The sequence below is a fragment of the Dasypus novemcinctus genome, chromosome 6 (assembly GCF_030445035.2).
Source record: "Dasypus novemcinctus isolate mDasNov1 chromosome 6, mDasNov1.1.hap2, whole genome shotgun sequence".
In the NCBI taxonomy this organism is placed as follows: domain Eukaryota; kingdom Metazoa; phylum Chordata; class Mammalia; order Cingulata; family Dasypodidae; genus Dasypus; species Dasypus novemcinctus.
The window spans coordinates 70191629-70263717 of record NC_080678.1 but is presented as its reverse complement, the minus strand read 5'-3'; the positions used below and the strand labels follow the sequence as shown (position 1 = coordinate 70263717).

The window sequence follows — 72089 nt, the reverse complement described above, 5'->3', positions numbered from 1 at the left end:
CTTGTGGGAATCCAAGAATATTTCACTGAGGTGGCATTTGAGCTGGGTATTGAAGATGAATACAATGACTTTGTGGAAGGACAATGAGAGAAGTACTTATAGGGGGGTAGGGATAAAGACATAGGGAAACAATATGAACAAGAAGCGTGAGAATGCAAGTGTTATGGCAAAATTGGGCTATAGACCAAAACTCTAGGTGAGGTCTAGAATGTGTGGAGCTTTGAATTTCATATTAGCATGTTTAGATTTTATTACTCTTTGAGCAACAGGGAGTCATCAAAGATTAGAGTTTGGGTGGTGAAGATGGTGTTGGTGGTGACATAATCAGTTAGATATGTGAATGATTAGACACATAGAAATCAGTGAGGAAGTTACAGCATTAGTTCACATAAGAAGTGATATTAACATGAACTTTGTCCACAGTGATGAAGAAAGAAAACAAGAGGTGGGTTCAGATGCATTTCACAGTTAGACCTGGCCGTGTCTGACCACAAACTGAAAGCAGGCTGTAAAGAAAGAAGTATTGAAGATTGTCCCAAGAGAACATATGGGAATAGCAGTTTGGGGAGTGGTGGGGGACATTATGAGTGTATTGAGATCAGAGAGATGCTCATCAGACATTTGGGCATGCAAATGCTGGATGTTGCTGTTCAGCTATGTCAAAAGAATCAGAGAATTTGAGTAGAAGAATGAGAAGAGGCTCTTGAAGGTCATGTGAAGCTCAAAAAAGATAAAGAGGGTTTGGAAAAAGCAAATTGAAGCAAAGGAATGGATTTTTATGAACCACTTTACACTTTAAGTTAATATTGAGTAAAAGATTGTTATTTTATTCCTGTTATCTTGATAATATAAGCTCATTATTCTAGTCTACTGATACATTTTTTGACTACCAGTCATCATATAGAAAAGTTACCCAATATTTCCATTTGTTTTCCTTTGTATTTTTAAACATTGAAAGAAATTTCTTTGAAAGAAATTTGAGAAATAACATAATTGAATAAAAGGAAAGGCTAATCAGTTTCCTAGAAAAGGTATTGTAAAAATTATAGTACTGCAGTACTGTAAGAATTGTAGATGCTGTGAGGCACTCATTCCCTGTGGCTGGGAGTATGCCTCTAACAGCTCACTTCTGAGCACCTTTCCAAGGAGTGTCCTTGGACTTGCTCATTACTTTCCCTCTTTGGAGATAGACTGGTGTGAATGTAGCTCCTTGGTTTCATTTGGGGTCAATTGTGAAGAACCATCCCAAAGTTATAGCTTCCTATGGAAACAGCTGAAGCCTCTGTTGCAACTTCATCACAGTTCAACTTTCCCCTTTGCATTGCCTCACTCTCTCACAGGTGTTATTGCCATGAGAATTCTCAAATATAGTTCCTACATGCAAATCTCCATCTTAGCATCTGTTTCCCAGGGAACCCAACCTAAGATGAATTGCAAATAAAAATCTCAGTGGGTATTTTTTAACTTGACAAAAACATTTTAGACATCATTTAAAGCATTAGGATTATTTTTTAATTTGAAAAAGATTAATGAGGTTGTCTTCTTAAGTCATTTTAATTTAATCAGCATGGCACTGGTGCAATAACCAAGAGACAAATGAATAGATAATAGTTATCTCAGACATAGAAACTACTACCTACAAGAATTTATTATATCATCAAGGCCATTGACATTACAAAATATGATAAGGATTAATGGCATAACAAATCAAAGAGGAAAAGAAAGATTATTCGGAAAATGTGCCAGGACAAGGTAGAAAAAATTAATTTAATCCTTGCACTTGGTACTGAAATAAATCCCATGTTAATTAAATATTAGTTCAATTTCTCTAATAATCAAGCAAACAACTTTATAGGTCAACGAAATACTATCTTTCACTTGTCATATTGGTAGAAAAGTGTTGATGAGGGCACAAGGAAAAAAGTATATTCATATGCTGTTAGTGGAAACCCAAATGTGATGGCTTTTGAAAGACAAGTTGACATTTTCTTTGAAAATTTAAAATGTGTGTATCTTTGGTTAATTTGCTAAACTTTTCAAATGAAGAATAATGTATATAATATATTATACAAAGAATATATATGCATATCATTGTATATACATGTTCTGAATTATATGGAAAGTTTTTCTTTTAACACGTAACAAAGTATTATTCCATTTGCGTACTTACAAGGTGGCAGAGTGCAGATACTACTATCTCTATTTACTCATGGAGAGAATGATGCTCAGAAGGTTTAATGATTGCTCAAGATCATGGAGCTTATAAATGGCAGAGATGTTATATTGAATTTTTCTGACTCATAAATATTGATAATTCCTAAAACTATTTGACTATTTAAAAATTATTTTTATCTAATTGAAAATAATGTTAAATAGATCTGGAATTGACTCTGATTCTACTGCTTAAATTCTTTTCACTGGCAATCTCGTTCTCAGGAATGCCTTCCATCAGCAACTTTATTCCCCTGTCCCCTTGGTAACCTCAGTACTACATTTCTTTATTCCCTGCTGCTGTATTTCCATCTTTTGCAGATTCTGCCTGTGTTCTTTGTCAGCTTAATTAATCGTTTGTCATTATGTGTATTTCCAACTGGTAAAAGAAAAACTTTACATGCAATTTAGGATCTCACAGCTTTACTGAGCAGTGTCCCATTCAGAAAGCAGAACTGAGCTACACTGAGGGGGTGGGAAGAGGAAGCTCATACTGGGTAAATGTGGAAGCAAGAGAGAAATGTTCTGATTGGCTGACATTAAGTTTCCATTGTTCATAGGGTGGTCTTATGAATGGGGAGCAGATACATATTGATTATTCTGATATGTCAGCCCATTTTGATAAGCTATCGATACTGGACCAAAACTTTATTACAAGATGTTGCTTATCAGCAGCCTTCTAGGGTACATTCCCAGAAAACCCTGACAGTTCAATTGTTTTTTTCTTTTGGAAAAGCTCTGCTTGGAGAAGGATCTTCTCCTGGTACCACCCAAGGCATAAGCTGTTTTATTTTATTTACACTGCTTTCCAGTCTTCTACTGGGTTCAGTTTGCAAATAATTGAGAACATAGAAGTAAATCTTGTACTTCTCCTTGATCAGTCTGAATCTTCCTCCTCTTTTCCATGGGGGTTCTGGTTTATTTAACAATTCCTTGGAACATAATGTTACCAGATGGCTCTGGTTTCTGGGTGTCTAGGTTCTTGGTTTATGTCACATAGAATTTAAGGACATGTCATAGGTTAGGCAAAGAAGTAAAGAGTTAATTAAGAAACAAGAAAAGTACATGGTTCATGCCAAGGCATGGACACGGGCATACTGCAGGGTGTTACATGCCTGGGACCCCAGGTCAGGGATTTTTAAAGTCTGTTTGCTCTTCTGATTGGTTGTCCCACCTGTCATTTCTCAGGGGGTCAATGGTGAGGCCTTTTGATATTATCTGAGGCTTTCCTTTGACTTCGAATGGGATTCTCATTCTGAAGCCAGCTAGTAAGATAGGGAATCAATAGATGGATCTGGAGCCTGGCAGAGAGTCCACATGGACATCAATAGCCCCAAAATGGCTGCTGGAAGACCCCCTCCCCAAGATTCTGCCATCCAGAACAAAGACTTCCACCAGAAGCCAGGAGAAGCCCCGGATATTCCCCGAGGACTTTATCATTGGGCCCTCACAGGAAATTGATGGATGGGGTAATCAATCAAAACAGCAAACAGCTGGAACTCCTCCCCTGCCATTAGCAAAGGGGTGGAATAATTCATAGTTCAAAAAGCAGGTGCAAGGCCTGAATTCCCACTCTCTCTCACCTGTGGACCCTGTTCCTGCCCTCTGCAGCCTGCTCTTGCCGTTTTTGCCCCTGCTGTGGTCACCACACAAATAAAGCCTGGGCATTTATAATCTATAATGGGAAATTGTAGCCTGTAAATCTGCCTGCTTTATCACTTTTCAGCCCCTTCCCTCTACCTGGGACACATGATCTGTTATTTTCTCCCCTTTCTTATCCCTCCCTACCTGAATAAATCACTGGCCTAACTCACCTGATATGCTCTTCAAATTCATTTCTGCAGCATAGTCAAGAACCTGGACAAAATCTGGTAACAATTCCAAATGAGATTTTTATTCCAGGCTCTCATGGGATCGATCCCTCAGGAGGTTTCTGGGTATGGTCTCATGGCCATGTGGTCTGCCAGTCATGTAGCCTGCCAGGTGTGACACCCAAGTCTCCCCTTTCCCTATACTAACCTGCCTCGATAATAAACGTTCTCCTTCCCCTATACTAACCTGCCTCGATAATAAACGTTCTCCTTCCTTTCCTTTGTATATTAGATATTAAGGATTAAAATGGCAGTTTCAATTACCCTCTCTTCCTTAACTCAGTACCTTTCATACAGCCAACACTCAATGAATTTCTTTTCAAATAAATTAGAGAATGCTAATCTGAGATGTGTGATCCCTTCTATTTCCAGAAGTTGCTTTGTGCTTTTGTTTATTATTCTTATTGTTATTTTTATTTTAAAAGAAGCTTTAGATTATATAAATGTTATATCAAACATACAAGGAGGGGCTGAAGTCTCTTTTCAGACCCCTGCCATGCTGGCAACCTAATAAACTCCTGCCTGATTCTTAAAAAAAAAGAAAAAAAGAAAAATATATATATATACATCCTTCCTCCTCCCACATACTCTCCTCCATTAACTACATCTTTCATTAATATGGTGCATTTGTTACAATTGATGAACACATATTGAAGCATTGCTACTAACCATGGTCTATAGTTTACATTTTGGTTTACACTTTGCACTGCACAATTTTAAAGTTTTGACAAAATGTATAATGACCTGTATCCATCAAGGCAATGTCATGCAGAACAATTCCAATGTCCCAAAAATGCCCCATGCTACACCTTTTCTTCCCTCTCCTTCCCCTCCAAACTTCTGGTGACCACTGTCTTTTTATCAGTGTTACAAGTTCTTCCATTTCTAGGATAATGATAGGTCTACTTTAGTCCATACCTGCATTCCGCCCTTCTATTTGTTCATTCCACAGTCTTGAGGATTTGGGGATGGTGATGCCTACTCTGCTTCCGATTGAGAGGTGGCTTAGATCCCATGGGACAGATGGATGGAGCTGTCTTGCTTGCAGTTATAAATACTCTCTGTTTTTTGGAATGGGTGTTGTCCATCATCATTCTTTTGTTAGTTGTCCTGAGTGACTATGATGAACTGAGAGTAGGTGTTGGCTGCAACTCTGCTGAGATTCAGGGCTCAACTGGTATATGAACAGCCTGAAGATTTAAGTCTCTGGGACATATATTTTTCAGGTATAGTGCTAATTATAGTTTCAAGAAAGGAGACAGAAAAACCATGTGTGGGAAATTATAAATGAGTCTAACTCTAATACATTGGGGAGATAAGTTATCCAAAGTAAGGCCCGCTAATGGAGTTATCAGCCCTGCCTATAGTGTCTAGATGTCTCTAGAGCCCCCAGGAGCACCCCTTCTTAAGGCACTGTTTACTGTGGCAGTCAGTGAGATCCTGCTGAGATGTGCAAAAGCATTACCTCTGGAATGACGTCTTGACTCACTTTGAAATCTCCTAGCCATAAAATTCATCTTTATTTAATATTTCCCCCTTTTTAGTCGAGGTCTTTTTTCATGTTTTTTTCTGATGTTAGTACAAACGTATTACTTTTTAAATTCTTGAGTTAGAATTTTTAATAACCACTGCTGCCTCAAACGTTGCCTGATCTGTAGCATCTGACTGCCTTCAAGTAAAAAAGGATTTTTTAAATGTACTTGATGTGAGAGTTTTCCTTCAATTCCTCCTTTTGAGCTAGGAAGACCGATTGTTGGTACTCTATGTTGACTTCGATGTATACTATTTGAGGCTACCTCAAAGAATACCTAAGAGCTTTAAATTCCAGAAATATAGCAAAAGCATGTCAAAAGATAGAGTAGGTAAACATTACAGTCATTATAATGAGGCTCCTTTGTTTCTTAATATTCACTTTGATTTGCTCTTTCCTACTAAATGGTGCTTTAAGTAATAACAACAAAAACAATGGTAAAGATAGTAGTTATATCAGACATTAATTGAGTTTGTGTGTGAGACATAATTATAAGCATTTTACATGTATTTACACAACATTTTCAAGAAAGTACTATTATTATCCCTTTTTTTACAGTTGAAGAAACTGAAACACAGAGAAGTTGAGAAAATTGTCCAAATTCACACAGCTAACAAGTGATGATGCCATAATTTCCACTCAAGCAATCCACTCCAGAACCCACAGTATGCCATATTATTATCAATGTTATTAAATGTGTTTTCCAAGTTGGAATTTTTTAGAGAACTGGCAGGGAAACACTGCAGTATAATGGAAAACTTGGCAGGTCTTTGCTCTCAGTTTCTGGGGAAGTAGTTTTAGGAACAATTCTGAATCTTTGGAATTTCCTGTGGTAGGTGTCTTGTTCTTCAAAAGAACAAGGCTCAGGGCCAGTCTTGATAGTTCATATGCTAATGAGACAACGGTGAGGGCCCAGCTATACCTTTAACCTTAGGGTAGAGGCTGGCCACAGGGGAGGGGAGACTGTACAAATTCTGTAAGGTAGAAACCAAGAGGAGTTTCCATGATTGAGAAAATACTCCCTGCTGTGCGGGGAAGGTGACTGGTTCTGATTGCAAGTAGAGAGGACAGGCTCGTGTCTGAGATCCTCCCAGCCCTCTTTCTATGCGTCTCTTCTTTTGGCTTCTTCTTTGTATCCTTTATCTATAATAAAGCTCTAATAGTAAGTATAGCTCTTTCAGTGAGTTCTGAGTCGTTCTAGAGAATTATCAAGTCTGAGGGGGTGGTAGGAATCCTCAATTTGTAGAGGGTTGGTCAGAAGTGGGGGAGGGCCCCTGAACTTGAGACAGGTGCCTGAAGGACATTCTTAAGGGGTTGTAACCTGTGGAGTCTGGCTAACTCCCGGTAAAGTCAGAAGCAAATTTGAGTTACTGCAGTCTTTGCAATTGCTGTTGAGGTTTTTGATACCCTTTACAAGCACAGAGGAAACTTGTTTCTTAGAATGCATTGATGGATTTCTTTATTCTCCTCAAACTCCCAGTATTTCAGCTTCCATCTTTAAGTGTTGGCCAACTTCAAACATTTCATTTTTATTAGTTTCTGTCCTTTGCCACCTAGCCTAAAGAATTGCTCTGTGTGTCTGTGGGAGGGTACAAAGATAATATAGGAAAAACCAAAGACAGAGTGTTAGAGTAGGTATTCCTGAGGAAGTCTTCTGCCCTGACCCTTTCAGGGTATTGACTGTGGCTTGTAAATTATCTGATGGAATGATTTGATCTGCCTTTGAAGGAAGCCCAAACTAGGGAGTAAAAGTGAACGAGAGAAACAAAACAAAGAGTAGTGGTAGTGCTATGATGTCCAGTAGTTTTGAGGGGAAAAAAAAAGATAAGCGGTTTAAATCAGAAATTCTAAAAGAGAAAAGCAGTGTAGTAGTATAAGGAGAAAAACACTAGGAATGCTTGAAAATAAAAGCCAGTCTAGGGGATCAGAAATTTAGTAGTAATCTGTGTAAATTATAGAAAATGAAACAGAAAATGTCTCCAAAGGGATAAAGGTATATTTTAGGAAAGAAAACAAAAATGGCATCTTTACTATAGAGCCTCAGAAAAATGAAGGAAAAGAAGAAAGGAAAAGTCAAGGAGATGGATAAGGGGGAAATGTAGGAATGTAATAAAAGAAAAAGAAAGAAAAATATTGAAGGAGTAATATTTACAAGGGACTTTATGTGATTTTTAAAAAAATAAATAAAGCAATAGATAAAGAAAATGTGGAGAAAGGCAGAGTTCCCACAGCTGGTTGCTGAAGTAAAGGCTGTAAAATTTCTCTATGGTTGACAATTGACTGACCAGATAAATTACAATTCAGTAAGTTACAGGTGTGGGAAATGGAGTGGAAACGTAAAAGGGACCAGGAAAACTATAAAACTGCAGTGGCTTTATCAGTGGACTCATGTTGAGTTCATCTAGTTGATGAACATCCTTATCAGCCAGCAAATATAAATGACTTATGGGAATAATATTTCAAGGCATAATGACACGGCTATATCTAGTATTCTTCTAAGATCTGGGTTATTAAATATTAAATATCAAAGCTGTAAATTATAGTAGCAGCTTTATATAACTAAATTAAATTCAAACAAAACCTAATTTCCTTAATCATTGACTGTAATCCTCCAGGAACATATGCTATTAACTCGACTACAAATGGCACAGAAATTGTATGTCTTCAGTTAAGTTATTTAATATCAAATTCTAATCCAATGCAGGACTTCTGTGTAAATCTCCTACAGGAATTTTAATACTTCTACAATCATATTGGCTTTTTATAGAGTAACTAATCTTTTCATACTCTGATTTCTCATTCCTTTTTCCAATTTTCTCTCTTTTTCTCAGAATATTCTAGGTCAAATTTTTAACACAAACATCCTGTGGATATTTTTTTATGTATCTTTTTTTTTTTAGCCACAGATATCACAAGCTGAGATTTTGCACAGAGAACTAATTAAACTTAACAGCTATTATTTATAGATCAAATTAACAGTTCTGACCATGTATGACAGTGCAAACCAAAATAGTAAAATACGGATCAGCATAATTTGGCCAATTGTCCCATGGCCAAATGTTTATCGTGAAGTTTGTTCAGTGATGAAGTGCATTGTGTCTATTATAATTATAAACCAATGGCTTAAATGAATTAATTTTACACTCTTCGTGGAAAAATGTTAACCATTTTTGAACGGTCTATTATGGGCATAGGCAAAATAATACATGAGAGAAAGGGAAGGGTTAGCTCATATTATGGGGATATACACAGTATCAAGGAGATGAGATTTCTGGGAAAAATGGATGCTTGGGAATGTGGGCCTCCGTTCCTAACTGAGGTAAACCGTGATGAGAGGCAAGGGGAGTAGCTTGATAAACTCTTAGAAAGAAGGCAATTAATTCAGGTTTTAGCCCTGAATGCCAGGCTTCCTGAATGTGAGAATGGGAGAGTCCAGGAATGCTCTGAATCTAACAAGATTCCCATGGCAATGTTCAAGATAAGTGGGCTGTCAGCAAGAGGAGATGCTTTATTTCCTGGAGAGCAAATGGCGGCAATTATTCCTTTTGCATCTATAGGCTGAAGGCTGCTCAACTTTATTTTTTCCAGTCCAGATTTTGCCAGGACTGGTGTCTCTCCAGATTCCTCCCTGCCTGCCTACATGATAGGACTTGGTTCCTGTCATCGTCAAGTTCTCTGCATAGGACAGCTGGCACACTCAGAAGATTTAACTAAACTGAGTTTAATGAAGGGCTGATTTATCAGGGGGTGGACAGAATTACAGGAGCACTGGACAGGGATCAACAGCAACCAGAAGTTGTATCACCTGAATAGACAAGGGGAAAGAACCAAGTTCTCAGAGCCCAGAGAAGTTTTAAGCCATGAAAAAGGGTCCATCCAATGAAACTGTAATCCCAGAGTGCAGCCACCAGCAGAACAAGGTGAGAGAGAGAGAAAGTGAAAGGAATAAATTCTCCCACTTCTCTCTTCTCCTGCCTCTTGCTGGTACCTGGCATTGTCAAAGCAACTGAGAGTCAGAGGTCAAGGGAACCTCTGGGCATAGAGTGGGGCAGAGAAGAATGGCGAGTAGACTTTTGCGCCTATGTGGTTTTTGGAGGATGGGGTGTGACTGGGGAGCACCAGGACATCCTCTTCCACATCTCATCAAAAGGTACCACTATCTACTCAGCTGCTCATTTGAAAACTTAGGAATCATTTTTATTCCCTTTTTGTCTCACTTTACACAAACCATTACCAAGCCCTGTTGGCTCTATCACCAGAATTTGTTCCTCTATATTCTCTTCATCTCCTCTGCCTCACTCTAATCTAAGCCATCATTATTTCTCTGATGGACCATGGCAGGGACCTCTAACTGTTACCTTTGCTTTTGCTCCCAGCCCGTACCCACCCTCTTCCCCATCACTATTAGGAAGAGACTTACTGACCTGGTGGTGACAAGGGATTTTCACAGTGCAAAGAGCAGTCAATAAACCAATATCCCACCCTGTGATTTTATACCATACTCATCTCCTGAGAATAGGCCTCTCTGACAACGGTTTGTTCACTCTTCTAGATACATCTGTGAATAAGACAAAGTCCCTACTCTTATGGTGTTTTCACTCTTGTAGAAGGAGACAAACAGGTATAAAATGTGCCAGGTAATGCAAACATATTGTGAAGTTAACTCAATCAGGGTAAGCAGCTAAAGAGGTACGGAGCTCCTACGTTAGTCAGGGAATGCCTCTTTAACGAGGCCATGCTTGAGCAGAACCCTGAATGATGCCTCAGAGGGAGCTGTTAGCCAAGGGTTCCAAGCACTAAGGCCCTGAAGCACGGTTGTGCTTGGCATGGTAGAGGAATAAAGAGGAGGTCTCTGCCAGGCAGGATGATCCAGGGGAAGAAGGAGGGGACGCAAAGTCAGAGAGGAAGCAATGGGCTTGATCATGATCTTGGTCTTGATCTTCCAGACCGTGGATAGGGCTTGGGATTTAAACTGAGTGTGATGGAAAACCATTAGGGTGTCTGAAGCATCAGTGTGGCATGGACTGAGTTATACAGTTTTTAAAAAGCACGCTAGTTGCTTTATGGGTAATTACCCATAAAGGGGCTGAAGGTTGGAACAGGGATAAGCTAAACAGTGGAGAGACTAGTTAGGAGGTTGCGTTATAGTCCAGGTAAGAGGTGGTGGTGGTTTAGGCTTAGGGTAGTAATGATAAGGTGAAGTGAAATTGTAGGGTTTAGGATACATTTTGAAAGTAGGATTTGCTGATGGAATGGATGTGGGAGGCTTTAAGGAAAAGTGAGTTTAGTTAATTGTTTGATACCTGAGCTAAATGCTAGTTGTCTCACAAAAGATCTCTCATCTGACTCTGTTGCCATTGTTTATTTGTGGGTAAATACCTTTGTTGGTCAAACCCTTATAATATTCAGTATCTTAAGGTGGTTTTTTTTTTTTAAAGATTTATTTATTTATTTAATTCCCGCCCCCCCTCTCCCCCAGTTGTCTGTTCTCTGTGTTTGCTGTGTCTTGTTTCTTTGTCCACTTCTGTTGTCGTCAGCGGCACGGGAAGTGTGCGCAGCACCATTCCTGGGCAGGCTGCACTTTCTTTCGTGCTGGGCGGCTCTCTTTACGGGGTGCACTCCTTGCGCGTGGGGCTCCCCTACGCGGGGACACCCCTGCGTGGCGCGGCACTCCTTGCGCGCATCAGCACTACGCATGGGCCAGCTCCACACGGGTCAACGAGGCCCGGGGTTTGAACCGCGGACCTCCCATGTGGTAAACGGACGCCCTAACCACTGGGCCAAGTCCGTTTCCCTTAAGGTGTTTTAATGTATCTTTTCTCTTTGATGCATAGAGAATAAAATAACTATACTTTGATGAGAGAACTAAAATTCAGAATTAGAGTGAATGTCAGTGAACAGAATGTCAGACGTTACCTGCTGCTCAAACTTCACGTCCTAGTAAGAGTCCAGATTGATGAATCTCACTGCCCCTGAAGCCAAAGACTCCTTATCAGGAAACTTGGTTTTCTCTTTAAACTTGCTCTATTGGAGAGCTACTTTTCTTCCATGATGCTTTGTTTTCTAAACCCCAAGGGATTATTTGGGGGTCTGCCTGTTCAAGAGAGTGGACTTCTTTCCCATATCGACTAGGCAAAATGTTGAGTTTGGGTAAAGAAAACACATTAAAGAGTCATTAAAGAAAAAAAAAGAAAGAAAACAGATTAAAGAGTCATTTCATGGGACTGGACATTGTGAGTGGCCAGAAATATCTGGTTCCAGGACCCCAGGAAAAGAATGGGATTTTTTTTTTGTATATATGTTACTAGCATAAAAATTAAAAACAAAAACAGAAAACATAGGATTATACAACACAAGTTGGGAACCCTAATCTAAACCATGGAATATAGTACAATTATATTAGTATTCTTTCATTACTGGTAATGACTATACCACACTAATACATGATGTTCATAATAGGGGGAGTATATGTGAACTCTGTATTTTCTGCATGATTTTTTCTGTAAACCCACAACTTCTCTAATAAAAAAAATTTTTAATTCTCTAATAAAAATTTTTTTAAAAGCCCACTTTTGCCTTTTCCTGATTAAAAGTGGAGTAACCCAAACAAACCACAAACGATAAAGGCAGGGGATTGTTCATCAAGCTAGCAGTAAAGGATCTAAATTACATTCTTAACACTAACCTTGGTCTGGTCTGAAACCATAAACAAGTCTTAATTTAATGTGGTTTGAGACATAAGTAACCCAAATGTTCCCAGGCCTCATTAGCTTACAGTTTCTAGATAAAGTCACCTTAAAAGTCTGCCCTAAGTCTGGCCCACATATAAATGACACTGTCTCTGCCAGGAAGGTAGGTCCATGCCTTAGCGACTGCCAGACTTTGTCATCGAGTGCCAGCTCTGCTGATTCAGGGTTCCTGCCCAGGCTGCTGGTGCAGCGGGCTGGTCCTCCACTCACGCTCCCCTCCGCGGCTTTGGCACATCCACTGCCCCTTAAAGCTCCAACGCTGCTTGTCTTTGGCACTTGAGTTCTCTTCCGCCTTCAGAACAGTAGGAAAGACCTTTCCATCTCACCTACTGCTCTTACCAGCAATGTCCCACAGAAGTCCCTTATTGCCTAATGGGAGCTGGTTTTACTGCTCACCCCAAGCACACAGGGGTCTCAGGGCTCAGGAGGAGAGAGCGGGAAGGGTAGGAAACAACCTCACACAGATCTTGGGGCCTTTCTTCCATTCCCACTCAGGATCAGGCTGCTCACCTGAGTATGGCTCACAGCGATGTGAGTAATGATTTTTCTTCAAGTCGTCCTTGAAGCAGTTCTCCTACAATTTGTCTCCCCTCATTATCCTCACTCAGCTTTCGTCTACATCCCTGCAGTGGATGGAATTCAAGTCCTTTGAGGCTTATGGGTCCCACAGGACTCTCAGGGCATGGCTACATCTATGAATTTGGAATGTGGAGTGTGAGTCATCTTGAAAGAATTAAAGGACCATTTTCCTCTGAAGGCTGGAGCAAGTTTAGTAGCAAGAGGCAGGGTGTGACAGGGAGTGTGTTTGTGGGGGAGGATGCTAATGTAGAGGGAAGGGAATGTGACCTACCCTTCCAAGCTTGCACATCTGTCCTCACCTCTGACCTCAGCGTTCCCTGATATGTTTAAGTGGTTGCCCAGACCAAGGATTCCCTTTGCTACAAAAAAATTTTAACTAATGTCGTACAATGTATCTTCAACTGTAACTAACTTTTCAACTCTTAGTAGTTTAAAAAAATGGTAAAAATTGTCTTGAATGCTTTTGCCTCAAAACTGGATTAGCTTGTGTGATGGTTAGTCAGCTCGGCCAGGTAATTGTGCCCAATTGTTTGGTCAAGCAAGCACTGGGCTAACTGTAAGACAAGGGCATTTATGGACTTTAGTCACCATTGACTTTACTGCAGTGGTAAATCATAGATGGCTGATTACAATTACATCAATCAGGGAGATTGCCATCAGCAATGAGTGATGCTTAACCCAGTCAGTTGAATGCCTTAAAAGGGGAAGTGATTCCAGCATCAAGAGAGAATTTCCCAGCTCATCTTTGGACAGCCAGCATCTCCCAGAACTCATCAAGAACCTTCACTGGACTTTCATCAGACCTCCTGATTGCAGTCTGCCTGTGGAACCTGGATTTGTGCATCCCCTCGGCTGCGTGAGAGACTCTGATAAATTTCTTACTACCAACAGATATCCCTTGTTGATTCTGTTTCCCTAGAGAACGCTAATTAACACAAGTTGATTCTCAAGAGATTATTTTTGAAAGTTCTGGAAGTTCTAATAATACCACTCTCTATTAGCCCACTCCCTATCGCTTCCATTCACCCTTTAGCATTCATTTTACCACTACAATTTGGGGAATTTATTGTTGTTGTTGTTGTTAAAAGGGTACCAATCTGATAGAAGTTAGTTACCTAGCAGGAGGCATATTGATACATGATTTTTCTTAAGGTTCCTTGGGAAACAAAGGCAGCAGAAGTGTAATCCTTTGGAAAAATACCATTTTTTTCCTTACATTGGGAGCTTTTAAAAAATGAAGCAGTAAGAACTGCAGTCAATTTCATGCTCAATACAAAATATTATGAGCTGAAAGTTCTGTACCAGAGGCTTCAAATAAAATAATATATATATATAGCTCATTTTAAAGGTATAAAGTTTACCTGTCATATTAGGTAATTTGGAGAGTGCAAATAGCTTCGGCCATTGCTGTGAAGTCTGTACATTTTTCTGGAGAAAGTTGAAACACAACTACTATTCAATAAAAAGAAAAGATGCTGTGGTCATGATATTTGTGCAATATTTCTGCATTATGAACTTTTGATTCAGAGAGAGGGGGAAAACTTTAGTTTCTCCAAGGGAAGTCTGTATCAATCTATTAAATGAATCTAACATTGTACCTATTGGAGAGTTTAGAAATGTTTCACAGGAAAAAAAGTATTGCTTTTATTTACAGCTTCATAGGTCATCTCCAAGACCTATGAATACAGTACAGTGAAAAATTAAAACACCATAATGTTAGTACAGAACACCCTTAGGGTAGCCTTTCCTTAGGACTTATAGTATGAAGGTGTTATGTTAACAAAGAAAATACTTCAAGAACCCTCAGCTTTGTAAAAAAAATATGTAATACAAAGAATAAAAACTACCTCTTTACAAACATAGGGGCTTTGCAACAAATTAGGGTCCTGAGAGTTGGCTGTGCAGTATGATTTTAAAAGTAGACACCATGTTTTTTGGTATGGCTTACCTACCAGGCATGCATTGATAGCAAACCTCTCAAAACTAAACTAAAGTCTTTCATAGCTGGTTGGCAGTACAATACCAAGATGTTAGGGTAACCAGGCCAAGCATGAGAAGTGCAGATGAACGCCATCCTGAGTTAGACAGGAATATTCTCCAATTAGAGGTTGTCTTAGTTTGCCAAAGGGCTGCCAATGCAAAGTACCAAAAGTGGGTTGGCTTTCATAATGGGAAATTTATTAGGGTAACAACTTAGAGTTCTAAGGCTATGAAATGTCCAGTTCAAGGCACCATCAGAAATGGTTTCTCACCACAGTCAGCTACTGGTAATCCCGGTGTCCTGCCTTGTGGTGATCAGGCATTTTCAGGGCTCATCTCCTCAGCCTTGAGCTGCTTCATGGACCCAGACTCCTGGGGGCTTCATGCTTAAGCTTTGGATTCTTGAGTCCTCTCTCACATGGCAGGACCCAAAATGGCAGAGCTCCCTTTTTCTGTGTGTCTCCATTTAATCAGAACTAGCAAGAGGGCAGAGACGCGGGCTAGCTCATGCCTCACTGACTTACCCAATCAGAAGGCCCCACACCCACAGGAATAGATTAGTTAAAAAACATAACGTTTTTCCTTTTGGGATTCATAAAAGATCTTCGAAGTGTCAGTGGGTATATGTGTATGTGGCAGTTTGAAGCTTTTCTGGATCTCAGAAAATCATGCCCCTAGGTTATTCCATTTCTGTGCAAGGAAACCTACTGTCCGGAGCACCTTTTGATTAAATTCCTTCAGTTAATGTCCTCTGATGAGATTGTGTAACCCAGGGTGGGTCTTGCTTCTCTTACTGTAGTGCTTTACAAACGGTGGAACCAAGAGCCTAAGTTACAGGAAAAAAGCAGCAGGAACAGGGAGGAACATAGAGGCTGAGAGAGAAGGCCCCTGGATCCAGAAGCTGAAATCGACAGTCAAAGAGGCTAAGAGAGAGCCATCAAAGCCAGAAGCTGAAAGCAACACGGTCTGGAGGAGCAGGGACAGATGAGCGGACACCACCATTGTGCCCTGCCGTGTGCCTGACTGCCCACAGCTGCAGCTCAGGGAAAAGCATCTTCTGATGATGCCTCAATCTGGACACTTTCTCAGACTCAGAACTGTAAGCTTGTAAGTTCATAAATCCTCATTATAAAAGCCAACCCACTTCTGGTACATTGCTGTGGCAGCCTTTAATAAACTAAAACAGCATAGCTCTGCTTTCTGCTAGAACCTCATTTTATCAACTTTTATCATTAGAATTGTATAGAGTCAAAGGAATAAAGTATGCTATTCCCATGCTAGAGCAGAGTCCCCTTGCTAGAATACTAGTAGGGTCTGTGTGTTCCTTTTCCCCCCACTAGGCCTCCAAGGGTCATTATTTCATGGAGACTCTGTGAAAATTGGTTGATTGTCTACTCTCATTCTCCATCATCCCCCTACTATTGGCAATTTCACCATATTGCTTTTGAAACAGAACGCAAAACCTGCATCTAAGACAGACAAGAATTTATTTCAGCCCTCAAAATATGTCTTCAAATTTCCTTTTAAAAGGAGCCTCTTTTAGGGATTTTGCCCAGCTTGAGAACTTAATGGAATGGCTTAGCACATGGGGCTAATTATTTTACTGACATATTCTAAACATATTCCCTCTTCTGTGAGAGTGACAAATACCTCAGGTAGGTCCTTAGTCATGCATTTCAAAGGCCAGCCATCTCCCATGTGCTGTCAATTAATCCTGCTTTATACACATGTCTTGTAAATGTTCCTGTGTAGTCATGTTTATATTTTGTGGTTGCAAAATTTAAGAGTCAGAAAATCCCCAATGTAGTTCCTACAGGATCCTGACTCCTTAATTTGACTCAGAAATTTGAGTGATTACAAAATATTTGAATGATTACAAATCTTTCCTAACTTCTCTAACTTACAAGCAGAGTGATTTAGGGTGAATCATTTATCATCTTCTAAATCCAGTTCCTCATTTGTAAAATGTAGATAAAATTTACATCCCATTTCTATCGCACAGGGTCACTTGAGGTGAGGATGGCATCAGATGATACACATAAAAGTTATTCTAACGGTATGACACATGACTGTGTGATTGGATATATAACTATTACTACATAATATATTATGAATTTGTTAAACTGTGGGTTTATTTATCACCAAACTCTGGAAAACTGATCTTTCACAGCATACTTCTCAGGTTACATCAGGAATGTAACTAAGTAGCACAAGCGCTGCTACTCTTCTTCTCTATAGCCATGGCAGATCTCCAAAATCTACCAGGGAGTGCTTTCTAAAGCTCAGGGCTCTAGACCGTCACTATCCATGCACTGGAGGAAGCCCACAAGTTGATGCCTTGTTGCCATTTCTGAATTTGTTACTAATTAGTCAGTTGTGTGGGCCAACCAGTTCTGTTAAGCTACTGTCTAGATTACTGTCCATTTATATACTGGAACCTGGATCTGTGGATGGGGTAGAAAGCACATATCCAATTTTAACTATCACAGTAGGCAATGGGAATCACAATTTTTCTCCATCTTCTTTGCTAAAACTTTTCTAACATGTCTTAACATTTAAAACCACTGTAGTAAAAAAAATACAGACATTTCTGGGCTCCTCTGACTTTCTTTCCAAATCCTGGAGTTTGTAGGAGTCACCTTTTCAGAAAAGAGTTGTTTGGAAAGAAACAAGAAATCAGGCTGAGTGCCAGGAGAAGAACTCAAGCTAAATTATCCACCTTCCTCATCATCCCCTTTCTCTCCTTCCTTCTTCCATGCCCCACACCCACTGTGAGCACAACTAGTCCTTCTGGGGATATGTTCTCAACTCTTCAGATTACACAGAAGAAAGCAGAGTTTTCTGATTAAAGCAAGCAGAAATTTTTGTTTCATTTTTTTCAATGAATCATAAAAAAGAAACAAAACATTCAGCTCAATCAAAATCTAACCAATTGCATGGCTTTATTAAACATAGCATTGACAGAGAGAAAATATGTAGTCCTTGCCCAGGAAGGATGGATGCCAAAAACAAAGTAATTCTTTGGCTTTGTCTTCGATATCTATAAATTTTATTTTGTGCATATCATTAAGTTTCTGATTAACTGTTGATATCGAACATTGAAGGAATGTACAAATGGATGGTAAAATACATTAGGGGTTACCAAATGTTAGCTCACCACACTCCATGAGCACCCTACTCACATCTGCTTTTGACCTTCAAAGTGCATAGAACACATTCTTTTCTATTATTCTATCCCTTTATTTTTGTGGCCAAGTATATACTGGATGCAAAAACTTGTTGAGACCAAAACTTGGCACGTGAACTCCTGGTTTGGCTGCAATTGGGTTACCACCAATTTGCGAAAATAAAGTATGAATAATAATCCAAGCTGTAAGAGCACAAAGTAAAATAAATCTTTACTACCTTATCAGACCATATAAATCAATTTGGCACATAAGTTAACCTAAATTTCTGTGTAAAATTTCCAGATACAGCTTGGGTTCTATTTTAGAAATAGAACCCACATATTAGATATGATGAGAATTAAAGACCCTATGAATGATCCTTTCCTAATAAACATAACCCAAGCCCTGAGCCATGGAATTCTATTGAGTTCACATGACAACTTTGTCTCTCTACAGGTTTTCCTCCTTTCGTTGCTCCTGTCCCTTATCCAATTCAGCTTCTCTCTCCTATCATTTTCTTCTATATATATACCTCCTTTCTACCAACAGGCAACAGATTATTCTCTTTGGGGGAGAAACGGGGTCCAAAAAGAGTATTATTTTCAGAATATGAACCTGCAGTAGTGATTTGTGAGGTTAACTCCCACCACTTTTCTTACCTCCAAGTCGACTTAAATGGCACTCTCACTACTGGTTTGCAAAAAGGGCTCATTGAAGCCCTTTTCTATACCAGATCCCCACTGCTGAATTGCCTGTCTGGCACCAGGGATTCCACCACATCTCAGTCCACTGAGAGCCGGCCTTCTATAGTCTGGTTGGATTCCACCCAGATCCCTCAGCTCTAGTCAAACTTGAGAAAAATCTACTGGCTCTCATTTATCATGTATCTACCACTCATTATGGTACAGGCACATTACCTCTGAAGTGCCACAATAGCCTGTTAGACACACTCTTACAAATAAGGAAATGAAGACTTAGAGAATGAACTTTCCTGTAATTACATAATCAGAACTGCCTAATACCCAAGCCCACACCGTCACTTTGCACTGTTACTCTACCTGCCATGTCTATTCCACCCATTCTCCCATTTCTGCCATCCCTGGTCACCAACAAAATCATCCATCCCATCTCTTCTCTATGGCATGTCTTCATCCCTTACTGCTTTGCAATTCTGCATCTCTGACAACTCCATACACGCCTTCACCCTGACCAGAGGGTGGGGGTGGTGATGCTAAAAGCCAAGGTCAGAATTCTGGCAGCCCACCGAGCTTCTACCCTCAAGTAAGAGTCATTCTCTTTTGATGTCAATGCCATCTAGTTTTAATGTTTTCTCCCTCTCTTCATCCTCTAGTCATCTCCTTTATTCACTCAGAAACTTGGCATATGGATGAGTCTTCTTTTCTACCCAAATTTAGTATTAAGAGATTTTCATTTCTTTTGTACTTATGAAGAAATCCAGTTTCTTGCTACCTCTATTTTCTTCCAGCCTGAGAATTTCCTTCACTTCTCTTTTTGCCTAGTCATCCTGTGCCATACTGTAGACCATAGGATCCACTCCCTTATCAGCATCCTTGGTATCTGTCCATGTCTTTGCTATGTGGACCCTACCTGGGAAAACTAACCTATTGATGCATATTCCTTTATGTTGGTCCTGTTACCAGCTCAGAGTTGTTCATTAGCCTTTTATTTATCTTTGTGTTTGTTACCTTCATGTCTCTCAGAGACAAGCCCAAATCTTTGCCACTCTCCTCAAGACCCCCACACAATGCCACACAATCACTCACTGTTAGTACATATCAGCATATCCTACTTCCCTTTGACAGCTGAGGTCATCAGGCCTCATCTCTTTCAACTTCCTATCTCCCTTCAGTCCATGACATATCTAAACCCACACACATCCTTCCTTCCTTCCTTGGAATCTCAGAGGATAAGAAGTCACTTTTCCTGCCTGGAATATCTTCCCCCTTTCTCTTCATTTGCTAATCGCATGTGGTCACTCTGTCAAGGTTTCCCTATGGCCAGACCCATGATCAGTTTAGGTGTCTCTCAGAGCTTTCCAGGAACATGCATCTATGATTGTGCTTAGGAGATTCTTTTGTAAAGTTGTTTAGGTATTTGCTTCCTAGATCCAGCTGAGAGTTCTATTTTCCAAAGGGGAAACTCAAGGTCAGGAACCAAATCTTGTTCACCTCTAAATCCACAAAGCCTAGTGCAGGCCTGTAACATAACAGGGACACAATTTTATTTATTTATTTTTGTTGTCCTACTTTCTTCCTTATCTGACCCTGGATATGTTTCCTTAATACAATAGACAAAAATACTAACAGTAATCAGACTAACAGGTCCTAAGTGAAAAGGTCTCATGATTTTACATCTTATTTTGAGTAAAAAGAAATCTACGTATTTAATATATGTATACACATATATGTTTTTCATAATTTTCTAGTATTTTATGTACAATAAAAATCTCTTCTGTTTCACATCCCTAGTGCTACAATAGCTAAATAATTTGGACAAGTCATATGACTTTTGTGGGTCGCAGTTGTAATATGTGGAGGTTGGACTAGGTAAGCTCTATGACACAATGATTTTGTGATGACAGTAATAGTAAAGCAGAGAATATATTTGTAGAAGACAGAAAGAAATAATTGATTCTGTTATTCTAACAGAATTGTCAAAATGTAACAATTTCTTTTTCTGACATTTCTAAAGTGAATTTTTAAATTTATAAACCGCTTTTAAATAAAATGAAATAACCAATGAAGTCTTAATTCATATATCAATTTATTTTTTAAACAAACTTTTGAAGTTATAATAGTTTTAGATTTACATAAAAATTATAAAGATAGTACAGAGAATTCCTGTATACCCCTCACCCATTTCTCCCCATTGTTAACACCTTACACCACCATGTTATATTTGTCACAACTAAAGAGGCGACACTGATACATTACTACCAACCAAACAAACTTTAGTAACTTCGGATTTTACTAGTTTTTCCACTTTTTTTTTTCCAGGATCACATCCAAGATGCTACAGAACATTTAGTCATCATGTCTCCTTAATTTCCTCTGGTCTGTGAGAGTTTCTCAATCTTTCCTTGTTTTTCATTACCTCGACGGTTTTGAGGAGTACTGGCCAGACATATTGCAGGCCACTCCTCTACCGAACTTTGATGTTTTTCCCATGATGACACTGGGGTTATGGGTTTGGGGAGGGGGAACAGAGAGGTGAAATACCACTCTCATCACACCCTAACAAGGGTACATACTCTTGACCTGAGTAATTACTGCTGAGGTATATCTTGACCTCAATGATCTTTTTTAATAATTATTTTCATATTCATTACCACGTGTGATTCTTTCAACAACCCTGGAATTGAAAAGACTGGCATCCTTAATTCCATTTTACAAAGGGGAATACTGACACTGGGACTAGAGCCAATTTGCAATGACTGTCACCCTACTCTTCATAGCATCCTGAATGCCTCCCCTAATTTATATGCTTAAGAAGCAATGTCTTACAATGCTGTCCAGTGGAAACTCATTTTAGTGTCCCGTGTTTAGAAATGTTCATGATAAATGAGCCATGGCTTCTATGTACCAGTTCTATAACCCTGGTTTTATTTGAATAAAATTCAGATCAAAATGCCCAAACAATCAGTCAAGAAACAATGAACAAACGACACACACTAAGAACCATGATTTAAATTTAAGTTTTGAATGAGCATTTAGTTTTCAAACTGATATTTTGTTTTCGACAGTCATACCTTATTTTCTTAATAATTCAAGCCTTCCCACCAGACTCAAAAAAGTTACTTAAAACAAGGTAGTTTTTCCATCCGTGAAACAGACTTGTAACTAAAAACAGAGAGCATTTACCTTGGATGTGACAATGTTGCTCACTTTTCAATCAGATGGGAAGAGGGACCTGATAACTGTCCCTTTGGAAACACTAATAACAATAATAATAATGATTTTATTTTAATTATAGTGATAATAATAAAAGCTAACCTCTTGAGTCCTTTTTATGAGGCAGGCTCTGTGCTAAACGCTTAAATGATGAGCTCATTTCATTCTCAAAAACTTTTGGTTAATTCCTACAAATATTCTTATTCTACAAATGAAGACATTAAGGCTCAGAGAGCTAAAGAAACTCACCAGATTATGTGTTTGGGACTGTGATTCAAACCCAAACTACCTGATTCCAGAGCTCAAATTTTAACTATTCTGCTATCCTGGGAGATGATTCTCATACTTTTCAAGGCACTAAAAACACCAGCATTTTTAGACTGCTTGTCGTCACGGTAGATCACAGGGTGTCTCCATTGATCAATTATCTCCCTTCGCATGATAGAAATAAAGCTGTGAGCGAAAAACAATGGCTTTTACTAGCTTTGTTATGTATCCCATCATTCCTAAGCAGCATGCTGCAGAAGAGGACTTAGCTATGGAAACAGCTGGGGAATAACATATTTTTGCTTGGGGGTGTTGTTTATTCAATCCTCATCCATTTCTCCATTTATTTATTCAACAAATATTTACTGAGTGCCTGCTATATTCCAGGCATTTTCCCAAGCACTTTTGAAATACCAGCCATTTAACCTTAAATAGACCCAAAGGTACTCTCATTATTCTTATTTTATAGATAAGAAACTGAGGCACAAACAGATTGAGTAAATTGCCAACAGTCAAATCGTAGAGCTAGGGTTTGAAAAAGGCAGCCTGAGTCAAGATCCTCCACCTGCACTTTCGATTTCTTTTCCTTGCTGGTTATTGAAGTGTTTAAACATTGAATATTTAACACTGACTTTTTTTTTTTAAAGAAGAATACCTGTTACAATTAATGCTAATCTAATAAAGCTCTGTTTTTCTTTTCCTATTATATATAATATGAAACAGTGGCAGTTACATTACCTACTTAAGTAGGTAATGTACAAGTTTCAGAATACTCAAAAGTAATATTTGAGTTCATTGCACTTAGCCAGGTCAGTTAACAAGGAGGTGAGGATGGTCAACCACCACACCAAGGAATGGAAAGAGTCTACAGCTGCAGGCATAAGAGTCCCATCCACCAGCTGTGTGGGATTGAAGCCCCCTCTCAACTGAGAGGTGGAGTGGGCATCCCTATCCCAGGGTTCTCAGGATGGAGGAATAAAATATGGATTAGAGTGGGCTTACTGGTATTCTACTATAGAATTATTGTGACTCCAGCAATGGAAGAAATTATATCATTGATACGGAGACAGTAGCCATGGGAATTGCTGAAGACAGGGAGAGGGAAAAGGAGGCTTGATATGGGGGCATTTTAGGCACTTGGAGTTGTCCTGAATGGTATTGCAGGGACAGATGCAGGACATTATATATCCTGCCATAACTCACTGAATGGACTGGGGGAGAGTGTAAACTACAATGTAAATTAGAATCCATGCGGTGCAGCAGTGCTCCAAAATGTACTCATCAAATGCAATAAATGTGCCACAATGATGAAAGAGGTTGTTAATGTGAGAGGAGAGGGGGTGGGGTGGGGGGTGGGGTATATGGGAACCTCATATTTTTTAATGTAACATTTTTGGTGATCTATGTATCTTTTTTTTAAAAAAAAAAAAAGACAATTAAAGAAAAGAATAGAAAAAAAAAAAAAAAAAGAAAGGGAGAGAGGCCTGGTGACTGTCTCCTGGAACAATGGAACAAGAGATTTACATGTCAGTGGAACTGCAGTCTGTACCACAAGAACTGAGTGTGTGAGGTTGAGATTGTTTTTTCGTAAAGATTAGGCTTTTAAAAAAATGCTACCTATTTTTTTGTTTGGAAGATTATTGAGCTTTTGAATTGGGGGTCTCAAGGTATTTCTCAAAGCCTCCAATCTTTTAAAAATGGACTTAGGAGCAGATTAAAAAGAAATAACCTTAAAATTAGCTTTGATAATAGATTTGTTTTTTGGACCCAGAGACGACAGAACTTAGACTGAATCTAGTCCTTTGGAGTAGGGAACAACAAAGGTGTTTGGAAGATGACTGCCTCCCATCCCTCTTTTTTTTTTTTTTTATTTAATTTAAAAACCCTTCTGGAGAACACTTACTAGGTAGGGGTCTTGAGAAAAAAAAAAACTGGCCTGGCACTGTCCATCAACCCTTAGTGTCCTGTAGAACAATTCCATATAACATCAACATCAGACAAACTCCGTGAGCTGATGAATCAAAACAGAAAGGAGACCACTCCATAATGTCTGAACACACAAGTCATGAACACTGTTCAAACCACAGAAATGGCCAAACTCCGCCCTATCTAAATAAGATTTAAGATACCCAATCATAGAAATAACCCAGCTTTCTGACATTATCCAGTCTACAATAATGTTTCACTTTCTAAAACCCTTCTTAAAATCTCCTAACAACTTTCAGGAAAGTTCCAAAGTTCCTAACAAAATGATTGATAGAACTTTCTAACATTTTAATACCTTCTTACTGAACACCTTTCTGTTGCATGTGGGGTTTTCCCTTGCTGAATTAATAACAGACCCAGCTTAGACAACTGTAGGTATGCTCCTCGTCCTGTCTGGCTGGAGGGCATTGACAGGCCTTAGGAACGTCATGTTTCTCTGCTCCACTCCTATTATTACTCACCTCAGACCATCAAAGAGCTGCTCATGTGGACTAATTCTCCGGGTCTGGACAACAATTGCCAACATGACGCATTTACCATGTGCCAGCCACTTTACATGGATTAACTCATTAGATCCCCACCGAGGTCCTCTGAGTCGATAGGCTTTGTACCCCCATTTACAGACAAGGAAACTGAGGTGCAATTGTCCCAAGACTATGACGTGGCAGAGACAGGAGTTCCAAGACAGCCAGTTGGCCTGGCCCTGGAGCACCAACCTGCCCCCAGGCTGCCTCCCACCACATACCTCTTGGATCACTGATAACACCGGGGCCACGTGCCACCATCCTGCACCGACAAGCACTAAAACAAGCAGCCCCCGGAAAATCATTGCTGGGTTTCCAAAAAAGTGTTGTGGAAGAATGGAGACCCACAGAAACAAATCTCTCCCTGATTTCAGTCCTGGAAATACCAAGCTTCTTCTAAGCAGATTTTTTAAAAAAATCAGCTCCTGTTTCCTCATCTGAAAAAACAAAAAAACAAACAAAAAACAAAACATTTTTTCCTGTGTCTCTTCGGGAGGCATTAATCATATAACCTGAAGTTTTTCAACCTGATTTTAGGACAAGAATGGAATGATTTTAAGTTGAATGAACCTAACTCAGAGAGGTATTTCTTTTGGTTTTAGTTATGTGTTCAAGTGAACATTCTAGTTTGGTAGTGATATGAATAGCATTTCTTTATCTCCCTTATGAGAAAGAAAGACAGGACTCTGAGGTAGAGAACCTTAGAAGGCAATAATTTCTAGGAAGATTTCAATAACTTAGTTTCATTGTTTATTTTTATAATTACCTTCCATCTATGTCAGTCATACTGTTTTTCCATTTACAAGTTGATATGAAATTTCCTTTTAAAATAAATTTGTTTCAGTAAAAATTTGAGTCTGTTTAAGGAAAAGTGTTAAATAAATAGTAGTACAGGTGGCAAAAGAGTGTAACAAAAGTCAAGAAGGTGTTTTAGGAAACCCTGACTTCAATTTCCTCTTTGCCTGGGACAACGGAAAGACCAGAGTTGAATTCACGGATCCCTGATGCTGAGAGCACGGTTCACACTCCATGAATTTCGCCTTCCAATGTCACTCCCGAATAGTCTCTCTCCCCCCTCACTTTCCCCTCTGCCTCTATCCTTTTAGGAAAAAACAGCGGTGGTGATGGAGAGAGGGACCTGAACATGGCACAATAAAGATATCTCTTTGCTTCCTTAACCCAGTACGCAGAGTAAAAGTGACTCGGCTGCTCATTTTCTGATTGAAGAGCAGAAAGCTCTCGGAGCGCCCAGCGCCTCTCACTTACTTTATAGTCTTGGGAAGTTTTAATTTTTCAAACTGGGCAGGACCCGCGTTTCCAAACATGCTTGGACAGCAAATTCTTTGGCCCTCCCCGGCCCCAGCTTCGACAGTCACCGGGAGAACCTGTGCAAGTGCAAAGTGTGAGTGAATTCAGATCCTGGGGTAGGAAAGGAAGGAGGAGGTGGCGCAGGTGCAGCCCCTCCCCGCTCTTTTCTGGCTAAGCAGCACCTTGACCTTCGGTCCAGCTGGCTCTTCTCTTCACAACCCCTCGGCGTGAGGATGGTCGTGCGGACCCACGGAGGCTGGGGTGGGGGCGTGTGGGTAGAGGGCAGGGATGGGGACTGACTCCCGGGATGGGGAGGGGGGTGGGCGGTCCTGGAGAATAACGCCGAGGAGCCCCGCGGCGCGGCCCCAGACTCCCGGGAAAGCCCAGCAGAGCTGAAGAGCTGGGTTTGGATTCTCCTCCGCTCTCTTTGAAGAGTTCTCAGGAAGTTTGGGGGAGGGGCGAGCCGCGCTCTCCGGTTCTCCGGGCCGCAGAGGGTGAGGAGGGGCGGCAGCAGCTGCGGAAGGCCTGGGCGCTCGGCACGGTCCGGTCGCAGGATCGAGTCCGAGGGCCCCCGGCTGGGGCCGCAGGGCGCCGACCGGGGGCTGCGGCGGGCGCGTCCGCCGGCATGGAGGGGCTGGTCCTGCTCAACGCCCTGGCCACCCGGCTGCTGTTCGTGCTGCACTCGCTGGTCGGAGTGTGGCGAGTGACCGAGGTGAAAAAGGAGCCGCGGTTCTGGCTGCTGGCGCTGCTCAACCTCCTGCTCTTCCTGGAGACCGCGCTCACTCTCAAGTTCAGGCGCGAGAGAGGCTACAAATGGTGAGCGCATCCCGGGGAAGGAGGGCGTGCAGGCTCCTCGGGTACCTTCTCCCGAGGCACTCCCGGGCAGCCCGGGAGCCCGTCTCCCAGCAGCCCGCGGAGTCTTTGCTCCGATTTGGATTTCTTTGTCCTCGCTGGGAGCCCCGAGGGCGCGCGAGGCGTTCGCGCTGCTCGTGGGCTCGCCGGGGGTTCCCCGGGGTCCCAGCGCAACACTGGTAAGCCTCGAGCCGGGAGCGCAGCCACATGACACTCACTTTTAGGTTGTGGGAACTTAGAAGGAAAGAGAGAAGGGAGGCTCTTGCCTATTCGGTAGAAAGTGTCCTCAAATGGGGGAGTCGAGGGGGGAAGAGAGGGGCCGTGAACCCTGCTTTCTGAATTCCGGGTGTGTGGGTGTGCGCGGGTTGCTTTGCGTGCTTACAGGTGTGGGAATGCCCTTCTCAGGGCATCAGCGACCTTTGCAGGAACTTGTACGCACTCGGCAGCCTCCTAGGGCAGAAGCCCCTCGCAGCGCGACTGTGGTTTCGCCGCGTCTCTTCCTTCCAGCCGGCGGCGCCCTGCGCGGTCAGGCGCGCTTCAGGTGTCCGGTACCGGTGGCTTTGGCGGTTGGCCGATGGCCAGCCCATCTTGGTGAAGACAGGTTGCGACAGGTTGTGGTGGAACCAGCAGGTAGCGGTTCAGACTTCACGTGCAAGAACTACAGCCCGCGTGATGCTTGATTTCCTATCCCGAACACTGGAATGGCAGGAGAAGAACTAAGCAAAAGATTCTCCAGCCTTTTAAAAGCGGTTCCTCCTTCAGTACATTTTCATTTCAATCTTCAAGTCAGGCTGCTTTCTTTATTAATTTTTAAGAACAGTGAGGCAGTGTTTCAGTATTTATTACTACTTTAAAAAAGTATACTTAATGCTATGAGAAAGAAGAATATGTTAAAATAGTATCAAGCAATTGAAAAATTACATACACTTGCCACCATATTCAGGAAAAGGAAATAAAAACCCACTCTACAGTTTTATAAATTAAACTAAGAAGGCTGTGTATCCCATGACAATTCAAGGATGAGAATGTGTTTCTCATAATATGATGTGAATCTTGCTTAACTTTTCCATTCTTGAAAAATTCTTGAATTATCAATGAAAAATTATTCGAGTATAATTCTATTTTAATACAAAGAGGATTGCAGTGTTATCCTCCCTCCTCCGAATGAATTGCTTATTAAGCACAAGAGATTTGAGGTACTTTCCAACCTGCCTTGTGGAAATCTCAAAGAAAAATGACTTTAGCTTCCCAAATTAAGCCTAAGGGTTAAAGAAACAAAAGGGGAGAAGAGTGTTTGTTCACTCAGTAGGTTATTAAGGTTGATTTAGTTTTTACTGAGCGCACTATGGTGGAAATATCTCTGGTAACAGGAAGATGAAGTCTGAAGCTGAAAAATATACCATGTAAAGTATTTCTGCCATCAGCCATTGTTGTTCTTGGCCCCTCAGAGAGGGGCCAGCTCAGCAGGACCTGAAATAAGCCCCTCCCCCCATCCTCAGGAGTAGACCAGAAATCGGAGCTCAAAATCCCACTCCAGTGGCGGAGAAACACTGTCATCAGTAGAACTTTACCTTCATGTCTGTATCCTCACTGATAACTCATTCAGACTGACATGTAACTTAAAACCAACCTAGAGACGAAACAAGGCCTGAGGAAAAATGGGTTGATGGTCAGTCATGAGTCAGATTCAGTAGGAAACTGAAGACATAATGGTGGTAGAATGTGGACTTCAACATCCGACAGATAATGGGGAAAGTCTGGGCTTTCCTATTACTCACTGTGGAATGTTGATCATGTTACTTAAACTTCTGAGCCTCAATTTCCTTATCTGTAAATATCTCTTCCATAAGTTTGTTGGAGAATTAAATGAAATAATCCATTTAGATGGTCAATGAGTAAAAAGGGAATGGCCTTTTCTAGATCTTAAGGTTTTTCTTTCTTTTTTTCTTATTAAAAAGTATTCTGTGTGTCAACTGGACACATTTTATGTCTGTACTAGTCAACTTTACCAAGGGACTGGCCAATAAATCATTGATTCAGAGCAAAAAGGTAGAAAAAGAAGTTCTTTAAGAACAGGCCCATGGTATATCGTCCCTTTTAACACCAATTCAAGAAAGTCTTGCTGGCTCAAAGTCTAGACTAATATTTGAAAATAAACAAAAGAAAAAAGTTAAGTAAGTTAATAAGTAACATTTTACTTATTATAACATTTTGGGAGTAAATGAGTTTTGGTCATTTGTGCAGTGGACAAAACCTACACACTACTCTGTCATAAGTTTGAGAAAAAAAATCAAAGATGGACTGCTAAAGAATAAAGGAAATTACCCTTGAAACAAGATGGTAACAAAAATGTTTTTATTTGGGGAACAATCTTTTCTGAGTTGAAGTTTTCAGAATAAAGCAAGATATCATTTTTTGTTGTTGTTGAGGGTTAAGAAAAACTTTCCATCAGAAAATAAACTGATGAAATCAAATAGAGATAAAGTAAACATTATGGCAATAGCTGTACCTATGTATAGGAAAATGTTTAAATATATATATATATGGAGAGAGATATGGACATATAGATCTATATGTAGATGTATATAGATATAGCTTTTGACCCACTGGTCCTACATTTTGGAATCTATTCTATAGAACTATAAGTACCCATCTGTAATGACATATGTACAAAAATATTAATTTCCATTTTATTAGTGGGAAAAAAGCTGAAAGCAACTTGAATATCAATCAATAAGGTGGTTGAAAAATTGTGATGTATCCATACTATGAGAAACTGTATTGATGTTAAAAATACTGAGGTATATTTTAGTTATTGGACTAGTGGGATATATATGTTACATTGTTAGAAGAATAAAGTTTTTGAGTTATGTATATGATGGTCTCATTTTTTTTCAAAAAAACTGACAAAAGAATTACCCTTTGCATCAATTAAACACTCAATTTTTATAAGTCAAGAAGAAGAAGAAACTAGACTATACTGAAAATAAAGACATAAATAGAATAATGCCTGAATGGTAGAGTAGCCTATGTACATACACAAGGAGAAAATTGTCATTTCTTTTCTTCTACAATCAGATCCATGAATCTCATTTGCAATATTCTAGGCTAGTTTGAATATGGTTTGTTCTACTGAAATTTACACCTGGCTTCAAACAAATCAATTCTACAGCAATCATAGAACAATAAACAGAGCTATAGAGGAAATTGTGAACTAAATTTCTTGCAATGTAGCAAACATATTACACTTTTCCAAGGAATGTTTCTTTAGCTATTCTTTGAAAAGAAAAAATGGAACCAGAGATGCTGAGCTCAGCTGTCCAGGGACAAGCAACATTACATCAACGCTATTAACTTGCCAGTTGGAGAAGTTTAATTTGTTGGAATGCCATAGGGTAAAGAGAGTGAGCCAATGACACATACCTTGTTAAACTCAATAAAAAGTTGCTGGTGGAATTCACTCTTTTTTCACCTACAATTTTTTTTATTTCACTTGCATATTAAATTACAATTCTTTAAGATGGAAATTAGTATACCTCTGCTTTTTTATTTATTTATTTTTATTTTACGTTATCTGGGCAGCAGTCCAATGGTTCTGTGAGTTATCATTTAGGTAAAGTCAAATAAAACTCAATATTTCAGTTCCTTTTCAGCCATTCCTGATAAAATATCCCTCAGGCAACAGAAAAATTACCAATATTATAAAAAATTTGAAGCCTGTTCACTTGAAAGTAGGTGGTATCTGAAAATAAGTAGAAACTAGGTTGACCTTACTGGCAAAAGTACCAAATGTTAAGTACTTTGCTTTCTGCATCAGAGTTCAAGAATACAAAGGAAATATAATTCAGGGACTAGAACTACCTCACCTATTTGACTGGGCAACTATTTGTTGAATTGCCTAATAAATAAGTATGTTACTGTGCCAGACACTGTGGGACCAGGCAGAATAAACAGAAAACAAACACACTTGAAATTTTAAAACAAAAGGTAATATATTGATAATCACTAATATTTAGCATTTACTATGTTTTGGTTCTCGTTTCTCCCATTTTTAAATGAGGGAATTGAGGAAATAGGTGACTGTAGGCAACCTTGAGCAGCTCCCTCTGGATGAGGCACGGAGCCTAACATTCTTCATTCAACAAAATGTACTGAAATTCTTCTATGTGCCAGGTATTACTCTAGTGCTGAGAATAAATGCTAAGTACCTGCCATCATAATATTCCTTCAACCTGAACAAACCATCTCTCTTCTCTTCACTCTTTGTATAATCACCAGCTACTTCAAAGGTCAGTCCAGATACCGCTTACCTCAGAAACTGTCCTTGTCTAACAAGCCTGTCTTACTGATTGTTTCATTTCCTGTTGCTATTCTTCAATCTTGGACTTACTTTGTGGACAACTCTTTGGTTCTCAGAATGTTGCTTTGTACTGTTCTCATATAGCTGTCTGTATTTTATATTCCTTCAAGTATACCACTACAGCATTGAGTGCAATAAATGCTTGTTTAATGAATGAGAACTTAAGTCGCCGTGAACTACAGTTAAGCTTTCTGAGAGGATAAAATGAGTTATAGATGTCATTTATGTAATGATTTAATTTATTTCATTCTATAAAAAGATGGTTCTTCACTTTAGGACCAAAGAGAAAGACAAATTAGCATGTTCCCCTCATTTTTTTTTCTTTTGCATTCTATTTTGGTTTTATAAGGATGTCTACCTGTGCAAGTGTATCTGAGCCATGTTTGTATGTAGTATGAACTCTTCTACATTCTGTTTTAAGAAAAATCACTCCAGTGTACCATTAGCAGGTCTCCTAGGATTTACCTACCCAATTTTGGGGAAAAATGACCTTTTCTCCACAAGAGGAAATCTTTGACCCTGAAAATTATGCGGCTTGTACTGTCCACTGTCAAAACCCAACTGTTGGTTATTGAGTGCAGAGCACAGCAAATAGGTTGTTGAAGTCAGGGGACACCTCGACACAGGAAACAGCGAGGTTTCACAGGCACTGGCAAACCTGCCATTGAGAATCCTGCAAGCAGGAATAATAAGAGTCCCACCCTCTAGAGCTGTTGTGAGAATTGAAAGAGGTGATATGCAATGTGAATGCACTGCTCAATAAGTGAGAGTGCTTAACAAATGTTAAATATTGCCGTGATTTATTATTGCTAGTTGTGTAAGGGATTTAACCTTGCTGTCTGGCAATGCCCTCATCATAAAATGGTGATAAAGATAGGGACTACTTCTTAGGGTCAGTGTGGGAATTACATGAGAAAATGCAAGTAAAGCAGCCTTGGGGCATGGCCAGTAGTCAATACCTGGTAACTTTCCCCAACTATATTATCATCACCTTCACCTTCATCATCATCTTCTTCCCCATTATTAACAAACTGTCAGGGAATGGCACAGCCCATTTATTAGGAGGCGTGATTCAAAACAGGCATGGGATTGGAAGCCCAGTCAGGGATATAAGAAAGAAAAAATGTGATTAAATCAGGGCTGGCATCAGCACTAATGTTAGGATTTCATTTTTTCCCCTACATATTACTACATTTTATTCTAAAAAGTATACAACATAAACTCAATTGTACATTACTTACTGAGGTCAATCAAATGGAAAATAAAATATACTGTACCCCCCTAACCAATTGGCAGGTTTATATTTTGAAAAGAAAAATTTTCTCCAGTCTTCCCAGTCTTGTCTTCTGACCAGGTCTCCTGCTCCAAGAGAAAACTTATTCCTAAATTTTATAACTTTCCTATATGTCATTTTGAACAGTATATATTAGATATTGTCTGGGTGGTTCACAAGCAAAGACAAGAAAGTTAATTTAGGAATTAAGAGTGTTTCTATCTTAAATTATCTCAAATTCAAACCAATTTTGCAAAAAATTCAATGATAACTGTTTTGATTACTTATTTCCAGTTGGAATTTGAGTAGCAGATATTAAAATACTAGAGTTGACAGATGCATAGTACATGAAGTCTGATCTTATTAAGCTTTGTGCATTGTAGCATTTGTATGATATAATTCTGTAGTATTTGATAATGTGAATCTTTCTCCACCAAACCTGTTTATAAAAATGTCAGAGAGAAAGTTGGGAAGTAAGAGTACTCTTCCCTGGCTGAATATTTTGGACCCAAGGGAGGGTGAGATGGAGGGACTTGAAAGGAGACCTTATGACTTCTAAATTGCCAGCCAGGGCACTGGAAATTCTCTCAGAAGATAGATTGTCTTTCTCCCTGTTCATGCACGCTGTCCAGATCTCCTGAAATCTCTCCTTAGATTTTGTTTTTCTAGTAACACTTTCCGCTGTACATGGGTTTATCAACCGTGCCTGCAGGACATATCTAGAGTTTTATTATATTATCTTCAGGTGTGTTTGTGTGCACATGTGTTGTGTGCCATGGACCTTGAACTCATTGCACAAGGGTGAATTAAATTTGCATCTTCTTTGGAAACTCACATTGAATGTTATCAGCAAATGATTGTTTTTGGTGATCCTAGTCAGGGTTTGGGAAGAAGTATCTTATCCTACCTAAACTAGTACTGGGTTTCACTACCAAGTAGAAATAATATTTTTTCCCTTTCATTTCCCAGTAGACTTAGGACCAAAATAATACTTTTATATGCATTTAGAGCTGGACCCCCAGGAAGCAGAACCATGGACTAATGTCCATGTTTTCTCTATGAGTATGTTCAATTGAGAGATTTAGAGTGGAAAATTATGGTTACTAATATTTGGTAGCTTCTTTTACTTGAGTAGGTGAAAAACATGTAAATCAGTGTGGGCGGCTCTCATGAGTCAGTATAAATGTATCCCTAATTTTGAATTTCATGCTATTCTCCTTTCTCATGGAAGTGACATTATTATGCATACAGAATCAGGACAAATCTGAATAGTTTAACTTTTTTTCCAGTAATGGAAAATTTACATTTGCTTCAAGGTTTATTTTCCTAGTGTGTATGTCCCTCACTACTCCAGAAGATTCTCTGAAGTACTGGTATCAGAAATTAGACCACAGGTGTATGAATCATTTTGTTAAAGAAAGCCAATTGCCCCCCTCCCCCTCCCTTTCCTTTCCTTCCCTTCCCTTTCCTTTCCTATTTTTAATAAAATGCTTTTTAAATGTAAGTAATAAAAATACTTCCTTTGAAAAGGGCACTGACATAATATTGAGGACATATAGATTGTTAATATAAAATGTCAGGATAGGCATGGAATATAAACCTACCCATCAATTAAGAGGAAGCACATATTCTATTTTCTGTTTGTCTGACTGACCTCAATAGGTAAGGTACTATTGAGTTTATATTTCACACTAATTAGAATACAATTTAGTAATTCTCAGGGCAAAAGTGAAGATCTTCTAACATCAGTGCTGATGACAGCCCTGATTTAATCTTTCTTTTTTTTCCCCCTAATTTCCCTGACTGGACTTCCAATCCTATGCCTGTTTTGAATCATGCCTCCTAATAAATGGGCTGTGCCATTCCCTGACAGTTTGTTAATAATGGGGAAGAGGATGATGATGAAGGTGATGGTGATGATTATATAGTTGGGGAAAAGTTAGCAGGTATTGACTACTGGAATGCCCCAAGGCTGCTTTACTTGCATTTTCTCATATAATTCCCACACTGACCCTAAGAAGTAGTCCCTATCTTTATCACCATTTTATGATGAGGGCATTGCCAGACTGCAAGGTTAAATCCCTTACGCAACTAGCAATAATAAACCACAACAATACTTAACATTGTTGAGCACTCACATTTATTGACACATGGTGTGTCACCTCTTTCAATTCTCACAACAGCTCTAGAGGGTGGGACTCTTATTACTCCTACTTGCAGATGAGGAAGTCAAGGTTTAGAAGTTTAGAGAAGGATTCTCAATGGCAGGATTGCCAGTGCCTGTGAAACCTCGCTGTTTCCTGTGTCGAGGTGCCCCCTGACTTCAACAACCTATTTGCTGTGTTCTGCACTTGATAACCAACAGTTGGGTTTTGCCAGTGGACAGCATAAGCCACGTAATTTTCAGGGTCAAAGATTTTCTCTTGTGGAGAAAAGGTCTTTTTCCCCAAAATTGGGTAGCTAAATCCCAGGAGACCTGCTAATGGTATAATGGAGTGATTTTGCGTATATGTTTGTTTGTTTGTTTATTTATTTATATTTCTCTCCCCTTCCTGCCTCTCCTCCCCCCCGCCTCTCCTCCCCCCCCCACCCGCCTCTCCTCCCCCCCACCCGCCTCTCCTCCCCGCCACCTCTCCCCCACCGCCTCTCCCCCACCGCCTCTCCCCCACCGCCTCTCCCCCCCAGTTGTCTGTTCTCTGTGTCCATTGGCTGTGTGTTTTTCTGTGTCTGCTTGTATTCTTTTTTTTTAAGATTTATTTATTTATTTCTCTCCCCTTCTCCCCCCCTCCCACCCCAGTTGTCTGTTCTCTATGTCTATTTGCTGCATGTTCTTTGTCTGCTTCTGTTTTTGTCAGCAGCACGGGAATATGTGTTTCTTTTTGTTGCGTCATCTTGTTGTGTCAGCCCTCCGTGTGTGCAGTGCCATTCCTGGGTAGGCTGAACTTTCTTTTGTGATGGGCGGCTCTCCTTACAGGGTGCACTCCTTGCGTGTGTGGCTCCCCTGCACGTGGACACTCCTGCGTGGCAAGGCACTCTTTGCGTGCATCAGCACTGCACGTGGGCCAGCTCCACACAGGTCAAGGAGGCCCCAGGGTTTGAACCTTGGACCTCCCATGTGGTAGACAGACCCCCTATCCATTGGGCCAAGTCCGCTTCCTGCTTGTATTCTTGTCAGCATTCATTAAACAAGCATTTATTGCACTCGAGGCTGTAGTGGTATACTTGAAGGAATATAAAATACAGACAGCTATATGAGAACAGTACAAAGCAACATTCTGAGAACCAAATAATTTTCCACAAAGTAAGTCCAAGATTGAAGAATAGCAACAGGAAATGATACAATCAGTAAGGCAGGCTTGTTACACAAGGACAGTTTCTGAGGTAAGCGGTATCTGGACTGACCTTTGAAGTAGCTGGTGATTATACAAAGAGTGAAGAGAAGTGAGATGGTTTGTTCAGGTTGAGGGAGTATCATGATGGCTGGTACTTAGAGTTTCAGTTGGGACCTCTGCTTCAGAATTATTTTATGAGAAAAAGAGTAGATAGATCCTAAAGTTGATGTTTATTTTGTCCCTATAGTTAGTTTAATCATACTGAAGCATATTGTAGCTGAAGCTTGAATGTAACCAACTGCAATTTGAATACAGCTTATGCTTGCTTAAGTATACTCTTGGAAAACTGTAGATTAAGTATGGATATCTTACTAATTTTGCCATCAGCCTATATCATAATTTGGGAGTATGCACTTATTTTTAGAAAAGCAAAACAATTGAAAATAACAGTGAAAACTATACCTAAGAATCCTAATGTTAACCCTAAGAAGTACTCTCCTTTTAACAAAACCTAAATATGGGCATTCAAAGGTTTTTTGAAGAACAAAGAACTAATTCATTGCAATGGCTATTCCCAATCCATTTAAAATTCCTCCAGCCTCTTCTGTTCTTATTTATCTGCTCTGCCATAAGATCACTGACAGAATAAGCTGGTCATGTGATCTGGGCACAGTTGAAAACATTCATACTTTATATTCAATTTTCCATTTCTCTAGGAATTTTCTTTGGCTTATGGCCATTTACTTGTCACTTCCTCCAGTCTCTTTTCCTCCCAGGCAAAGGACTCTGGGAAGGGGAGGTGGTGGTGAGGGACATGCTAATTAAGAAGAAAAATGGGCTGTGGCTGGAGGTGGGATGAGTTATTTCCCAGGCATTTAGAGGCTGTATGTTCTTGCAAAAGCATTGGGTGCTTGTGAGGGGTTGCAGAAGCATAGATGAAATATTGACATTATTTTCCCAGGTACTAATAGAAAGCCCTTGTGGAGTAACCTGGATGGGAATAGTTTGTTAAGGCCCACTTAGAGAAACCAGGCTACTTGTGAGGAAGATGGACAAGCCCTAAATTGCTAGAGTCGAGGGGCTCATGGAAGAGTATATTGACCTAGTTTTTTTATTTCCATGAACATAAGTCCATTATTCAAAGTGTTCCAGAAGTTTTATTGAGGACACTCAAAGGTGTTTTAACATGAGATTTCAAAACTTGTGTTTAGTATCCTTACAACTGCAATTTGCCTGTGTAGAATAGAAAATACTGAGAAATGAAAAGCAAAATCTAGATTGACATCAAAGTAATTTTTGAACTTTATTTTGCCTCACTTAAGAGTTTCAGATTATGGGTATGATTAGAAAACTAGAATCCTCATTGTTGCTGAATAAGTATATATGTGCAAAGAGAAGAGACCAGGGAGCAAAACAGGGCAGTGGGAAATATTGTGGTTAATTTACCTTCTGTTTGCTTATTTATATTGTTATATGTTTCTACAATCAACTAATATTACTTTTTCAATAAGAAAATAAAAATGTCATTTTGAAAAAGAGGAAAATGGAATCCTAATTCTAAATTAATAGTGAATTGAAGTAAATAAAATCCATTGAAGGACTAAATTACTATATGTCATATCCTCGTTTTGTGAAAAATGTTATAATTTGTTGAAATGATAACCTTGTGCCAAGGTAAATAGAATTTGTTCTTTGGATGAAATTTACTAAAAGAAATCAGTACAGCTCATAAAGAGCTCAGAGCAGTGACTAGTATGCATGAAGATCTATATACATGTTTGATTAAATTAAAAAATAAATTCATGGAAAAATAAAGAACTGAGATGGAGTTCCTTCTTGTGTACTTTGGAAAAATTGGTAGATTGGCTACGGGTAGGGGAATTACCGAAAAAAAAATGTGGAGAGAAAAGTCATCTTTAGGAAGGTTTTAATTTAGAGAAAAGAGCTGAACAATGTAATTTGGCATTAAAGTATTAATTTTGAGCATTCTGACAGGATAGTGGTAATTGGGATTGCAGTAAATAGCTTATTGGTAATGGGGTATTATCAATTGTATACAGATTTTTCATTTGGACATGTCTTATTCATTTAATCATATATTTATCAGTTTTTGGAGTCTATGAATAGCATATCTTTTTTTAATAACTTGTTTCCAGTAACCTGATTTAAGTTATTTCTGCTAGTCTCCTCTGTGGTGTCAGTCTTCATATAAGCTACTTGACGTGTACTTCACTCCTGATGCCATAAAGACATAAAGACATTGAAAAAGTTATTATTTGATAGCTCCTATAAAAAGTTATGCAATTTGATTAGTTACATAGAAAAAGGTGGGCTCAGACCTAGTTTTTGATTTTTGGAATTCATACTCTCCTTTCTTCTAAAAAGGAATTGCACTGATTGACAGTGCATGATCAAAGGTCCCACAAACCCTCAAAATTATAAGTAACAGTTAATGGCTAAGTAGAAACTGTAAATCAAGGAGGGCTTTATGTAATTACTAAATATTTGTGGGAGTCCACTGTGTGCGAGATGCTGTGGAAGGAACCGAGGTTATAGTGATGAGCAGACAAAGTTCTTGTGCTTGCATTACCTAGAATTATGGAGTGACAACAATTAAACAGCAGTAACAATGGCAGCTTACCCACACACATATATACATGTCAGTATAGATTTTGAAAACCTAAGAAGTAAAGGCAAAGAGAGCTGCAGGACAGTTCAGTGGGTGGAGCTCATTAGCTTGGAGGGACAGGGAAGATTTTCTGGGAGAGTCCTATAGAGAAGGAGATAATCAGTTGAAAAGGAGGAAAGAGAGATATTTATTTCTAAAGAGACATAATGCATGTGTGAAGGCCTGAGATAGGAAAGCACTTAGTTTTATCCCAAATCTGAAGGAAGGATGGCAAGTACTGGAGCCCAAGGTGCAGGCAGGGCCTTGCTTAGGGCGGTCTTAGAGGCCGTGTCGGGCAGTGCCCATGCAGACTGTGACTGGGAGGCAGCAGTTACCTGGACATCAAATGTGCAGTTTGGCCTAATGACGTCCTCATCAATACAAACAACTTCCTTTGATTCCAGGAATCTTAAATAAGTTTAGTTCTTCCCTTTATTTTAAACTGGGTCCTCTTTAAATATAGATACGTTCAGGTATTTGTGCATTTGTTTAATTGATTAAAGACCTAGTAAGGCACTGTAATACCACTGGAAAGAAGGGAAGACAAAGTGAAAATTAAGAGGGAAGTGATAAAAAGATAAATAAGACCCAGGATCTGCCTTCAAGGACCTTATATGAGGAAAGTGAAATCTTATATACACATAACTATAAAATAGTAGAGCATGTGTTGGTTACAAGAGAAATACACACTAAGGTTAATTTCTGCTGTTCCCTTGAAATACAGGTAGATGTTGATGGGTAGAGATGTAAGAAAGAGCACTGTAAAACAGGAAGTTATAATTTGTGGGGACATTTGGTCTAAGGTCATTTCAGTACCTCTCTTCTCAGAACTAGCCAAGCCAAAGACCATAAAATACTTTGCTCCTAAGAGTGGTTAGTAAACCATAATTAGTAAAACCAAGCATGCACTATAAATGACTGATATTTATTCTTCAAAAGAAAATATATGTATATGTTTAATCCTTTCCCCAGATAATAAAGACTTATATTTTATCCCAAACTTTGAATATTTTTAGTTGCACAGCTATCGCAGCCTGTTAGTGGACACACAGGAAGAAAGAGAAAAGGAAGTCCCTTTATCAGTAACTCTACTTTGCAGTTTCTTGGAAATCCAGAAAAATCTTTTAAGAGTAGGATTAAGAGGGTGGAAATAAGGGGAGAAAGACTGAACTGAGTTGACTATGACTAATTCTTGGGACCTCAATATGATTCCTTCTCTCTACCTCCTTTCTTATCTATGTAAAATAAGTCTAAGGAAGGGGGATTGTGGTGCAGGATAATTCATAATTTTTTTTATTTTTAAATTTTTTATAATACATAGCACATTTGGAAAGTAATGCGCTGCTCAGTTTGAGTAGAGTACGTGATGTATTAAAGGAAGCGGAAGGGGAAGTGGAGATAAGACTAGATATGGAGACCTTCAGATAAAGTAGTTTGAGTTTTTTTATAGTAGGCAACAGAGGAAATCTTGAATCTTGAAGTTTTTTTGACATAACCAGATTCCTAATTAAAGGAAATATGAGAATACAGGATACTATTTATTTCCAATTATAGAAATAAATCTTATGCTTTGAAGATGTTAAGGGTTTTTGTTTGTTTAATTTTAAATCTCTTCCAATAGCTAATTGTTTGCTACTCTATGGTTTCCCTAGATTATTTTTGTAACAGTATTTTCAGGGGAGTATTTGGCTGATTAATCCCCAAAGAGTCAACAAAATCACAGTTCAGCCAACATCTGATGTATCCAAACAAACATTTACATATTCCAACTGTCTGTCCAACTAGAATTCACTTCCTTTTCCAAGTCCACAAAGCAAATCATCTCTCCTGATGTTTCCCTTTACATGTAAGGTCAAAGAATTAATTGTTTCTTTTCTTTTTAAAAGTGTGCTCAATAACGGGCTTTTGGTATCTCTCTGCAGTTCAGCCATCTCCCAAGTCAGTTTTTAATAATATCATGACCCATAACTCTTTTTGTTTCAAAATTGGTTTTTGCAGGAACTCAGAGATGGAGGAGTGTTTATATTAAATACTGATTTTTTAAAGACCTCTTTTTACTGCTTCCCTTTCTTGTCTCAGAAATTGAAAGAAGAAATTAGTAGGTAATAGACTTTAAAATTTCATTCTAAATTTTCCTTTTCATTTAGGTTTGTTAACTTTTATCTCCTGGATTATAATGTGTTTGGTAACATTTCATCTCAATGCTATTTGTAGAGAAATGAGCATTTCCATTTTTCAGATCATTTTACACTTAGTACGGATCATTGTACATTTAGTACAATGTATGTACTAAAATATTTTAATAATATTATATTAACTATTATTATATTACACTTTTGACTTCAAATTGCTCAATAAAGCATGAGCTGAATCTAACATAAAATGCAATTGAAAGAAATATATTTGGAAAGTATATTATTTTTATCTTGTTTTAAGAATTTAAGATACATTTCATTGCACAATGCCCCTAGAATAATACTAATAATAGTTACTTATTATTAAGTGTCCAAATCTGCCAGGCATTGTTTTATAGAAATTATCTTAAAACACCCTTGTGAGATAAATGTGATTATCCCCATTTTGTGGATTAGGGACCAAACTTAGAGGATAGTGGCAAAGCTGGCATTTGAACCTGAGTATATCTGACTACAACAAACCACTCTTTGGATTGCTATCTGAATTTTGAATCAGAAAATAATAAATATAGATAGCCTTTTAAAAAATATCAAACCCTTCAGCTGCTATTGTTTATATTTTTATTTATATAGATTTAGCAAATACATACAAAGCCAGTTCAATTGTATCCATTGCTATTCATTATCCTCTGATTTTTGTGGTCTAACAAGAAGTTATTATTTGGGTTTACAGCATTCCAGGTTAATGCAGAAAAATGCAGTCAATCTTCCTGAAATTGCAACACTGAAAAAAATCCAAGGAGATTTACTATTGCTGTATTTGCTTTTTTGTCGAACATATTAAATACAAAATATCCAGTTTTGTGCCTGAAACTAATTGGCAGTGTCCCATTAAGCCATATTAAAATTAACATATATTAATTGGATTAGAAATTCAGTGAGAATGACAGCTGCTAGTGCCTTTTACAGTTACTTTGTTTCTCTATAATCCATATGGCAGAAATCACATAATGTTCCCCCTCCCCCACTGCAATAAACACTTAATAAAATAGTTTGACTCAATGTGGTCAGGGTATGTGCATTTGTTTTTCCTTTTCTTTTCAGTAAATGAAAAGCTGAACTACCTTTTTTTCCCCTTTCACAGGTTTTCACCAACCATTTTTTTATATCTGATTTGCATCGTTCCATCATTATGGCTTCTTGAAATGCATCATGAGACCCAGGTACTTCCTTTTGAAAAGTAAGAAAGTGGAATATTCAGCAATAAACTTCTTGCATAGTGTGAACAGATTTGCATTAGAAATGTACTTTTCCAAGGAACTGGGGTCACCCAAAATTGAAAGAATAAGAGGCCATCAGCAAAAGGAAGTGAATCTATGATCTGTCAAAACCAATAAAAATATGGCATTTATTTAAGACTAAGATTGCATGAATAATTCACATCTTTGGGTTAAAGATCTTATTCTAGGACATCTCCTTTTCCCTACTATGCTGGAGTTTACATGGGAGTGTGAAATTTTGGTTTTAACTCTTGTAGTTTAAGTGAGTTTCTGTATTGTACTAAGAATGGAAAGGGCTCAATAATCCAACATCTGTAAAATGACAATTTTATGAACAACAAAACCATAAAGCCCATCATCTGTGCTCTGCTGTATAAATACAGTCAAACTTGGAAGGACTATTTGAAATAGTCTGCCTTAAAATACAGTCTATGCAAATTATGAAAGGATATCATCAAAATATTACTACTAACTATAGTTCATGTCTTACATTTGATGAATTTTCCCCCAACCCACCATATATCATATTTTAAAATATATTTTTATTACAGAAGTTGTGAACCTCCAAAACAGTTATGCACATGTGTAGAACTCCCATACAACACCCCTTTACCATGTTTTGCAACAATGCAAGGTGGTGGTGGTGGGGTGATGTATCGGACCCTGTATGATGTTATGCTTGTTTATTTTGTAAGTTCGCAACTTTTACTAAACACTCATTATTTATTTATGTTCATGTATGAATGATATACTTCAATAAAATAAAATAAAATAAATACAGGCTATGCAGATTATAAGGATTCACTTTGGGGGATGGAAGAGGGAATCATGGCCATATTAGTGAAACAGGAATTCTCCCCTAGACCCTGAATCTAAGGTCAAAGGATAGGAGCCTTGGGACTCTCTATCAGAAAAGATGGGTTATATGTATTAAGATCACTCTGACCTAGAAAACAAACAGTGGCTTCCAATAAGAGTCCCAGATTGAAAGTATAGCAAGAGCCGATTTTCATGTGAGTTGCTTCTATAATAGCAGGAGCAACACTAGGTAGCAGGCACTAGGCTGGATTAAATATCATTTATTATCAGTAGTGCTCCAGTGCAACAGTGCGGAGACCACTTAGTCCAGGGGTCCATCAGACGACAGCCTGGACTTCACATCCTCAGGATTCAGGTTATAGCACCATGTTACAGGCGAATCACGATTTATAGTAATGTTATTTTGGTACCTTCACTGATAAAATGCTTTAGGCAAGATCTGTGAGAATTTGGCCCATACTGATTTCCTTGCTGCATTTGGTTATTGCTGTGCAAGGTTAAGCCTTCTATATATGTTTCAAATATTTGGACCTCATCTGGAAAGTGCTTGTTCCAAATTTTAGGCACACAGAAGGGAAGATGGCTCTGTGGAACTAGTTTTGAAGAATTTTACAAGCATATACTAATAATGTAGGTATGAAGAAACCATGTCTTCCTTAACTCTCCTGTTTAAAACATATGAGAGTCATAGACCATCTTTATGCCTGTAGTAAAAGTATTTTAGTAACTGTAGTTTGGTTAATTCAAGTTATCATGGCTTTTTAAGACTGTATAATAAGGAGTTAGGGGACTGCTTCAATTTCCTTACTAGCTACTACTTTCAGGGATATGAAAATAAGTTCTGGTGATTTGAATAAATATTTTCCTTCCATACAATTCCATGACATGACTATCAACCACAATAACAATTCATTTCCCCAAAATGCTTTTGTAATATAAATGTGTTGCACAGTTAATTGATATACAGGTCAAATCCCATTACAACAAATAGCATGCAAACAAAAGCGTCCTTTTTAATAAAAATGATTTTTGAGCCCCTGGCAGCAGCTCTCTAATTTTAATACTACAAAAGAAATTGGACCTTTAGTAGTAATGGCTTTGACTCTCATTGACACTGAAAATTAAAATGAATGCTGAGAAATGGAATTGGGCAGAGTGGGTAGAGCGGGAACTAGAAAAAGGTGAGAAAATGAGACAAAAAAAAAAAAAAAAGATTGGAATTGCATTTAAAAAAATAAGAAATGGCAGAATAAAGGGAGGTCCAGCAATTCCCTTTGTCACCTCATTTAGGAAATTTTGGTAGTGATAAAAATCACTTTTCATAAAATTGCTCTTATTTTTTCAAAATATTTTCAGATACATTTTCTCATTTATGGTCCTCCAAACCCCAGGGATTACACATGGTACATATATTTCTATTTTATAGAAGAGGACCTTGAAGCCCAGAAAGGTTAAGTAATTTCCCCAAGGCCACACAGCTCATCAGCAGTAGCACTGGGGCTTAGGACCTAGGTCTTGACTCCTTGTCCATTAAGCCACACTGCTTCTTTCAGTTATGTGTTCTAGGTTTTATTTTATTTTTTTTTTATTTTTATTTTTTTTTAGTCAGGCATAAGCTTTATTGGGACTTATGAACAGAAGAGATTCTATGATGTAGCCAGTCAAAGAATGAATGAAAATTGCACTCCACAAAAACATGAGAAAATGAAGGGTGATATATATGGGGTTTCAGAACAAGGATATTCCCCAAGATATCCCCTATGAAGAAGAGTCCTCTTTCTGAGACCTCTAGGTTTTAGAGGAGTTTGCATCAAAATGATCTGAATTTTTCATGATAGGAAGTGGTAATTTAATTTTCTTTCCCATTTTCCATTTATTCTATATCCTAAGTGTTCTGACCTATGAATTGGCATTAGGAAAGCATCTTCACCTATTTCAAGAAGGCATTTTCTCTTAGATGATAAATTCTTTACCTTTTTGCCTGAATTTGGCTGTGTCAATACACGTGGAAACAAAATAGTTATGGCAATGATTATGATTCACTCTTAGGTCTATTTATGAAAAGGCACAGTTAAAGCAATGGAATCTTTCTGGTCTTGATGGTGTCGGAGTCTGTTTTGATACAAAAGAATATTTTTGAAGCAAATGAGAATTTTGAAGGCATGGCCTATAAAAAGCGCCACATTTTACCCTAGAATTGTCTACATGAACTTATCTATGCAACGCTAAATGTAAACAGTATCAACTCCCTCCCCTCATAGGAGCTGTTTATTCATTTTATTCCTAATATAACCGCCAATTTAAAAAAAATCTCACCAAAAGTAGAGTAATGAGTGGAGAAGGATGCAGACAGATGTTAATCCCAGAAAACTGGTGGTAGACAGGAACCAAGCAAATCTGGACTACAAAGCTATTTGATTCCAAGTTATCTTATACTGCAGTGAAGGATGACTTTTTTTTTTAATAATAAAAGGATTTTTAGAGATAAAGTTATAAAAAATATATCAAAGTCACCACTTTCAATATACAATCTGTTTTCATGCCTGAAAGTTAGTAAACATTTGTTTGCTGTTGACTATTGAAAGTTCTTAGAATCACCAAACTACTTTACAATGAGGATTTGTTGCTTGGTTTAAACCTTTAAAATTTTATCTTCATCATCTCTTCTTAGAACCTTGGCTATACACAGGAATGTGAGAACAGCTGTTTTTTGTTCATAGAGCTATAGTGCATGACTATTTTTCTTAATTATTGTCATTTCACCCCTAACACTAGTTGTTTTGATGGAACATAGAAAAAATAGTTTCTTGACAGACTCTTTTCCACTTTTTCTAGTAGGTAGAATGATTGATGGAGTAGCCATAATAACTAAGAAAAATATACTTCTTCCAGGTTCTGCAGTTTTTAAAACACTAATTTCTTTCCAAATCCAAATATGCGTGATTATGGATACATGTGTGTATGTGTGTGCATGTTTCAAAAGAATGTTAGCATTGCAGATGCTTTTAAAAAAATCTTTAACCACATATATATAAAATATGTATGACTTCAGCTACATTTTTCAAGCTACACCTTTCCTCTCCTATATCCTTTTCCTTCCCTTTTTCTACCTCAGATTCCCAGTGTCTGGCTGGATAAAAATAATGCACAGTTCACTTGCAGAAATTCACATGAAAATTAAAGCAACAAGAAGGAAAGAATTTCATTTCTTTTAGACCTTTTGTTGATTTTTTTGTAAACCTAAATAGATTATTAAACTGATACTAAAATTTATATTTTGGTGGGTGGATATGCTAATTTTTGGGTTGTTCTTGTGCTTACAAAGAAAGTAATTGGATTATTTACTTAAGCAAAATGATATTTCAGATAAAGAGGTCTCTGAACAAGAAACACACTCTTAGAATCAATACTTGTGACCAGAATCTTACATGATTTGTTGTTGTCACTGATTGTCAACTTGTTTTACAATTGTTCCAGGATTTAAGAAAGGAGCCCCAAATATCAATCTATAAATTTTACAGCTCTCCACATGACTTAAGAGTATCTACAACCTCATGGACCTACAGACAAATAAGACATTAATTGACACACTCGTCATATTAATTGAAAAGTGGTTGTCCTCTTAAGCCTACAATCTCATTTTTGGAAATGTTTATACCGTATAACTCCACATGTCTTCTTATAATCTCTTAAAGCCATTTTAAACTTTACCCTATTTGGGTATTTTTGGCATATTGCCTTCTTTTTTTCTGTTTTCAATTCTTAGTATTGCAGTAGCCAATCGGAAGGAATATCCCACAATATCAGCCGCAAAGAAGACTTCAATCAAACTCTGATATCAAGTGAGCAAACTAATGGAGTGGATGATCTCATTGAGACGGTGAGAGCCTTCCCTACCGCATATTAAAGGATCTAGCTGGTACTGGGTCTCATGAGGATAACACACATTCCACCTGCCAGCTCATCCTTTCCTAAAGAAATTTGCCAATTGTTTAACTGTTTGGCCCAGGAATTTACAAAATTGTATGTTTAGAAATTATTAAACATTTAACATGTATAATAGGGATATGCATTTTATATATATTAATAGATATATTTAACCTGCAGCACTAAGAAACCTTTAATATAGATCAGACAATATATGCACAAAGAAAGATAAGGACATTTGTGACAGAATGATAAAAGCAAAATATTGAGACCTGCCCTATATATTTTTTAGGTGTTTATATTAATAGGGAAAGTTTCCAAACAAAATAGAATCACCTCTTGTTCTGCACATGACTGATATCTGGCAAACTGACCATGGCTTATGAGAAAATAGTGTAAAGGAGGAGACTGGAGGCCAAAGTCTCTACCATTGAATGATGTTTTCAAAAATAAGATAGGCTGTTGGTTCTGTGAGGTTAAATTGGTTCCAATTCAGGCTCCGATTACAATTTGCCTGGATCACTTTGGACAAATCACTTAAACTCTCTGTGTCTGTTTTATTTAACAAATGAAGATATTAATATTTCCCTTGATAGCATGCTTTCTGTAAGAATTAAACAAGATGTATAGAAGAAATATAAAGAAGGGTACAAATGAAAGATTATTGATTTTCATGTTTGGCTTCAATTAGGCTAGCAACTGCTTTGTCTTTTATCTTCCCTTTATGTTGGCATTTGACATCAGCAAGTGATCCTAGGGATAAATAGATTTTGCACAAGACATAGGTCAGTAGCTTGCATGAATTGGTTGGAATCATTATCCAATTCATTTAAGATTTAAGTTCTGTAGTCTTCAAAAGACTATAACCTAGAGGGTCAATAATACACTTGGATACTTATTTAAAAGTTAATTGGGAAAGGGATGCCATCCAGAATATATGAGAGGGATGTATTTCCTAGAGACTACGAATAATGGCAGACTAAATTTTGGTTCTTAGTTCATGGATTCCTCACTAATATGGTAAATGTGCAGAATAAAAATAACGAATGTATAGATATTCTCTTTCTTTACATTTAGGTAAAATATACACATTATTATGTGTCTAGTTAGATACAGTACATTTTTAAAGCAGTAAAAAAAAGGAGATTTGTACCTTGCTAAAAATACCCCCAGATTAATAAACTCAGATTAGAAGTCTGTAAAAGAATAATTTAGGAATATGATTTTAATAAGAAATTTATAAGATTTTACAGTATGTTTTAGAAGACAATGAGAAATGATTCTTAAAAACGTGGGTATATGAGGTAGATGATTGTAAATTGACTCTTTAAATATTATATGGTATAATTCCACTAGCAAATATAAGGTTTAAATTACTTGCCAGTTACAAGCAGCACCATCTTAAGGACTACATTAGATTTTTCCCCCAGAGTTTTCAATAAGGACTTTTGCTTTATTTATTAAATGACGAATAACTCCTGAAAATACCTTTGCACAAAAGCAACTGTTGATTGAAAGCCATGGTGAAGGAAGCATATCTTTCAAAGGGAGTGGCTCATAATCCATCTGTTACATATGACATTTCTGTTAAACAGGCCAAAGTGTTTGTAAATAACTTATCTACAGTGTGTGAGAAAGTTTGGACTTTGGGACTTCATCAGACTTTCCTGTTAATGCTAATAATTGGAAGATGGCTTCTACCCATTGGAGGTGGGATCACGCGGGACCAACTCTCTCAACTTCTCCTTATGTTTGTGGGGACAGCCGCTGACATACTGGAATTCACAAGTGAGACGCTGGAAGAACAAAATGTGAGGTAAGTAGGTCCTACAGTAAAGTCCTCCTTTGCAAGGTTATGCTCACATCTGTCTCTACTTTCTCATTTATATTCTGCATGAATAAAGATTTTCTCAGTATGTCATATGTTCAATAATAGAATAGCACAGTTCAGAAGAATTTGCTGCTGTTCAGATACATATTATGTGCCAGTCTAGTTTTTATAATGTCTTTAAATTTGTAAAGGAAGTTTATGTTAGGGAAAAGGGGCAAGTAATATTTCCTATGGGTGAAAACAGAAAAGTGCTACATGTATGCCTGACCACTGGTGAAGTAGGGTCATGGATCTCTGAAAATATTCTGCAGGGGGAATGAACACCCCCAGCTCTTCTTTCACATTCCGAAGTGCTCAGTAACATATGCAATCTAAAGATCCTTTTCTAAAGCAGAGCAGAGCGACAGGTCCAAGAGAGAACCTAAAGGAGACATAGAGGAATCTCTTTCCTGCACAGGTGGAGAATTTGCATTCCCTGGTGTGAATGGAAAATTTGACAGATAAGGATTTTACAAAATTTTATTTTTAGTCAGTTTTGTTCCAAGTGCCCAAAGGCGTTCTGGTGTAGATGATGATAAATTAAAACTTATTGAGATGGTACTTTTATTTTTGCCACCAGCAAATAAACTCAGAATCCATGATCACATCTGTTTTTGAAACTACTTTCTTACATTAGGGATTTAAGTTACAATGCTTGAATGTACTTTAAGCTTGGGTTGTTTTGCACTACGCTATAAAAATAAATTGGAACTAGGCTGGCTTTTAATGCTACAGTTTACTTTATGCTGTGCTTTTCAAACAATGAAACATAAAGCTGAGCAAACACACTAACTTACTGAGTAAATTTAATATCCCAATTATGGCCTGAAATATGTTTATAATGATTACCTTTAAAAGGTATTTTTCAGTTTCATTTGTATTAATTTTTCCTATCGCTTTTTAATTGGACGTTTTCTTTTTAAAAAATAATCTGACTTAAAATGATCTGCTGTCATATATACATTTTTTTTTTGTAGTTTTACTATCTTACAATGGTCAGTGCTTTACAATGCATAATGTATTTTCAAATAGTTTTGGACACCTATAATACAAAGTTATAGTGATTATAATTTTCTCGTAAATGCGTTACAAGGAAAACATGAAGAAATCATGACAGAGCACACAAACACAAAAACAATAAATAACTACAGGCACAGTGACAAGGTCATGATGATATAAAGATACTTTACTACAGTTATAGAGACATGAACACATACCTGCTGAAATCCAGGGATAGGGGAGAGATATAGGATAGGAAAGGGTGTATTTAGAGAGGACACCTTGAGGGGCCTACCTATCCTGAAAATCCCATGTTTCATAAAAATGCGAGAAATGTCAAACAGTGGTCTTAATGACTTGTTTATTAGACCTATCCAGAAATGTCACCGAAAGGTATTTTATAGATCAATGTTTGCCAATAATTGTTGGATACTAAATGAGTTAATGAATAAAATCATAATTATTGGGAAAAGAAACTTTGAATTCCATGAGGCCTTTACTCATTCACCAACTATTGATCGATTGATCAATTTTCTAGTAACTGTGCTAGTCAGAGATAAGCAAAAGGACACAGTCCTATCCCAATCTAGGCTAGGTCAGTTCAGCAAAAATTTGTGGAGCACTTGAAGCTTTAAGACAGTGCAAACACATCTCATTTCTTCAGCCACTAACTTGTTAACTTGACTGCTTCATGAATTTTTAAAATTTTTAATATATTTTGTTTACATAAACTTGTATCATGTCCAGAGAGAGTGGACATTAAATGGGACAGAATAAGGTATAATGTGGTTTGTGTTATTAAAATTTCTTTTCATTTGTTGTGGTCTCCAATTGAAGTCATTTTTTCTTTTAATGTTAACTGCATTATGTCTATGGTCTTCTGTAATCACTACTTCACCAAAGCAAGTCTCCACTACTCAAAAACCCCCTGCCCCCAAAATCAGACCCAAAGACAAACTAGCGTTTTTCTTTCTCCTAAAACCATCTCCCAAGTTCTGATTTCCTGTCTCAGGTCCCACCTGTACTGCAAGAATTGACTCTGTGTCCATGGCTTCAAAGGAGACACTTAATCCCATCCCAAAGGAGCCTTCCCATTTGACTTCAAAAGGACAATCATGAGGAATAAACTTAGTATACAACTTAACTAATCTTATATACACGATATTTGCACATAATAGCAGAGGGGATCATTTCTTTATAGCCATCATAGCATTGCCTATTATATTTTATTTTATGCTTTAGTTTATTACATATTCTGGGCTGATAGATTTAGGAACAAGCCTGCAGCAATGTCTACATCACAATGATAGCTACATCTCTTTCCTCATATTTGAGGCAAATACCTCAAATCCAATTTTTTAAACCTAAATCAATTTCTTTCCGTTTTCACACATTGAAGTTTATCTGCCTAATTTTTGTGAACTTAAATATGCTCATGAGCTCCTGCATTTTTTATTCTTATTAGCTTTACTGGATTATAGTAATTCTACAGTTCAATAATATTTAAGAAATGTATACATTTATGCAATCATCATAACAATCTAGGTTTAGAAAATTCCCATTATTCCAAAAAGTTTCCCTGTGGCTGTTTGTAGTTAATCATTACTCCTACTGTAGCCCTAGGCAACCCCTGATAAGTTTTGTGTGTCTTTAGATGTTTTCCCCTGGAGATTTCATATAAATGGAGTAATAAACTATATATCTGGCTTTTTTTTTTCACTCAGCATAATGTTAACATGTATCAATAATTAACTCACTTTGAATTGCTGAATAGTGTTCCATTTAATGCATATAGCACATTGTCTATTCATTAGTTTATGTACATTTGTATTGCTTTCAGTTTTTTGCTATTGAAAATAATTCTATTAATATTGACATACAAGTGTTTCTCTTGGGTAGACACTGAAGAGTTAAATGACTGTGTTTTACGTTAAGTAAGTAATGGTTAACTTTTTAAGAAATTACCAAACTGCCTTCCAAAGAGGATATACCATTGCCCACGGGCTGTATAAGAGTTGCATTTTCTTTACATCCTCACTAAAACTCTTTTTTAAAAAGTCTTTATGATTACAGCCATTCTAGTGAGTATATCTCATGGTTTAAATTTGTATTTCCCTAATGATTAATTATGTTGAGCATCTTTTCATGTGCTGATTAGCTATTCTTATATCTTCTCTGGTGAAGTATCAGTTCAAATTTTTGCCTATTTTTTATTAGATAATTTATCTTATTGAATTGTAAGAGTTTTTTAGTATATTATGGATACAAGTCCTTTATCAGTTTATGAATGTAAGTATGCTCTACCTGTGTATGGTTTGTTTTTCATTTTCATATTGTTTTCATTTGAAGAACAAAAGTTTTTAATTTTGATGAAGTTCAATATATCAATTATTTTCTTTTATGTACCATGCTTTGGGTGTCATATTTAAGAAATATTTTACAATCCAATTATAGATGAATTTTCTTCTCTGTTTTATTCTAGAGCTTTTACAATTTTAGCTCTTATATTTAGTTCTATTATCAGTTTTTATTTAATTTTTGTGTATAATGTGAGGTAAGGGCTCAAGTCATTATTTGTGTTTGCATTGTCCCTACACCATTTGTTGAAAAACAATCCTTTCCCTATTAAATTATCCTGGCATATCTGTCAAAAATGAGCTGACCACAGATGTAAGGGTTTTTTCCTAGACTTTTTATTCTGTTCCAGGGCTCAATATGTGTATGCTATGTCCATAAAACACTATAATGATTACTGTAGCTTTATAGTTAAGTTTTGAAACTGGACAGGGAAATCCTCCAACATTATTCTTTATAAATTTGTTTTGGTTATTGTGTTTTCATATACATTTTATGATCAGCTTTTCAAATTCTATTAAAGAAACCTCCTGGGGTTTTGATAGGGATTATACTGAATCTAAGGGTCAATTTGGGAAGAGCTGCCATCTTAATAGTATTTCCCAATCTGTGAACATTGAATGTATCATTTATTTAGATGTTCTTTAATGTCTCTCAGCAATGTTTTGTATTTTCAGTGTACAGGTCTTGCACTATTTTTCATAAATGTATTCCTAAACTGTTTTTTTGAAAGGTTTCTGTCGTTTTATGTGGGCTGGATGTTGGCGCTCGTTAAAATACTTTCCTGCCATTATATTACATATATTAATTTTCAGATGTTAAATCAACCTTGAATTCTTGGAATAAGTCCCATGTGGTTTTCTTGTATGATCTTTTAATAGGTTTTTTATGTTGCTAGATTCAGTTTGCTAATATTTTGCTAACAGTTTTTACATTTATGCCCTGGACTTGTATTGATCTGTAATTTCTTTTTCTAATATCTTTTTCTGGTTTTTGTATCATGGTTATATTGGCCTCACTGAGCACCTCAAGAAGTGTTCCTCTTTTCTTCATTTTCTAAAAGACTTTGTGTAGGATTGGTATTATTTCTTCTTTATGTATTTTATAGAATTCACACAGGAGCCCCTCTGGGCCTAGGCTTTTCTTTGTGAGAAAGTTTTGTTTCTTTTTAAATTACTAATTCAATATCAGTACTTATTATACGTCTATTCAGACACTCTGTTTCTTCTTGAGCCAGTTTTGATTTTATGTTTCTTTCTAAGAATGTGTTCGTTTTGTGTAAGTTGTCTAATTTTTGGCATAAAGCTGTTCATAACATTCCCTTATATATATGTTAATTTCTGTAAGGTCAGTTGCGATGTCATGGTTTTCATTCCTTAGTTTGCAAACTTCTGTCTTCTCTGTTTTTTTCTTGTTCAGTTTTATCAATTTTGTTGATCTTTAAAAATATCATGGCTTTGTAGATTTTCTCTGTTGTTATTCTGTTTTATTGTTCATTGATTTCTGCTCTTATTTTAATTTTTTCTTTCTTTTCCTTGCTTTGATTTAATTTTTCTTCTTTGTTCTCATTTCTTAAGGCATATGCTTAAATTGAGACCTTTCTTCTTTTCTATTATAGGCATCCAAAGCAAATTTCCCTCTAACCACTGCTTTACCCACATCCCACAAATTTTCATAAGTTAACTTTTTTCATATAGTACAAAATATTTTCTAATTTCTCCTTTGATCAGTAGGTTCTTTGGAAATACATTGTTTACTCTTCAAATATAGGGGGATTTCCCAAATTTCTTTCTGTTGTTGATTTCTATTTCAATTGTGTTGTAGTCTGAGAACATATTCTCAGTTTTCATTTCAACATTTTTAAATTCATTGAGACTTGCTTATGGCCTAGCATATGGCCTATCCTGGTAAATGTTCTTTGAGTGCTACAAAAATGTGTATTTTCCTGTTGTTGGATGGAGTGCACTATAAATGTAGGTTAGGTCAAGTAGTTTGATAGTAATGTTCAAGTCGTCTTTGTCTTTAATGATTTTCTTCCTAGATTTTATATCAATTACTGAGAGTGGGATATTAAATCTTCAACCATAAATTGTTGAATTGTATATTTCTCCTTTCAATACTGTCAGTTTTTGTTTCCTGTATTATTTGAGGACTCTGTTTTGAGGTGTGTACATATAATTTTAAAATATATTTCTGACTTATTAACACTTTTTCATCATGAAAGCCTCTCTCTTTCAAGAGCAATATTTCTTGTCTGAGAGTTGATTTTGTCACATAAGAATATAAGCACTCTAGTTTTCTTATGGTTACTGTTGGCATGGGATATTTTTACCATCCTTTTATTTTCAAATCTTCATATCTAAACTGTATCTCTGTAGACAGCATACACTGTGATTTTTTCTTTTTCCCCCAGTTGGAAAATGTCTGTTTTTGGTTGGAGTGCTTAATCTATTAATATTTAATATATCTATTTATATAGTTGGATTTGCATCTCACATTTTGCTATTTGATTTTCTCTATGTTCCATGTCCATTTTGTTCCTTAGTGTATCTCCTTTACTGCCATGTATGTGTATTACATAAATATTTTTGGTGTAAAATTTTAATTCCTCTATGTTTTAAAGTTATTTTCTTAGTGTTTACTTGAGGGGTTACAATATACATTGTAACTCCTCAAATTCTATTATAGGTTAATACTGACTAAATTCTGGTAAAGTTTAACAACATTGTCCCACTATAGCTCTATTTCCTCCCCTCTTTTTTGAATAATTGTCACATATACCTTTATATATTATAAACTCAACAATACAGTTTTAAAATTATTTTATTCAATCTAATGGGATTTTTTTTAAAAATTAAGAGAAAAAATTTATATGCCTGTATAATATATTTGTATGTTCTTTTAAATTTTCCTACATAATTACCATTCCTATTTCTCTCATTTCCTCTTTGGTTTTGAATTACCTTCTGGTATCATTTCCTTTCAGACTGAAAGATTTCCTTTAGTATTTCCTCTAAGTCAGGGTTTCTTAACCAGAGGTAGGGTGTCCATGAATGTGAACTGGAAAAAAAAATCAACTTCTTATCTTTATTTTCTCTGAGAGAAAGACATGCCAATGTTGGGTATCATAAAACTATGTGTTACTACATTCTGAGAAGGGGTCCATGGTTTTCACCTTACTGGCAAAGGAGTCCATGAAAAAAAGGTTAAGAACCCCTGCTCTAAGTCAGGTGTGTGACCAATAAATTCTCCTAGTCTTTATCTGGGAATGGTTTAGTTTGCCTTCATTCTTGAAGGATGGTTTTGCTGAATATAGAATTTTTGGTTGACAATTTTTTTTCTTTCAACCTTTAAATATTCTACTGAATTCTGGCCTTCATTGTTTTTGATGAGATGCTAGCCATTAATTGTTTTGTTGTTACCTTTTATAGGATGATTCATTTTCCTTTTACTTTTTCCAAGGATTTCTCTCTGGCTTTTAGTATCTAGGTGTGGATCTCTTTGTCATTAATATCAAAACCATTTAGGCCTTTGCTGATCTTCTTGGATCTGTAAACTAATGTTTTCCTCAAATTTGGGAATTTTTCAGTAATTATTTCTCCAAACATTTTTTGCTGCTCCTTTTTCCTCTCCTTCTGGGACCCTATTCCACATACATTAGTATGCATAATAGTGTTCCACAGGTCTCTGACTCTATTCATTGCACTTATATTTTTTCAGTGTTTTTTTTTTTAAGATTTATTTTTTATTTATTTCTCTCCCCTTCCCCTCCTCAGTTGTCTGCTCTCTGTGTCCATTTGCTGTGTGTTATTCTGTGACTGATTCTATCCTTATCAGCAGTACTGGGAATCTGTGTTTCTTTTTGTTGCGTCATCTTTTGTGTCAGTTCTCCGTGTGTGCAGCGCCATTCTTGGGCAGGCTGCACTTTCTTTTGCGCTGGGTGGCTCTCTTTATGGGGCGCACTCCTTGTGCAGGGGGCTTCCCTACACAGTGGACACCGCTGCGTGGCATGGCACTCCTTGTGCGCATCAGCACTGCGCATGGGCCAGCTCCACACGGGTCAAGGAGGCCCAGGGTTTGAATGGCGGACCTCCCATGTGGTAGGCGGATGCCCTATCCATTGGGCCAAGTCTGCTTCCCTTTTCTTTGATTGTTTTTGATTGGATAAATTCATTGATCTATCTTTGAGGTCACTAATGCTTTCTTTTGCCATCTCAAATCTACATTTAGATGTAGAAACCGTAGAATCAACCTAGTGAATTTTTGTTTATTTTTTTATGGTTTCTACTTCTGTATTTAGATAATCTCCTTTTTGATTCATTGCCATCATATTTTTCTTTAATTTACAAAACATAGTTTTGTTTCAATTCTTTGAACATATTTTTCAATAGCTGATTTGGGTCCTTAGTCTGTTAAATTCAACACCTGTGCCCTATCAGGGTTAGTTTTTATTGACTTCTGTCTTTCACTGAGTGTGGGACACATTTCTGTTTCTTTATATGTCTCATATTGTTGTTGACAAGTAAACTTTTCAAACAATATTTTATAGCAATATATTATTCTCAGGTTTTTCTCCTCCCTCAGACTTTTGCTTGTTATTGTTTTGTTGTTTTAAGAGAGTATCTGTACTTGATCTGAGGAAATTATCTTCCTTTGGTTTGCAGTCACTGATAATTCTGCTCAATTTTTTAATTCTTATTTTTACTTTTTGCCCATTTTCTTAGGGGTTATGTCTGTAACTACATAGCTTAATATACAGTTAATGATTTGAGCAGAGATTATGATCAAACACTCCAAGCCCATCAGACTTGCAACCTCTGCTGATGGATCTGTGTATAAATTTGGTAGCACATTCAAAGCTCAGGGAATTTTCAAATATGCCTCAGACTTTAAGTTCCAGGAGGCTTTCATGGGTCTTCCTTGTTCATACCTGCAGTTTCTCAGTTAGTCAGGTATATGCAGAAAGATTATCTGGCTCTTTCATGGCCTCTATTTTCAGAATCTCCCCATTAAAGTTCAAGTTAGTTCACCACTACTCACACCAACTGGGATTGCAATCCCCAGGTAGCAAAGTAAATCCACTCCCTAACATGTATAACTCTGGTTGCACAGCTATGGTTTCTTGTCCATTTCCAACCAAGATTTTACTTTTAATGATAACACGACTAAGCTTGACATTACTCCACGCTTAGTCCCCACTGGCCAGGTAAGGGTTCTGGTTTTCATTACCAACTTCTCCCTAGTAAAATTATCACTCTGGCCAAGCTCGAAGAATATGGGAACATGAATGGGCAAGAATGCTGCAGATTCTCACTGTTCTTACCCACAGTTCTATCAGCTTTTCATGAATAAATGTTAGTCAATTTGTTGTTTGTCTTTGATTGAGTTCCAGAGCCCAAACAATTTTGTCCAGTGTTATACATGTTTTTTGGGGTTGGGGTTGGGGTGGGTGGTAATTCGCTGATTTTTCCATTCTGTTAGAGTTACCCTCAAACTTTTTAACAAGTATGAATTTCCATATCATTGCCAGGAAGAGTTCATTGGTCATTTAAAAATTTGCAGATAACTTGGGTCAGTCTTATTGAGCATAGATCATGAAAAAAAAATCATTTCTTTTACTTCATTGTATTTGACCATACAAATGCGACCAAATGCCAGTCTTTATCTTCTCTTTTCCTAGTGTAAAGGTGTTGCTCACATCAATAATTATACTTCTTAAAATCTTTTGCATCTATATGAGTAGAGTCCATTGTCTGCTTAGGTGCTTCTCAAGTGACATTTGTAGCAACAGATTTCACCTATAGGACAATGTTGGGTAAATCCACCTCCATATTCTTGCACATTCCTTGAGTGCTAGCCACTTAAGCTCAGTGATTTATCTACATCCCGATGTTTTATCTTCCAGAGTAATTTTTACTGTCTAATCTAAAAGTATAGATTTATCTCCCTGAAAAATTTCTGGATATCATTTATAAAGTTATTTTTAATAATTTTACTAATGAGTTTCTCAACATTCACATTCTCCCATATTCTGTGTGGGCTTAGATAATATTTGTATATGCAAAAGGCATACATTCATTATTTTAATGTTAAAGTTGGTTTACTGAATTTAACCAGTAAGTCTAGGGTTAGGCTATATTTATTCCTATTTTGTTAAGATGATAAAGCTCAGACACAAAGCATTTAAGAAGTAGATTCTCATAATAATAATAATAAACAGATACTATTTATCACTTACTATGTACCGAGTTCTAAGAGCTTTAGTTGTAACAAGTTATTTAGTCTTTAACCTTAGGAAATAGATGCTATCATTGTCCCCATTTTATAAGATGAGGAGAGTGAAACAATAGAAGTTAAGAAAAATCTCAGGTTACATGATAATAAAAATAACTAACTTGAACTAATTTGTGGTGATCCATCACACTGAGCCTGTGTCAAGTGCTATTCTAAGAGCTTTAACATTTTAAAATAACATATTTAATAAAATTATCATATAAAATCCAGTAGATACTATTATCATTCCCATTTTATAGAAAGGAAAACTAAAGAATACAGATACTAAATTACTTGATCATATTCATTAGCCAGTAAATGATCAGTCTAGGATTGGGTCCACATATCCTATTTCTCTAGTGAGGCCTGGAGTTGGGTTTTCAATTCTGACCACCCAGTGTCAGCTTTACTACTCCTCCCTACTACCTTACAAATAAATTGCACATGAGGGTTTTTGTGGGGTTTTTTTGGTACTGGGGCTGGGGATTGAATTTGGGACCTCGTATGTGGGAAGGCAGCCCTCAACTACTGAGCCATGTCAGCTCCCCTGAGTTGGTTTTTTCACTTGTTTGCTTGTTCTTTGGTTTTTTAAATTTTATTTTAGGAGGCACTGGGGACGAACCCGAGACCTCCCATGTGGGAAGCAGGCACTCAACTGCTTGAGCCACATCAACTCCCTGCACATGATCTTTTGGTTGAATTATTGAAGTTTGGGATAAGAAGAAACTCCAAATGTTACCACCTATTATAAAATCTATTTTATATCTATCACAAAATCCCTTCCAAAATACCTTCAACAAGATTTTGCCCAGCCCCAACTTGAATATTTTCACTAATTTAGAATATACTTAGCCCAAGGTAAACTCATTTTATTTTGAAGTAATATTGTTAGAAAGGTACTTCCCTCTATTGTGATGAAACTTGGATTCTTACAGGTGAAATGTCAATCCTTTGAACCTGAATCAGGCACCTGAAGTCACAATAAATAAGTTTAATTCCTATGGCACTTGAAAGCCCTTTAAATATATGAAATGAAACTTTTTAAGACATCTTCAAGCTTCAGTTTCTTGAATTATCTCACATATAACATGACTCTGAGTTCCCTCTCAAACTTAGTCTCTCACTTTTGATACTATAACTTTATAAAAGTTCCTCTTAAAACATGAAGCATCACATACAATATTTTAAATGAACATTGTAGAATAGAGCAGGCCTAAAACTTCCCGTTTTGTTTGTGGACATAATGTAATGTAATGATTACAACCACATTACTGTGGACAAGTTACTTCAACTTTATGCCTCAGTTACCTCTTTGGTAAAATAATTGTAACTACTTCAAAGTGTTGTTATGAGGATTGAGTGTGGTACTAGAGTTTAACATTTAGAAAACTGCATGGCACATAGTATAAACTTAGAAACTGTAGGTAACATTATTTGAAATTTTAGACACTGAAGGTCTACTATGTATTGATACTGACATTTCAAAGAGTTTACATTCCTCAGGCACTTCTACTTAAAATTCTAGACTTTATACTGAGAAGGAGCCTATGATTGCATTTGATTTGGGAGAATCATAAATCATGTCACACTGTGGACTCATAATTAGATAAAAATAAGGGAAAACCCTCGAGCCTTTTTCCAAGGCTGCTGCTGTGAAACACTATCTCCTCTACCCTGTTCTAGGTCTTCCAGTTATATCCTGGCAAGATCTTTTGGGATTCAGAGTGTGTCTCCTAGTATATTGGTTTTCCATCCAAGCTCCATGTCATATGTACATATGAGACCCCTCCATCAATGTTGTCAACCAAGTCACTGATGGAAATGTGAAGAAAAACAGAATCAAGGTTAGAGCCTGCAGGGGCCCATTAGAGAGCTCCCTGTGGAGATGGTCACTTAAACAGTGGAATCCACCTGAAAGTACATACATGAAGAAAACTTCTTAATCTTGTTAATAAGGACACTATGGGAAACGTTTTCAGAATCCTTGTTTAAGTCCAAATGCATTATGTCTGTCATCATTTTATACAGCATTATCTGTTTGATAATCCTTACACTATTTTATTAAAAAGGAAATAAGCTTTGTTGAGTATAGTTTGTTCTTAGGGAACCTGTGCTGATTCTTAATAGTAACTGCCTTCTTCTATAAGGGCTCTAAGGAAATCTTTCAAATAATCACTTGTATAATCTGACTAGTGATTAATAGTAAAAGTGCCTTTTGTAGTTTAAGAAATATTTTTGCTTCATTTAAAAAGTTGAACTTCATTTTTCTGTCATCAGCCTTTTCTTCACTATTAACTTCCAAGACAGGTCTTGATAGCTTATAAGTCTCATTTACAAATTCTTTCAGAATTTCAGGACCTTTACACTTGAGTTATTTAAAGATATCCCATTCAATCATCTCCTTTAGTTTGGTTTCAATTACCTTCACTTCATCCTTCTCTTGCCCTCTCCAATCTAAGGATCACTCTTGACAAAGATGGAAACAAAATCTGTTATTATACCACCAACCTCAAATTGATAACTTTCCCTTTATTTTTGTTAAAAAATAATGTGACTGTGGCTTTAGTCATTTTTTAAATTATCTTTTGTGTTTCTGTCACCTCTATTCTTTCTGTCTTTAGCCTTGAAGACTATTCTTCTATGCCTGTGATATTTGTATATTTGCCCTAGGATGTGGTCGTCTTTTGAACAGTCAACCATTTCTTCCACAGATATACGTTGATCCCTATTATTTGCCAGAAACTGCTTAAGGTACTGGGCATAGTGGTGATAAAACAGACATAGTCTTGCTTTCCTAGCGTTTAAAGCCTAGTATCAGGTGTAAATCTTTCTTTATTTTAATTATCTCCCTTTTTTTTTCTGCCCGAAGACAGTGTTTTTATATATGACAAGCTTTTAATTTTTGAGCATCATATATCCTTCTTGAGATGTATTTTCAATTAGAGTCTTGGGTCTTTTAACAGTTACCACTTTCCCCCCTGAAAATTCTTGAAATCAGTCCTCTCAATGTCTCTGTTCACATCTAACTTTTTCCGTGACATTTCTCTCCCATAATATTTCCATGATTTTATAAAACTGAAGATAGCAATACAGGTTTGAGAGACTTTGCAGTGATTCAGGCAGATGTTTGCACTTGTAGAAGTTGGGTTTTAAGTCTCAACTATCTTTTTTCACTATTCCATAATGATAATGCATGAAGTTTTCATGACTTTCTTATGTCAACAAGAATTTTTGACAACTCACAAAAGGTTTTGCAGGGACATAAACAAATATAGGTTGATAAGCTTGTTCTTGTCTTCATGTGATCACAGTTTTTTATTACTAATTTAAAATTGTGTCTGCATTATAGGAATAGTCCTGCACTTGTCTATGCCATCCTTGTTATATGGACCTGGAGCATGCTGCAGTTTCCACTTGACCTGGCAGGTAAGTGTCTTGATGTTTGCTCAAGGAAACAGAAAGTTACAACTCTTGATTATAAACTGTACTGCAGCTAAGGAGGTGGTTGAGAAGATTATTGTTTTGACTGCATAATGTAGTTCCAATTCTGTTTAGAAGATAAGTAGATTGACACTTAGGAAAACCATGAATCAATCTACTCTGGTACATGGTGAGAAAAAATGAGAGTAAATAAGAGCACAGGTTTATATTTACTTCAAACAGTGTTTCCATCACTGAGGATTTGTAAAATCTCTTGCAAAATAACACACCAGTGCCTCAGTATTTTTACCTAAAAAGTGAGGATGATAATAACAGTAGCCAGGATTGAGGGTTTTTGTGATGATTAAATGAGATACAGTTGGAAAGTGCTTAGCACAATTCCCGGCAGACCACATTGGAAAATAAAGTTTTTTCGGTGGTGGTCCTTGGAATCCTCCTGGTCTTACTTTAATAACAATATAAACTCCTAATATTTTAAAAGAAATAAACCTGCTTTCCAGGCATCTCATACTTGTGACTATCTGGAGCTGCATTGTCCAATATGGTAGCTACTGGCCACATGTGGCTCTTAACATTGTAATTACTTAAAATTAAATAAAATTTAAAAATTCAGTGCATACCAAACTACAATGAGATACCACTTCATACCCACAAGGATGGAATTTATTTATTTATTTATTTAAGGTTTATTTTTTATATATTTCTCTCCCTTTCCTCCCCTCCCCCCCCCCCCAAGTTGTCTACTCTCTGTGTCCGTTTGCTGTGTGTTCTTCTGTGTCCTTTTGTATTCTTTGTCAGAAGCACTGGGAATCTATGTCTCTTTTTGTTGCGTTACCTTGCTGCATCAGCTCTCCCGTGTGCGGCGCCACCCTGGGCAGGTTGCACTTTTTTCACACTGGGCGGCTCTCCTTACAGGGCCCACTCCTTGCACATGGGACTCCCCTACGCGGGGGACACCCCTCCGTGGCATGGCACTCCTTGCACACATCAGCATTGCGCATGGGCCAGCTCATCACACGGGTCAGGAGGCCCTGGGTTTAAACCCTGGACCTCCCATGTGGCAGGCAGATGCTCTATCTGTTCAGCTAAATCTACTTCCTGGTATTTATTAAAAGAATGAAAAATAACAAATATTGGAGAGGATGCAGAGAAGTTAGAACATAGTGCATTGTTGGTAGGAATGTAAAATGGTAGAGCCACTGTGGAATGAGTACAGAAGTTCCTCAAAAAGTTAAATATAGAATTACCATATGACCTGGCAATTCCACTTCTGGTATATATCCAAAGGAAGTGAAAACAAGTTATCAGACAGATACTTGCATACCAACGTTTGCAGCACTATTATTCACAATAATCCAAAGGTGGAAGTAGCCCAACCATCTACCAACAAATGAATGGATAAACAAAATACAGTACATACACATAATGGAATATTATTCAGTCATAAAGAGAATTGTTTTCTAAGATAGGATGCAACATGGAAGAAACTTGAAAAAATTATGCTAAGTGAATTAAGCAAAACACATAAGGAGACATATTGTATGATGTTACTTATACGAAATGTTTAAAAATAGCAAATTTGTAGAGACAGAGTAGAGGTTACCATAGGGTGGGGGAATGGGGGGAAAAGAGTCTATATTTGAAGGATATGGATTGTTTGTAAATAAAAGTAATAAAAAAATTAGTTCCTCTGTCACACTAGCCACATTTCAAGTGGTCAGTTGCCACATGTGGCTACCATATTGGACATAACAGATAAAAAAAGTTCAGTGGGACAATACTGATCTGGAGTCATCCATAACTTCTAAGATCCCTGGAATTTTGATTTGGTATTCTCCTGGATGCCACCTTACTCTGAAGAAATTCTAGAATTCAATAATTACATTTCCCTCAGGGTGGACTTCTTTTTTTATGTCACCCTAATCTGATGGCCTCCAAATTAGAATTAATCTTTAGGACAGGGATACTTATTTTTTGTTCTGTTCTGTTTCTTTTTGGTTCACATTGATAAGCCCATAGGTCTAAGAGGCTACTTCAGACCCTACCATCCATTTTCTGCAACAAGATCACTAGTTTAGTTGACATTTTTTCCGAGACACTGACAACCTAATTAGTTATTAATAACTATAATTGCTATCTCTCTGTCTGTCTGTCTCTCTCTCTCTCTCTCTCACACACACAGAGAGAGAGAGAGAGAGAGAGAGAGATTGAGAGAGAGAGAGAGAGATTTTGTCCTAGAGTGCCCTGGAAGGGATTCCACATCCATAGGTCAACTGTTGTCTACTGACAATGTATTAGTAATACCCGTAAGGGATCCTCTGGAAGTCCTTAGTTGGTTTTTCTTTTGGCATTTATTCTGCTGATCCTCGCCCTCCTCCCATATTTTGTGGCTTATAGCCCTGCTAAGAAAATTTTTACTTGAGAAAGAAATTTTGTAAACTTTCAGGGGTGATAATATTACACAGCTGTTTGAAAAAGAAAGACCAAATGTTACTTCTGACTAAATCACAATTGTATTTTTCAACAAACAGTACGTTATATTCACCCGTATCAAAGCAGCTTCAGAATATTTGCAGGCTCAAGTAGAAAAAGGCGTTCTTTGTTTGAAAACTCCAAAGAAAGACTTCATTATTATAAAAGGATTATTTTCTGCCCTTGACCCTTAATTAATTTTACATTTCAGAAATTAAAACAAAAAGGTTCATCTGTTGATTGGACCTCCCTTTGTTCAAATGGAAAATCAGTAATTATATCCAGTCTTTCTTGTAAACAGTGAAGGAATTAGGGCAAAATAAAAGAACAGTGGCATTTATTTTGGATTTTTTTCCTCTCGCCATTAGAAAAATATGTTTAACATAAATTAAGTTTGAATTTGAATATAAGCACTTGAATTTTTACAACACAATTTACACACATGGCCGAATGAGCCAAGTAAAATAGACAGGCCCTGTAGGGAGGATCCAGAAGGGACCACGGCACATATACTCTCTTCCATCTCCTGAACCCATTAGTCGGGTAAGTCACTCATTATTACAATGGAAAGATTGAGGGAGGAAGCAGAGAGAAGCCAGGAAGGCTACTCTAAAGAAATCCAATCCCATAGAAACAAAATGAGCCAGGGAATGTGTACCCCTCCCCTCAAAATACTGCTGTTATCACAGCTTTCAAATGAGGAAACTGCGGCCCTGAAAGGTTAAGTTATGTGGCCAGCATCTTTCTGCTAGAAAGCAGGAGAGCCAGCAGAGGCAGCCAGGCTTGCTGGGTTTGGGCCTTGAGCAAGCTGCGGGCTGTCTGCCTACACTGCAGACCCGAAGACAGACGGGGTAATTTCCTTTATTCTTTAGTCTCTCTAGTCCATTTAATTGTGTTTTCTTCCCATGTGAGAACTAGAAAATGCTCTGGGGTTCTTTTTTTTTTTTTTTAACATGGATGGAAACTAGTAGACCAGTTGGTTGGTTCTTTGACATGTTTTTTTAAAGTTATGACAGATTACCAATTTTGAATATAAAATGACCGAGAATGCTAAATGACAGGTGGTTTCACTTATTCCACCCATTTACTGGCATAGTGCCCTTGTTAAGGACATGTCCCCATGTCATTGTGTCTTATGTTTTTGCATTTCAGAGAGACATTTTTAACTGGTCCGTCTTGTGTTTGCAGTACAGTATGTGGTGTGCCCCTCCTCTGTGACGGCGAGGGGCTTCTCCAGCCTCTTCTTTTGCCAGTACAGTGCTGATCTGTGGAACATTGGCATTAGCGTCTTCATACAGGATGGCCCCTTCCTGGTTGTGCGTCTCATCCTGATGACCCACTTTAAAGTGATAAACCAGATGCTGGTGTTCTTCGCCGTGAAGAATTTCCTCGTGGTGGTGTTACAACTCTATCGCTTGGCAGTGTTGGCCCTGGGAGTGCGTGCTTCTTTGCGAAATCACTCAGGAGGCCGGAAGGGGGAGAACACCAGACTGAGCCCACCAGCGGAGAGAGTGCTCTCACCCCAGGACTGGGAGAGTGAGTCTGAGGAGACCCCAGCCATCCCACTGCAGCCCTTACCACTCGCCTCAGACGGCCGCCTCCCCAAGCCATAGCTATTTATTCACAGCAGTGCGCGTTCTGGAATGTTTGACTTTCTGTTTCTTCTTACAGACAGGATCTCCTGTTCTTCTTTTTAACCTTGGCATATAATAATTTTCAAAAGAATAACATACAAAGCAATCTTAAAACCAAAGCCAAGGAATTTTCTTTTTTCCGATGAATGAACGGAGGAACTTTATTAGTGGCTATAGCTACAACTTCCATGTGATGGTATCAGATGTGATAGCTGTTCAGCACCTAAGCGACGTGTTTGTCTTGAACTGTTTGAAAAGCTATGGACAGGGTTACAGTGACATGCCCTCAAAAGATTTAGTGCAGACAAACAGTGTCGTGGCTATTAACTGAAAATACAGAAGCTTTGAACTTTGGCTCCATTGTTAGACTATCTCATCTGATCTTTTCTGCAATGTCCCTCTGACATAAAAATTGTACATTCAGTGAATGCAGAATAAATGAAGGGAAAAGTGCTTTTAAACTTACCTCACTGTGGGCTGGAAGCAGTGAAAACCTCTGCCCAGCTTCCATATCATAGACAGTCCTATTCATCGCTGCACAGGCCTTCCCAGGAAAATAATTTTTCTGGACTTACGTGATATTCTGTCATGGCGCATATGCTCTTACAGGAATTTTATTGCTTTTGGCTTGGGCATTGCAAAATTCACAGCAAGCCATTTTGGTTACATATTTACTGATTGCAAAGCAAGAAATTCTGGTAAAATGCTAGAAAAGTCACAATTTCCACTCTGAACATGATTTGCGGTATTTGTCAGTGTTTTCTTAATCCCTTATCACCATTTTCTATATTGCAGAGTTGAATTATGTGGGTTGATGCAGGGAGATTCCAAAGCAGTGATTAGAGGTGTTTCGGGCCTTTTAAATGCCCCCATGATTACTTGTGTGTGCCAGGAGTATTGAACATAGCCATAGCTGCTCTCAACTGCTACCACTGGAAATGGCCTTTGGTCTCGGGGAGCATCTTGGTGATGGAGGGTATCAGTCCTAACCATGGCCAGCCGCCCTTGATTAGTGATAAGGGCACTAGAATATGCCACAGTACTGTGGGAATCAGGAAACTTACTTCATTCCCCTGCATTAAGACTTCATTTCCCTAGTATGGAAAGAGCCATCCTTTCCCTTTTTATGCCTCTATAATTTCCAGATGGAGGTGCTTCAGAACTTGTTAAAATGATTTGCACTATTAAAGATATAGCGTGGAAATGCACTCAGCAGTATAGCCGTAATCACATGAGGCACAGTTACTAAACTGTTCTGTTAGGGTTCAAAGCATAATTCCTCCTATGTTACTATGTTCATGACTTCAAAGGGACATTAAAGATAAGGCAGGGTATGACCATAAGTTGGGTGTGACCTATGGACAACTAGTTGGGACAATTGTATCTCTTTCTTTTTTTCTTTTACTATTTTTTATTATATATATTTTTAAAAAAGATACTTAAATTACATAAAATGTTACATAAAAAAATATAAGGGATTCCCATATGCCCCACTCCTCGCACCTCCCACTTCTTTGCACATTAACAACTTCTTTCATTAGTGTGGACCATTGTACCTCTAAATCTGTTATGACCTGAAATCTGTTCAAAACATTTGATGAAAAGTTTCTTAGACAAATTCTGTTTTTATGCAAAGAAGTATATATATCCCAATTAATGCCTTCTGCAGCACCTATCATCATATATGTTTCTATTTCTTTTCCTCCTTATTTTAAAAATTTAAACAGTATAATGATTGCAAAATTACACATGAAATTAATGGAATACAATTATAATTTTCCCTAATAATTTTATGAAAGTTAAAGTCAGAAAATTATATTTATATGAGGTAAAGAACTTGGCAACTTGTAAGGGCATGCTATTTAAAATGCTTAGCATTTGAAAGCAAAATAATAACTGCTATTTATAAAAATGCTTCAGCAGGATCTGTTTTTATGTTGACTGTTTTATACTGAATGTTTTCTTCCACAGCATGTATGTGCTACTTATTATTGCAGATTTGCTCATGGCATACTTTTCATGTTTTAATTTTTTTCTTCCAGCAAAACAAACATTGAGCCTCTAAAAATAAAGTATAAAGTAGTATGGTTTTTGCAAAGATATTTTTAAATGCTTCCAAATCTGAAACTTGGCTGGGCTTCGTGAATGAGTTTCTAGTGTTTAAAGTATTTTGTAATTAGCACTTTTCCCGAGGCTTGAGAAATAGAAAGCCTGTCCAAATACTAGCTTTAGAGTGGCAGGAAAGCAAGAGTACCCAGGACCATCTCAGCAACTAACGGTGGCAAAAATACACACGCTCTGCAAGATTTTCCAGGAAAATCTGTTAAGGGCAGCATTTGTTATCCTAACTGCCAGTACTCCTACTTCCTTCTATAGGCTGTTTTTATAGTAGACAGAAAAATCCATATTTGTTTAGTTGGTTTTAAACATCCCTAATTCAAGTTTATATCTATAGGACCCCTGATGAAAAGCTAAACATTTATTTAGTTACTTGTATGTTTTCACTGTAGATGGTTGTAACAATGTAATGTTTGAAAACATCCAAGTGTTTGCTATAATGTGGCTAGAACATCTGTCACCTTCCATGTGTTGGCATCCTGTGGACTTGATTATACTTTATTTTTAACAAGATAACTGACTCAGATCATCTGTATAATGCAATACATGCCCTACCTCTACCATCTCCACAGACATACACCCATCCTCCCAACGGTCAATGAAAGTGGCTCATGTGTGATTGTTGCTGGTGGTGTTACTTAATCACTTGATTAAAGCTCAATTAAATGGTCTTTCGAGAAACACATCATTCCACTTGTTAGAAAGCACCGTGTACATGTTTTGATGATGGTGTGGAGACACATGCCTAATAAACATCTTGCTGGGTTTCTCTGCCCTTATGGGATGAGTCTTAGAGGGCATGACTTGATCACAAACATCTCAACCTTTGTAAAAAATGAGAGGAAGGAACAAATCCTCCCACCCTCCCCTGCCTTCCTTCTTTGCAGAATGAGTAAAAGTTTAGATAGATATAAATGAAAAATTCTTTCATGACTAGATAGTAGTGGGCTGGGAGGTATTTTGAAATATGTCCTGGAATTTATTCCTTTTGGGGTTGAAAGAACGCTTTACTCGATATAGCTCCTTAGAATTCTGGAAGACATGTCAATGGCTGCTACAAGAAGAAAAAGAACAAACCAAATGAAACAATAACCCCAATCTTTTGATAAATGCTAATGCTTAGCTGAAGCAATATCCTACTACCTATGACAGTAAATTTGGAATTTGCAACTGAATTTTGTTTTTGCAACTGTATTTTGTTATACTTTTTGCCACTCCATATTATCAATGGTAAGATTAGTAAACTGTCTTTGTTTTTTATTATTCTGTTAATTTTTATTTAAGCTGGAATTGATTATAAGAAAATAAACATGTGTATTGACATTCTTTCTGATCTTCTAAATTGAAGGTTATTACACAATTTACCCATTGATTCCATTGTAATTCTGCTAACCTCTAGCAGATATACAGCCAAGAAATATCAGGATTCACTATAATATTAGTTATTAACTTGTTATTTAATAGAAACTTTTCAAAGCTCTGGGCAGGCATGCATTGTAAGTGCACATGCCTTAGGAATCCCCCTTCCCTGCCACAAGTTTCAGAGTTGAGCATTGACTCCTAGCAAATTTTTGACATTTAATTTCAACGACAAACCAACTCTTCTGTTAAGAAAGAAAGAATTGCAAAAGTACAGGTCTCTGTTCACCTTTGCTCTGCTCCAATGCCAAGAAAGTGAGATGTTGCAAAGCCTTTGTGATGCAAGTGAAAAATCAAACAGACTTGAGTTACAAGAAATTTCCCCCCTAATTTCAGACTCTGCCTTTTACTTAGTGGACATTCTGATTCAATCCGCTCTTGGAACCATCTGATTTAGGGTTAAATCAGGCAGTTGCAGGATGTTTACAGCTTCAGGCTTTCAAATAACTACCCATGTGATGGAAATAATGCTAAAGAATGTTTAAATAATCAACTGTCACAGTCATCTGTCATGTTTATCTTTTATAGCTGCTCATATTCTGAATCTTGTTGAAATACTGTAGAAAATATTTTCTCTGAATTATTTTTATTTATGCTATTTTCCTATGAATGACCTTTGTCTTTTATATATATTAAATAGTTTATGTACAACTTTATCTTAATGTCTGTTTTTTGCCTGCTTTTTATGTCTTTTTTTACTGTAATTCATTTCATTTATAGTTTTTAACTTTGGCCTTTTAAAGAAACTTATCTACTTTGAATATGATTAAAGTGGCATTTCTAAATAGTGAGGAAAGACTGACCAATTTAATAAATGATGGGAAATTTTGTCATCCATCTGGAAAAAATAAAGTTAGATTCCTATCTCACACAATGTATACAAATAAATTCCAGATGTATTAAAGATCTAAAATAAACATTTAAGTGAAAAGTATAAAATAGTAGAAGAAAATATGGAATGTCTTTAGCATTTGAAGAATGGGAAAGATTTTCCAGAGCAAGACATAAACCCAGAAACTGTGAAAGAAAAGACTGGCAGATTTTCTAATGTAAAGTTTTAAAATTTCTGAACGAAAACGTTATTATGAATACAAAACTATGGTTTTCTTTTCTGGAGAAATGCAAACTAACCCACAGTGAAAATACTATTTTTTCAGATGCATGTTAGATCAAGAGAGATCATTTGTCACTAAGTTGAAAAGGTCTAAAAGTTTTTTTAGAATGCTCTATTAGAGAGGATGAATGGGAGTAGGCACTTTTATTGCTCACGAGATATAAATTAGTACAACTCCTTTGGAAGGCAATCTGGCAATATCAGTCAGAATTAAAAATACATTTACCATCTGACTTAGCAATTCAACTTTGAAGAATGCAACCTACAGATACATAAGTACAAAAATGTGTATACAAGGCTGTTTAATGCAGTATTTTCTATAGTATCAACATAGAAAAATTACTTTTGTAATTTTAAAAGCAACAATAAATGAAAACCAAACCCACCAACTAAGACACTGCTGCTGTGTAGGGATAATCTGATACATTTTTTGAAAAAATGCAGAAGCTTATTGTTCATGACACTAAGAAAATGAAGACTTTGTGATAATAATTAAGGCTTTTCTATCTTTAGGAGCTTTAGGTAGATAAAAGATTTAAATCAGTCAAATTTAGAGAAATAAAAATTTAAACCAGGCCTCAGGAAGGGTGAAATTCTGGGGAAATGAAATATTGAATAAATCTATAAGCCTACAGTGAAATCAAACTGATCAAAACACTCATTGGACCTTCCCTGATAAGTACCATGGAGACTACTTTACAACTGCCAAGACTCCCTGGCACTTTCACACTCCCTGACATTTATGGAGCCACCAAAGCAAACCATAAAGAAATGTCACATTAAATTGCATAGTCAAGCTGATTTCCCCAGGGGACACCAAGAACTGAAGGAACCCTGAAAGAGGAAACTTCAGAATGAATCTACGCATCTGTTTCCAAGTCCTTATTCACAGCCCATTTAATTTGTTTATGTAAGTTTTTTTGATTTTGTCAAATATTTACTTTACAATTGATTGTAGTAAGTGATCAAATGGATGATATGTAAATCGAATCAAATTATTGAGGAAAACAAAAATTCCTAAACCAACCATATGTCAGATACCGTATGATCTTTGTATCCAAACTAAGAATTTTGGGCAGGGAAAATTGGATCTACAAGACAAAATATGTTTTCTCCGTGCATGCTGCCATTCAACCTCTGCCAAATGTATAGCAGGAGAATTCAGAGGGTGGTGGTGCTGGGGTTTTGAGGGTTGTTTCTACCTTCTGGCAAAGAATGTTCTTCCCTATTATTCAAGGGTTCCCATATGACCCGAGGGACAGCTAACAGCTGGGTCAGAAGCTATAATTATTTCATCAACTCTCTTGGTTTCAACTAGTTCCTATAATTCGAGAATTTTATTGATATCTCTAACCACAGCCTCTTTCCTGGGCTCCATGCCTGGATTTACATTTCCCTCGTAACTGCAAGCATCAAAAACTCAATATGTAGAAAATGCATATCATATCATATCCAATCCATGATTTATTTCTCTCCCTCTGTCCTTATAATGGACAACGGCATCACCGACCCCTTAGGCATTCATGCAAAAACCCGGAGATATCCTTGCCTCTTCTTTCTTATGCCTCCTGCCTAAGTAATCCTGAATTCTATTAGTTATCTTGCTTCTATTTCCTCTCAGTCTTTACCCTACCCTCATTATTTCAACTGCTGCTATCCTTATT

The 72089-nt window shown here is 37.4% G+C and overlaps 1 protein-coding gene across 1 annotated transcript; it reads left to right on the top strand.

Moving 5' to 3' along the window:
• Nucleotides 1-26188: 26188 nt before the first annotated feature.
• TMEM26 (transmembrane protein 26) lies at nucleotides 26189-69967 on the top strand. The gene is made up of 6 exons (XM_058298893.2): nucleotides 26189-26900; nucleotides 41849-41927; nucleotides 46570-46683; nucleotides 48326-48546; nucleotides 61577-61653; nucleotides 65329-69967. The coding sequence occupies exons 1-6, from the start codon at nucleotides 26710-26712 to the stop codon at nucleotides 65751-65753; spliced, it is 1107 nt and encodes a 368-aa protein (XP_058154876.1). The 5' UTR covers nucleotides 26189-26709; the 3' UTR covers nucleotides 65754-69967.
• Nucleotides 69968-72089: the final 2122 nt, after the last annotated feature.

What these genes read in the sequence shown, in the direction of transcription:
- TMEM26 (XM_058298893.2), top strand. Translation starts at nt 26,710, where the DNA reads ATGGAGGGGCTGGTCCTGCTCAACGCCCTGGCCACCCGGCTGCTGTTC. An exon ending in CGCGAGAGAGGCTACAAATG is followed by an intron (nt 26,901 to 41,848) that starts GTGAGCGCATCC and finishes CCCCTTTCACAG; the next exon opens with GTTTTCACCAACCATTTTTT. An exon ending in AAATGCATCATGAGACCCAG is followed by an intron (nt 41,928 to 46,569) that starts GTACTTCCTTTT and finishes TTCAATTCTTAG; the next exon opens with TATTGCAGTAGCCAATCGGA.